The sequence below is a fragment of the Phaenicophaeus curvirostris genome, chromosome 8 (genome assembly GCF_032191515.1).
Source record: "Phaenicophaeus curvirostris isolate KB17595 chromosome 8, BPBGC_Pcur_1.0, whole genome shotgun sequence".
Taxonomy (NCBI): Eukaryota; Metazoa; Chordata; class Aves; order Cuculiformes; family Cuculidae; genus Phaenicophaeus; species Phaenicophaeus curvirostris.
In genome coordinates this window covers 29,890,029-29,952,262 of record NC_091399.1, presented here as the reverse complement: position 1 = coordinate 29,952,262, position 62,234 = coordinate 29,890,029, and the positions used below count along the sequence as shown (strand labels likewise).

The window sequence follows — 62,234 nt, the reverse complement described above, 5'->3', positions numbered from 1 at the left end:
TTTTCAGGTGGGACATCCTTGCTCAGCTATATAGAAGAAACACATTACCAGCCTTAATGATGGATTGATAGCTGCTGACCATTGCTCAGCAGAGTCACTCGGAGAGGAAGGATCAGAAACACAAGAGGAAAGCTTGGATTTATGCTTGGTGCTCAAGCAGCATGAAACAACGTGCTTGCTTTCACCACCCTACTGGAATCTCTCCATGCTGAAAATGGACATAATGTTCATCACCAGCCTCAGAGCTGTGTTGCAAGGGTTAACTCATTAACCTCTACATCAAAAATGGCACACGGACCACGAACAGTGTCAGTGCCTGATGTCAGCACCATTTACTGAATCACACCAAAACTCCTGGACTCAGACTCTGGGAAACAATAGTAAAAACACGGTGAGGTACCACTGCCAGCTTACACCAAGAGCGGCAGAGCAGAGAGCAGCGGTCACATCACCATTGGCCTGGGCTTCACGTGTCACTGATTGACTCAAATTTTAATTATGCCCCAATATCTCCACGTCTCCCAAAACACAAAGCTTTCAGCCAGGCAGTTCCTGCCAGCTGAAATTTCATAAAGAGCAGCTAGTGACTAAGACAGCCCAACCTTCAAGTCAGATGCTAACAGCTTTGGACAAGTGTGGGATTTTTACACCCCTATCTACAGGAAAATCTGATGTTTAGTGCCCTGACTGTGAGCAGGTCACACTTAAACCCCTGAACATCCCAGGCAAAAAAAAAAAAAAAAAAAAAAAGGAAAAAAAGGGGAAAAAAAAAAGCGCCGGAGGGGAATTGTACTGGCTCTAATCCCTTCTGCCATTCTGCATATTCATGGAACATTGTCATAACACATCAGCGGGACAAAAGGTCTGTCGGCACCTCCTCCTCATTCCTTTGATAAACCACGAGACAAATGCTGAGTAAACACTTGGAATCCATTCACTGCACTATTCTCATCGGGATGAGAAAGGGCTCCTCTTTCTTGCAGGCCCAGAGCTGCTCAGCCTAATAAAGTACGGCCCACGGCCCGTGAAAAGAGAGGCCTATGGATGATGAAAACATGGATTATCTCATTTCACCCTCCTTGTATCAGACCCTGCTCACATTCTGAGTGCACTTGGTCTGACACGCAATTACACACACACAAAAATGATAATAATAAAATAAAATTTTAAAAAAATGGGAGAAGGGGACATTGAATGGGGGGCCGTCCATGAAATTTCACGGATGACCTTTCTCTAGTGGGAAAGCGATTTGTTTCTGCCCCAGCCATCGCCAGGAGTTCTCTCAGCAATATTAGGACACTCCTGAGCATTGTAGTTGGTGGAGAAGAAAGAACACGGAAGACGAAGGTTTGCGGGTCACTTTAACGGCCTGATTCGAGCCGGCACTGAGACCCCAATAAGTCAATGGGTGTCACCGAGCACCCCGTAAGCGGTTCAGCCACTGCCTTGGCTCTCTGGTGCCTGCTTGAAGCAGGTGTAGGCAACCCCCTGTTCTCCTCACACTGGCATGGCTGGAAATCCAGAGTCCTGAGGTTAGCCAAGTGTCTGAAGAAGAAGCAGTGACTTCTGTACCCGTGGAGGGACACGAGCACCCCGGTGGTCTGGGATTTCTGGGTGCAAAGCACATTGCAAGCCAAGCAAACCAATGAATTCCACTACGGAGACAAAGCCAGCTGGTCCCTCTGCTCAGGCTTGGAACCCACCAGAGCACAGAGCAGGCTAGTGGGGCTGGGAGCGACACACACGGCTCCTCCAGCCTCTCTTCACACCCACAGGCAGGCAAAGGGACCAGAAACACATTGTCAGAGGAACGATAACACCCCAAAATCAGCATAAATATCCTCCTTACCGTCAGGCGTTGGGTGGCTTGAGAAAAGATACACAGGACACTGATCACCAAAGTCACCCCCACGCATTTTCCAGCACTTACAGCACCGTCCTCTGTTGCCAAGCCTGCTGGAGGCTGAGCTAAAAACATCCCAAATAAAACAAACAAACAAAACTTTAATAACCCCAAACAGGGCAAGAAACTGGTTCTTTTGAAAACAATAGTTTGAAAGAGATATTTTTCATTAAATATGACCCTTTGTTTGGAAGAATATGAGCAGCTTTCAAAGTGAAAATCGTTGTCAGAAATAGAACATGGGGATTGAAGACGCTCAATGCAATTGCACCCGTAATAGAAAACAAGAAACAGTTATGAATTGTTGTCAAATGATTAAGAAACAATAAACACACTGCTGATTAACTAGGGTCTCTTCTTTTTTTAAATAGACAGCTTATAAACCAGTTCAATAACTGAGGGAGAAGTGAATTGGCTTGAAACAGTACGTTCAATGCTTTTGTCTCTACAAAACCTTAAGTTAATCCTTAAGTTTCAAACAACCACCAGAAACTGTGAGCAGTTGCTCCTCCGCCTGGCCTGTTGCTTATGAACGTCGCTATTCAAATATTTGCGTTTTACAAGGTGTTTGTTACAAAACCTCCCAGGGGACTCAGTCTCACAGCAGCTCCAGTCACTCTCTGGGCTCAGGGTAAAACCTTAACGAGCCCTCAGCCAAGCAGAAGATGCCAGCTGTTTGTTTTCTCTGAGCGGGTGACTCCTCTCCCTAAGCAACCAAGACACAAAAGCAAGTGTGAAACTTGCAGGGCTTCCAAGAGGCTGCTTTTTTTTTGCTGCCCGAAAGCAATTTTTGGGCTAAACTGTATTTGCACATGTAACAGCCACATTTCCCTGCTCCAGGACGGGGGACAAGGAAGCTGCTGCCTGCCACCTACATCCGACCTGCACAGTAACACAGCACAGCACATCACTAAAGTATTAGTCTGCAGCAGCGATTTCCTCTTTAGATGATGCTTTTATTTCCCCTTTGCTGCATTATAAAAAACATAATTAAATTCAGCAATACTGTTATGCCCAGATCTTCCAAGATTACTTAGGCACATAACTCCCATTCATGTCCAAACGATCTCAGTCATCTTTGGGATAGGAGCCTCAGAGAGCTCATCACTCAGTATTTCTTGCAGACACGAGCTCCCAGGCAGTTTCTCTGCCTGCCCAGCAGTGGCTCCAGCCTGCAGGGCTTTGGCATTTTGAATTCAACCCCGTGTGTGATAAACATTGGTTTTGAGCATGCAAAAATGCAGAGCAATCTCCCTTTCCTTCTGCAGCCACCACTGACAGCACTTGATACCAGGTGCCCACGGATCCTTTTTCCACCAGATCAGTTTTGAAGGGGAGCAGGAACAATCCTCAGTCTGTTCTGGGCAGTTTTCCAGGGACCAGCTTTCCAGTTTTTTGCACCAGGTCCCATGGCTGCCCTACAAACAAGTCACCTGGGCTTGAAGATCAGCCCAGGGCTGCTCCAAGGATGTTTGGAGCTTTGAAGGGCAGCAGACTTCATATGCCTCATTTCAGTCGGTTGCTCTCCGAGGGTGACTCTGACACCCTCAAGAGCTGCTGGATCCTGGGGAAGGACCAGAATTTGGCCCTGAAGATTGATGGGGAGTTTTTCCATCGACTCCTGCAGAAGCGACTTTGGTACATACTGCATCCTGTCAGCAGCCAGCCTTAAATCGACAATGTTCCTCTCAAAAAACCCAATAAGTAATTGGGGGATCTGCTAATAGGGCTTGTCAAAATCAATTGGGGTTAAACACCTTTAGCTACAATAACAGTCATCTGACCCTGGGCTCCAGAAACCGCCAGGCTCAGAGGAACCCCGAGGGGTTATTCCTGGCTTCCCATTGCTTTGAGACAGATAAAAGAGCAGACGATGCAGAGCTGGGTAATCCGTTCAGCCTGTCCCAGCCATGCACTGAAGTGACAGCTCCCAGAGTTTCTGCAGAGCTGGCTCCTCCTGGGAATTGTGTGCAGAGGGGCCAATTTGTTCAACAAAACATGGGCAACCAGAGTTTTCTTAAATTCAATTGCCTGAAGGAGAAGGCAAATAGCATTTAAGCGGAGGAAAGTGCATTAAAACCACATCTTTGATACAATGGCTGATACATCCCACACTGCCAACGCCTGAAATGATAATATTTTTTTTCTTAAATAAATAACTCCGCAACAGGATCCCAGCCTCCTCCAGTACAGGGAGGCTTCAAGCTGGAGCAGCTGCATTTCCAGCCTTCCAGGCCAAACTGTTCCAACACATCCCCTTCTTCGCTGGGTTCATTATCAAGAAGGGACCTGCTCAGGAGGAATCAACAGTTGTGACAACACTGTGCTGAGGATCCTCACATCTAGAGGGCACTTTCAGCTTGTGTTTCCCACCAGCTCCCAGGAGGGAGGTTTAGGAATGTCAGTTAGCATGGACATCCCTCTCAGGTTGGTACAAAGGGCTTTTCCTGCTCTTGAGAACTTACTGCCTTTAGAGACCCACCAGACCTCAGCACAGAGGAAGGCAAAGCAAGGTTGGTCAGGAAGGGAAACAAATATTCAGGATTTGGGGGACTTGCATAACCCAATAGGTCTCTTGCTGCTTCTCCAGCTGTGGGATGCACCACCATCTTTCTCTTTCCTCAGAGTTTTTCACCAGTGCCTTTCTCCCTCTGGGCAGTGCCTGTGACCATGAGGGCATTGGGGACCTCAGGAGAAGGTTTTCAGGTATCCCAGGGGAGGCTCCTTGGGGATCTGAGACCCTGAGCTAGACAGAAGGAAAAGGGCACAGTTTCTCATGTTGCAACCGAGGCAAGGAAGTCTGTGGCTGACTGGTGGTTATCCCTCTGCATCAGCCAACTTCATCCATGTGATTCACATCCATCCATTCAACATGTGATATTTGGAAGAAGTCAAGCCTATAATGAGGGATTTCAAACTGTCCCACCTGGTCTCAAAATTTCTGTGAAAGTATGAGACAGTCAAAGAAAAGCATCCCTTGCCATGCCTCCATGAACTGCAGAGAAAGCTGCTCTCAGGCTTCCCTCCATGGAGATTTCAGCTTCTTCTTCTGTGAGGATACTAACAGAGTTGTCTCCCACACCAGTCAGGCATTTTAACTTCTCACCTTGGCTGGAGCCCAGAAATCCAGTGCCAAAGTGAAAGTGAGAAATACAGAGAGTGAAGTGTTACCCCAACATTTCCAAACAGGCACATGTAAGGGGAGATGGAGGGCAGCAGTGAAACCTGAGCAGAAAAGGAGATGAAGGGGGCGATAACAGGAAATACCAGCAGGGAAAATGGGAAGAAATTAGGTAAATAAAATCTTTCCTTCATCACCAGGGAAGGGCTTCCCTCTGTGAGGGACATCACACCACGGACATCATTGTTGTCGCCAAGAATCAGCTCCAGTTTTCCCTCAAGCCACCGTCTGCCTCTGTCCTGTGAGCCCAGCCCCATCCAGCAGGGACAAGACACCCGCGTGTGGGATTCCAGCATATGAAACCTTCACACTTGAAAAGAGATTACAGTCCCATTGGAGGGGAAAAAAATAAAGCTTTTCACAGGAATGTGAAAATGAGGGATGTGTAGTGATTCAACACAAAAAGCAACTAAGAAAAACCTGGGGAAGGTGCCTGCCTGACCCCAGGGAACAGCAATATTTGGTCCACCTTGGAAACTGGATACAGCCAGGACCACCCATGTGGTCATGCACATGTTGAGGGCTGTTAGTTATCTGCAAGCCCAAAGAAATAAATAAAAAAATAAATTCCTAACATTTCCCTGCATCCAGAATTGTCTCCCCCAGAGTCCAGAGATGCTGCAGGACTGTACCACCTACCCAGAGGAAGTGCATGCTGGTGTAAATCAGACGTTGCAACCACCTGCAACATGGATGAAATTATTTTGCAAAGAACTTGGCTTTTAGACATCAGAGAGGATCAGGCTTTGGATGCTCCTGGCTGTGTAGGTAGTGGCAGACAGGGCCACTGCTGCATGCCCTTCTTTTCCCATCCTTGGGTCCCCAGCCCTCTCCTGACCTTCTGTGACAAGGGAAGTGCGTCGCCCTGGATGGGAAGAAAAGGGTTGAGGGGCTTTCAGAGAAAGGGAACATCAGCCACAACACTGCTTGGGACAGATGTCAGCTCATTTTATAAAATAAAAGCAAAACCACCCAGTCCAATACCCTTCTCTTGGTGCCAGCAGCAAGAGATCCTTCTCCTCACGTAACCTGCACCTTCACCTGGGCTCTTTTTTACCAAAACCCAAAAAATATCAAATGTGAAGGGAAATTCAGAGCAAGTTGAAGGACTCTGCACAGCTCCACTTGAAGGAGATTCCAATTTCTAAAGAAAGTCTTAACCAACTGTCATCGGCCGAGGGGCGCATTGTCCCTCCGAGCAGCGTCTGGTGCCACATAGGAGGAATTCAGTCTAAATTAACTCTCCCCCTAATACCTGAGCAAACATTTTCAGCTTGAGACTTAATATCCCTGGACATGTCTACTGTCTCCCAGGTGAATCCCCAGATAAACAAGGTCAGCTCAGCACTAATGCAGCTGTAAAAAGCTGTCAGTCAGTCCAGGAGGTCTGGCTGCAAGGTCAAACCAGTTCTGAAGGTTGCTGGGGCCAAACCTGGCCCGTCACTCATTTTAAGTGCAGGAAGGTTTGTTTTCTCATCACAATGTCAGGTATCCCAAATTTAGGATTAGCTGTCGGCCGCTACAACATTGTTCTTTCAAAAAAAAATAAATAAAAAACCAACAAACCCCACAAAACCAAAACATGCACGCACAAATCCCTGGCCCCAAATAAATCTGTGTGCTGAGCCTGCCTGCAGCTGGGAAGTGAAAAGAAACCTGCCCTTCAAGAAAAGGGAAAAGGGACATTCCTAGCACAAAAGAACTCCCAAAACCACAGAGCAACATCCTCCAGTTAAAACACACACTTGAATTAAAATCTACTGCTGAAAACTCTCTTTGTCCAGTGGATGAGGAGTGAGGCAGGGCACCCTTCATCTCAAGCTGGACATATGAAAGCTGTCTTGGGCCAGATGTGAGCAAAATGGCTTTGCATGGGTAGAATTCTTAGTGCCACATATGAAATAAATGTGTAGCCTTGCCCAAATCCCACCAGCTTTTTAAGGATCGGTTTGTATTTACGCATCCTTTCTCCCAGCTACACATCACTTGTGATCAGGTGATGCTCTGGGAACAAGGACCAAACCAAGCAACCCACCAGAGTCCAGTCCAGCCTTGGCTTGGTTCTCCCACTGCCCTTGCAATACTAGCAGCGTGTCACAGGGATAACATTCACAGTCTAAGGGATGAAAGGGAAAGTACAGTTGTGGTGACAAAAGGCCTCCATGATACTCCTCTAACCACAACAGTGTTTAAGGAAGGGAGGTAGTCTGCCTTGGGTGGATACTGTGTAAATAAGTCCACAGTAATATGTTAGAGTGCCTCTTAGGGCAGCTTATCCCTTTCAGAAATGCATCAGCCTCCACCACAAGACTCACTTGAGCTCTTGCCTTCTACTAGCTCCTACGTTAATTGCCATCAGCCCTTCACCTTCAGCGACTAAAAGCAGCATAAGTTGATCCGTGGCCAGTTTATTCCTCTTTGGGGGAACAAACATTGTTCAACCTCCGCCTCCTCCTCTCCCTAAGTGTTCAGCCATAACATTGTTCCTGCTGGTGCCTGGATGTGATGTTTCTGCTGGCACGGGGAGCTGGCAGGACAGGGACCATCCAGGGTAGCCCACTCCAGGGGACCCTGCCTGCTGCTGAAAACAAGGGGGATTTTTCAGCCTGTATCTCAGGAGGGAAGAATAGGAAGCAGGGACCACCCTCTGCAGCTGGCATTGCGATGAGCTCGTGGCAAAGTACAAGAGAAGCACATTCACCTCAGCCCCTGGTGTCTCCATGCACCGGTGGAGGCTTGGTGCACCTGTTCTCAGCTTGTGTTGTCATGTTCCAGCCATCTATAAAGACTAAGGGACCAGGTGGATTTAGCTGCGATACCTCAAGGAGATATACCAGCTTCTGCCTCCCCTTAGCAGATTTAGCAGAGGTGCCCCAAACCCCACAGAGAACTCGGCCAGTGTCCCCAGGGCAGTAGAGAGGGCAGGGAATGGGCTCTTCAACGTTGCCACGAGACCTTCTTCACCTGCACCTCTAGGTTTTGCTAGTAAGCAGTTATTTCTGAATGTACATGACTGTGGAAAGCATCTCAGCCAATGGGATGATTTATGGGAGCATATCAACTGAATGGCTGAATAGTCATGTGTGACTATGTAAAGCCTTGCCTCCCAAGGCAAAACAGGAGTAAGAAATTGCCATCCTTGATGCCTGCAGCTCTGTGCTACAGTTCACTGCCACATCTCCAAAAGGGGTTAGTTTTTAACCCGGGCCATTTGATTATCCAGCGAACCACTCGCTTTATAAAACAGTTACAACTGCACAGCATAGGGAATAGAGAACTGTGGCATAGGTGGAAGAGCAGTTGGCCCAGGAAAAGATCATTTTCAGCAAAGTAAGTGAATCACCTACTACTTAAATGAAATTGAGTTGACATCCTCTGCTGCCCATCCTGGACCCAACCTCTAAAATGAAATCTCATAGTGAAAGAAACCTCCAGAAATCGAAAGACATCAAAACCCAGTAGAATGCCAGGTGTAACCATCCATCGCCTGCAGGGTTGCAATGTTTTCCCAGAAAACTTCTCCTCCGTGCTGTCCATCATGGGGACAGCCCACAGCCTGTTAACAATGTCCAAAATGATAATTTTTGTTCTTTCAATTCTCAAGGGATGTTAATAATTTCAAAACAAAGAAAAAAGACACTGTCCTTAAGCATCCCAAATACTTCAAGTTCAACTTTGTTTTAACATCTTTAGAACTGTGTTTTCTTTAACAATTAAGCCAATAATGTCTTTCAGATCCACTCGGGATCTTATCTAGATAGAACATTTATCTTCCTGATCTCAAAGCCAAGGAGAAAATAAGCATTTCTTTCTTCTGCTCTTACAAGACAATACTGTTGCAATATTTGCCGTCACTGCCAGCTCAGGCTGTGAATGTGTTCAGACATTAGGCTTTCCTCATAATGCAACTCAGCCTGAAATATCTGATTCTCAGTTTCATCCCATTACATCACTCTCTCAATATCCAAAAAAAAAAAAACCCCACCAAACCAAAACAAAAAAAAAACCCCACCCAGCTATCTAACCAAAAGTCCGCTTCTTGCTGAGTGCTGCAAGAAACTTTCTCCCACAATGCCCCAAGACTGATCTCGGGAACTGCTGTCAGCAGCTCCTTGCTCTGCTGGAGATCGTGCATCCACTGAAGAAGGGGAATGATCCACCCAACCACCCACTCCTTGGCCTAACCCATCACCTCTTGACCATCAGAGGCCTAACTCATTCCTGCAGTAGCTGCCACTCCATCTTCTTCTCCCCTCAACTTTCCACTCTTCATGTGTTTCAGTTGAATCAAGTTTCACTCTCCAGCAAAGGCACTGGGGCTAGTCCTGATACACTGCGGTTGTAGAGAAGCTTTGGCCAAACACCAGTTGCTTTCCCTTGTCAAAAGATGTCATTCACTGTTCTGGAGCATGATAGATGTTTTTACCGCTATCAACAAACACAACACACGACGCAACACAAATGCTCTCACAGTTTACAAGGCGTGTTCCTTTCCTCCTGCCTTGCCTGCTTGAACTCCGAGATGGCCAACAACCATTAAACACATCAATTTAAATGTTAGTAGATTGCTTCTAATAAGAAACAAAAATGTTTTGAGCAAAGCTAATTGCCGGGAAATAAGGTCGTTCCAATATTTCAGCAGGGGGTTATAAATCTCCTGGTTCCTGCCTCCCTCCAGTGTTAAGGTTTTACAGATGTTGCTGTCAGAAAGAGAATGATTTCAGATGCTTGTTTCCACTTCACATTAAAAAAAAAAAAAGGCATAAATGCATGCAGCAAGTTGCCAGACAAGTTTCCTTTCTACAAGAAAAACACACAAATGTCAGCAAACAAAATACAGCAAATTCGTATCCAGACATCTAAAATCTTGTAGTGGTACAAAACATTCAACACATCAACTGATAAACTTTAATATGTAATTCAACTTGGCCACTTTTACCGACTACCAAAATGCTTCTTCCACTCCTCTGCTTCTTTTTATCCTTCTTTGCCACCACTGCTCATGGAGGAAGCCTTTAGCCCCACAAGGGGATCAGGAGCCAGCCCAGACCTTCCTGGGCTGGAATAGGAGGAGGAGAATGTGCTGAGCAGTCATAAAGTAGAGCACTATCCTCTGCAAAGCTAGACCTAGACACAAAACGAACTGTTAAGAGGGCAGGGAGAGGGAAGAAACCCTTTATTAAGTACAAGAGGACAGTTAGGGAAGAGATTGAGACCTGGTGGCTGCCTCTAAGTTGGCTGGACAAGGGAATTAACCATTTGTATGGGAACTATCCATCAGCAAAAAGGCTGACTCAGCTCCTTTCCCCTTGCACAGAACGGCTCATGAGCTTTTGGGAACCTCCAGATGCCTCCAGAACTAGGGTGAATCTCTCCTCACCAGCCGCACGCTGACACCCCATGGCACAGACACACAGCGTGCTGTCTTCAGAAGCCATTCTTCAAGCAGCAAAATCTTATTAAGAAAAATGACAGCAAGACCTACCAAAATAAAGCACTCAGCTGCACAAACACTTCTTCCCATGAGAAACCAGAGGAAGCATGGGGAGGACCAAAGGCAGCCCATTGCCAGCCAGGGGTTAGACCCTGCAGGAAGCAGCCCAGGGAGTTTCTCATCATTGTATCAATTGGGATAATGAAGGCACTAAACAGGAAGATCATGTTATGTTTCCTGCTTAGCACCACCACAAGATCTCAGTCAGCTCCTCAGCTGAGCTGGTGTCCATGCTGTCAGCGCTGTCTCCACTCAGCATTTGAACCAGGCACCAGTCAAACGAGCTCTTAAGTGGACTTTGGATGCCCATGTCCAGAATTGCCACCACAATTGTGATGGGGGCACATATACAGCAACACAATTTGCTTGGCTTTAACTCGATGAACTGATTTCACACTCGTGGGTGTCACTATCACACACCGCAATGTGTTAACAGGACCGCTTTTTCGTTCATTCTCCTTCAACTTCACTGATTTCCAACTCTTCGATGCCATTCAAAGGAGTGGCTTTGCTCCCCCCATATCCACCACCTCCAGAAACCTCCCTGGGGCTCAGTAGCATCTGTCCCAAGGCACCAGGCTTGCTCCAAACATGCCTGATACAAGCCAAGGGGCCAGGACCTCTCACAAGAGGCATTTGAGCTGCTTTATTTTTCCAGTCTAGCAGAAGCTGTGCCTCTCCTGCTGAGAAGCCTGGAGCCAGCTCTGAAGATGATGGGTCTGTTCCAGATTTACACTATTTTTCCTTAAGCTCAGAGATCGCCACTGAGAAGTCTCTCATCCTGCTTTTGGCACCTTCTTGCATTTTAAACTGCAATCATGCTCCCACCCCATATACAGGCAAGGGAGCATCCAGTTCAGCTCCTCTTACATTCCCAGGACAGCAGAAGGACTTCTCCAACCATGGTGGTTTTACACTTTGGATCCGATTTCTACAAGACACAAGTGGCACCCCTGCAAACTAAGCCAAGCCAGAAATAACCCAACGACAGAAGTGCCGACATCTAACTTCTCTCTCATTCAAGTAGAGGGACTTAAGTCTTTCAGAAACCAGACAACCACCACATATGAAGAAGCAGGTATGTGTCCATCTTAGATCTCCCAGCACTCACACATGACCAGACCCCAGGAGAGGATTGTATAGGGTCATATTCATGCAGCCTGTGTGGCTGTTCTTCTTGTTTCCCACCACGTGGGCTACTCTGTAGGACCCATGAATGGGGTTATATTTAGGCCAGCGGAACCTGGGATAGATACCTGCCTTCGGAGAAGATAAAGACACTGGGATGGCCCATTTCGGGAGCAGCCTGTTAAATTTCAGAGAGGAGTGTGGCATGCCCAGGCATCCCTTCATGGCAGGTTAGCATCTCCCAAGCTGTGGGTTCAGGAGACCCACCAGGAAGGACAAGCCACATCACCTCCACACGGGGAATGACATATCTCCTCGGAGGAGGGGCAGTGTGGGTGCCAGGTGTGCACCCTAGGGTGCCCGTTTCGGGAAGGCTCCTCCACCCCGGCTATAAATACCAGCCCCGACCGCATGTTCCCCTGCAGCTCGCTGCATTCTTCCAGCAGATGTGCCAAGACAAGCCAACGTGAGGCTCCGTAATCGGCAGTTTGTTGGTCTCCTGGGGCCAGTGAAAGCCCAGATTAGACTTTACAGCTGACTCGAATGCACACGCAACCAAGCTCTGTTAGGGCCACAAGCAACTGCAGAAAGATTTAGGAGATGGGCCCTTGAAGTTGCCAATTATTTATCTAGTTGATGACTCAGACAAGCAGTTTTATTGTCCAGACCTTGAGGGAAAACATGTGGAATTAATCAGGCTGCACTGAAGAAAAAAATAATCAAATGAATATAAAATAAATTGAACAACGCACATAATACCAAACCTTATTTTTTCCTTGCAAACAGGCACCATATCTAAATAAGATGCTTTTTGTTGCTTATTCATTGTTGTTTTGCTTTTAAAGGGAAACACATGGCAGCAGAATTCATTTCTGCAAGCACAGCAAAACAATCTCTTCACAAATAAATGCAGTGGCTGTTTATTCAGCAGGTCACTTCTACTCATGATGTTACCAACTGAAAATAAGAATGTCATTGAAAATAATAACAAATCAAAGCATTTTTGTGATTACCCTAGAAATACATCAATTTCAGTGTTAAGCCAACCAAGATGAACAAGTTACTATGAGTTTGCTGCCTGTTAATGTAGATCAAAGAGGGAGACAGGATGCTTTGCTAATTTAATGTTGACTGGGAGATTTTGGGTCCTCTGTCTTTTGTTCCCCAGAACACCTGGATGCCCTTGGGAAAGTTACTTCAGCTCAAGTCATCAGAAGCTGCATGTGCTACTCCCACAAGATGCACATTTTGGGATCTTGTAGGATTTTGGACCACCCTATCACACAGTGACATCCTCTCACCTGGCAGGATCCACGCCATGTTAATCTCTAGTTTCAAAGGTGAACATACAGGTAACACCTGAAACTTCTCTTAAAAATTACAGATCTCACTGAAATTTCATTCTTGGGGAGGGAAACTTGAGTACCAACCACAGTAAAACAATAATGCTTAGAGACACACCTGAAAAATATTGCACCCAGCATCTGAGAGGACATAAATTCAAGTCAGCTCAAACCAGACTCGACCAAGCCAGTATCCAGCCTCACGTCAGCCCTCCTCTGTCCCCTTGCATCCCTCTCCAGCCCCCTGAAGCACATTCCCTCTCCCACCACGCAGCAAAACTCTTTAGGACTCCACGGCTTGACTCTGAGCCAGAGGCTCCTGCTTGCCTGCCTGTTTTGCTGCCTCCTCCTCAACACAGCCTCACAGATAACATCAGGCCAAGATGCTTATGTTCTTCCCAGGCCAGCAAAATGGATTTTCTGAATGACCTGCCGAGATCACCTCTCATCAGCCTCACAGGCTGGTTGGTGCCAGGGCTCTTCCTCTACACAAGTTGCCAAGTATTGTTGTGGAGCCAGACAGTTCCCCCCTTCTCATGTTCGCTGAAAGACTGACTGTGTCAGTGCTGGAGCCATTCGTTTCATGCACACTCCAGTGATTCATGCCCCCACCTCAGCATCAGGTCATTCTGAAACTTGCCCTTCCACCATGCCCTTCCTGTTTGCCTTCTCTTCTGCACCACAGCCCTTTGACTGACTTGCTTAAAAACATCCCTATCAAGCAGGCTGTGATCAGGTGCCAAAAGGGCAAAAGACCACAGGACAGCAGTAAAAGGTACATGCTGTCGAAGCTTATTTCATCCCTAGCAAATGTCTCACCTCAGATATGCATCTCACCACCAAATCAGCTCAATGCTCTTCAGACAGGGTTCAGCAGCGAACATCCCACTGCTTGTCCATCCCAAACCTCTTACTAGCAGCTGCTGGTGGGTTTGTGTTAATTACAATGGGTATTTCAAGCAGTTTCACAGTTGCGGTTTCTGTCTGTTTCCACCTGCCTCACCCGTATCCAGCCTGCAGTCGTGCTCTCACCCAGTAGGCAAAGGGGGACCTTGGGGACTCCTCCTGCCCGTGGAGTAAGAGGAACCCACAGCCATCCTGGGTGCCCATTTTAAGAGACCACAGTGTCCTCAGCGACAGGTCTATTCACAGACCTGGAGGCCTGCCATGCCTCTTCTACTTTCACTAGAATAAACTTTTCATCGGGAACGCACCTCCACCCAGGTCACGAAGCAGAGGAGATCAGGCTTATACTGAAAAGGGAATGAAAGCACATCTTAAAACAGAGCATACAGCCTCCCAGAGACATTTTCTCTTTATTAAAGGAGACAACCTGCATTCAGGTTGACTTAAAAGCTTGAGCAGCATGATGACAGGTCCCATTTCAGGAGAGAAAGGCAGAGGGAGAGGGAATTTGGATTCAGACTAAACCCTTGCGGCAGGTACCCATCAGCGTGCACTCCAAGGTCATATGTGGGAGGCAGCTTCTTTAAAATAATAGGACAGCTTGGGGCTTTATTTACTTTCAGAAAAGCTTTTTAACGCTGCTGGTGGTGGTGGCTTCAGCCCCAGGGACCTCATGGGATGCTGGTAGTGTCACTCCTAAAGAAGCAGGTTTGGGGGATTGTTGGTGTCTGTGTTTACAGGGATGGGGTGTGCAGAGCCCAGACAAGGGTCCCACACACCCACAGATGCCCATCTGATGAACCTACCCCTCAGACAGGCTCTCACCACCACAAAACACAGCCCAGTACTGCCACCCTGCTGGTGTCCTGTCATCCAGAGTCCATGTGTCCTACAGGGTGATGCAGCCTCTCTGCCCATGGATGCCAGCAGCACATCCCCTTTCCACCTAAACACACCCACCAGTCACAGGCACGTTTTGGTAGACACCCAATTTTAAACACACAAACCATTTCCTCTGCTCGTGCTGCCACAGGCTTAAAAGCAGAAAGGATCAAGCCTGGGATCGTGAGTTTGACAAGGAACAGAGGTTCTGACCCCACAGGCAGGCACAACAACAGCAGAGTGGGGAGCCAGCAAGTCCATAGCAGCAGCTCAGCACCGTGGCACACAGTTCTCATTTCTGTCATGCCTCTCAGGTGTTGAAAACTATTTTTTTTTTGAGGCAGAAAAGCCATAATGTCATCACCTGAACACAGAATTCTTTAGGTTGGAAAAAAACATTTAAGATTATCAAGTCCAACCCTTAACCTGACACTGCTAAGTTCACCATTAAATCATGTTCCTAAGCACGTTAGACAGAGAGCAGGGCTGGTGTTGCTGTAGGCAGGGGACAATGTGGGGTCATGGTTTTTCTGTCTCACTTCTGTCACCTGCAGAGGAGGGGTCAGGGTTTACTCAAGCAGCTCACTTGCCTGTCACCTAGAGCTTACTCTGACTTAAAACTGAGCCTAAAAAAGACCAAGTAACCCAGGTCCTCGGCACCAGATGTGCTGATCCACAGGCAGGGCTGATCCTTGATAAATCAGGGCAGCTTCTCCAACAAGTGAGGTTCACTGACTTGCTGCAGGTGTCTGGCAACTCATTCAACCTCTGGCTTTTCTCTTTCAGCTCTAGGCTTTTGCTCATTTTCTCAGTTTAATTTTAAACCCTGCAGCAGAGAGACAGCATGGGAAGCTTTCTCAGGTACCACACAGTAAGTGGAGCTAGCAATGCTTCCTTAAGGCTTGCAGTACTGGAGTCGGAGGGAGTTGGGTAGGACTGCTTTTTCCTTTAAATAGAGCTCCAAGATACAATACAGAAATCTGAGGCTGCTTTAAAAAGAAAAAAAAATAAAATTCCTGCTTCTTGTGGTTACTGGAGAGAAACAAACAAACCAAAAAAGGGGAAATCAGAAAGCAAAGAAAAAACCACAAGTTTGAGATGCTTTCTAACCAAAATTCACACTGAGTGCCTGGCAGGCTTTCCAGTCACGCAGGCTTTGGGGCACCAAAGTCCCCGTGGGTAACACCAAACTCCTCAGCAACTGGGGAGGCTTTGAGGCTTTTACTGGTGGGGAAAGGGATGCGAGGTGCAGGAAAAACCTCTGCCCAGGGGATCCCAAAGTTTTGTGCTCAGGTTCCTGTTCTGCCTCCAGAAACACCCGATGAAATACAAGGAAGCTACTCAACCTTACATCCTTGGCACTGCTCAAAACCAGCCCCAGGCCCTCTCAAACAGTCCAAAAGAACTGGCAGCTTTGCTCCTGAGAAAATTAATGCAGGAACAACTAAACCCAGAGCTCTCACCTCTGCTGCTTCTCTGGATCCCAAAGCAGGGGCTGCAGGACCAGCTCTTCCCTCTCTGGATGTGAGGTCCTGGGCTCCAGCTGGCAGTTCTGCACTGACTTCTGGGGATCAGCAGGAGCCCAGTTAGCAAGTGCCTGTCCTCACTCATCTGGGCTGGGTTCCCTGCTGGAACCAATTAGACCAATTAGTAGCACATCAGGGTTACTCTGGGTTTGTACCAAAAACTGTCACGTGGGGGTATTTACTCAAGACCTTACCCACTTCTATGCCCTTCAGCATCTCCTTGGCTGTTTGTGAGGGCTCTCATCTCCCCACTTTTATACTTTTCTCCCAGAGCTCATATTTTTATGAGACTGTGCAGTGCAGAGAAAGGAAAGCAGGAGTTAATGAATTGCTTGTGATGGAAGAATAACCACCAAGGCTCTCCCGTATCTTCTGTCTACTGTTGTTAGTTGCTGTGGTGAACCTGTACCTACTCAGACAGCAGAAACCTACCTGCTTTGCAAAAGCAAAGCAGAATCTCCCTTCTCCAGAGTAATCCCTATCACAGTGTCAGTTAGCAGATGGGTAACCTTTTAAGTGATTTTCAAAATTAACGTTATCACTTCTAATTATTATTATTAAGGTCACTTGTGCCTTATCATTTTGATTAACTGATATTCTTCTTAACTTCGTAGAATCATAGAATAGTTAGGGTTGGAAGAAACCTTAAAGATTATCCAGTTCCAACCTCCCTACCATGGGCAAGGATCACTGGATCATGTTGCTCAAAGCCTCATCCAGCCTGGCCTTGAACACATCCAGGGAGGGGGCACCCATGACTTGTCTGGACAACCTGTGCCAGTGCCTCGTCATTCTCATAGGAAAAAAATTCTTCCCAATATCTAATCTAAATCTCCCCTTTTTCAGCTTAAAATTCTGCTTGGGATTGCCCTGACTCAGATGCAGGACCTTGTACTTCTAAAACCACGTGCTATCTGAATCATAATTATCTAGACTTTTATTCTCTAATTTTGGACATTAGCAGGTTGGACATGACTGCTGAGAGGTGTTACATTCCTGAGAAATCAAGAATACTTCTCTGTCGTGGTACCAGATATCCAATTCCTTCGCTAACAGAAAGCTCTCACCCAAGCCAATCTCAGAAACTTGCGTAGTTGGTTCAGCTGGATGACAAACCCATGATGAATGCGGTGGCACAGAACAGTCATGATAATTAGTTGGCCCCAACTAGTTGTTCCCCTTAGATGCAATTAAACAATTTGACAAAAAAACCCACTATGTTCACCGTTGCCAAGTTACCAATATAGCAGATCTCAGTGCAACACAAAAAGCCATCCAAAAATATCTATTTCCTTATGGGGACTTTTTATAGTTGGTTTGTTTTTTCTTTAAAGCGTGCTTTTTTGTTAAAAACAAAGTCTTTCAATACACGAGAAACACTGTACAGCCTATGAATGACACTTTCAAGCTGCATCCTCCACTCTGCGAGCCTTGCACCCCACCTTGTGGTTGATTGAAGCAATTGTCGTGTGAACAAAATCCTCTGCTGGGCTTAGGAAAAGAGCACAGCTAAATAAATGCTCAAGACATGTTTTGGCTCCAGCATCGAGGATCATCTTCTCCAGGTTGTAAAGATCTCTGAGCTGGAGGTATTAACAACTTCTCCCTCTCACTAGAAGTCATCTATAAATATACGTTTCAAGCATAATTAAACTGGAGGGTGTAGACGCGTGACACATATTGGAACAGTCACACTACCCAATCTTAATGTTTGTTTAAAGGTTACTTTTGGATGAAAGCTGGTTAGAGAATAAATAACAGATGCTGAAGGCATCCATTATGTATTTTTGCAATTAGCAGAAGATCTTGGTACTTTTCTTAGAGAACATACATAATTTTGTGGGATGTTTATTGCTGGAAGCAATCTGCTCTCGCTGGAAAGAACAGCATCCAAGAGTCCAGGGATGCTTTACAAGATGTCACACATGGTGAGCCAAATGCAATGCTTGCTTCAGGAACAGCTCTTAAAATCCTGAGCTCTCTGTCTCAAGGAAGTGGTCAAATGCACTTTCTTTCCGCAGAAAATTTTAAATTAGAAAGAACATAGCAAAATTATCCCTCTTTCTGCTTTCCATGGACATTCTGATTACCCAGCAAAAATGTTGCCGTTGATTAGACTTTCATTTGAAAAATGCATTCAGGATGTTTCATACCATTGTTGTTCTCTATGTCACATGGTTCAGCTACCAACTCGCCTCTTGGGGTAAGGATCTATTATTATACCTTGGGAAATCTTGTCCATCCAGGATGCGTGGCCTAGAAAGGAGAATGGAAGCAAGGAAGACACCACAGCTCCCACAAAGCATCACTCTCTCACAGAGGTTTGTGTGTGCGGAGTGTGAGGCAGGGCAGAAGCTTAACTCCAGACTGTGTCAGTCCTTCCCCTGAAACAAAGGCACTGATGATCACCATCATATCCAAATGACAGAGAGGAGATTTAGATTAGATATCAGGAAGAATTTTTTACTGTAAAGGTGGTGAGGCACAGGTTGCCTAGAGGACTCATGGATGCCTCTTCCCTGGAGGTGCTCAAGGCCAGGTTGAATGGGATTTTGAGCACCCTGATCCAGTGGGAGGGCATCCTTGTCCATGGCTGGGGGATTTGAACTGGATAAGCCTTAAGGTCCCTTCCAACTCAAACTATTCCACGATTCTATGAAACCAGAGAAGGTATTCAGACAAGGACAGAGGTATTTCGGTTAGAATTTAACTTGGTTTTCAGGATACGTGGTGGTGACAGCTGGGGACTTCAGCTGGTCCTGGATTAAGATAACAATAGTAGTAACACCCTGAACAGCAACCTAAAGAGACAGCTCTCTGCTCAGTCAGGAAACAGGACCACTGCGTAGTACATCTTCCAAACACCTTTATACACCCTGATTGTCCCTGAAGATCTACACAACAGATTAAGCTTCACTCCTAAAACTTGATCCAATTGAGAATCTATCCTAAAAAAAAATCTCTTTTCACATCTCACGGCACTAAATAAAATTGCATGCTGAGCACAAAAGTTGTACAAGATACCACTTACCATCCACATATCATTACACTCTGCTAGTTGCACAGCAACCTCTGCCATTTCTTATCATGAAGAAACTGCATTGTGCTAAAAAGCCCTCCAGAATAAAGCAGATAATATCTTTTAGGATGGCGCCAGCATTTTCTAGGAGTTGTCTCACTGCTATTACAAGAAGCTAAACCAAACCCTCCTATTTGTAAATTGGAAAGAAAAAGCCCAACTCAGACTGGTATTTGGTTTAGGACTGAATGGTTTGCACAGTGCTTAAGAAGCACTTTAAACAAAAGCAAGGTTTCTGCCAAGCAGTTGAGGGGAAAGAAAATTTCTGCTTTACTGCCTGAGTGCAGTTATAAACCAGGATGACAAAATAGCCTGGCATTACTGCCCACAGTGAAATAAGCCGTGCGCCTCGTTCTTCACAAGCACAGCTCAATTTGTCTTCATCCTGGCCAGCGTAGCTTCTACAGCTTTACACTGAAGACAAACTCCTGTCTCCGCAACCCCTGGAATTCAAGGTGGCAGAGTCAATGAGGGGAGATGGGCAATTTCTAGGCAGGGAATGCTTCTGCATGAATTTCTAATCATGAAATAGTGAGACTAAATAGAAGCATTGCTGCTGTGCAGAACAGATATGGATCTAAAGCTGAAGTCTGACTCGTGAAGCAGAATTGACTGAGCTTCTTTAAGCGTCTTTCCTCCCCTCCTCAATCATCTCACTTGTTTCCATTGAAGCATAACAGGTCACTGCTAGTTTAACAACTAGCGATCAAGAAGTTTTTTCATGCAACTGCTGCTAAGCACTGTGCCAGAGCAAGTCGGATACATCTGATCTCACTCACATAGGAGCAAAGAGCAGAGGTAATACACCCGTTGGGGGAAAAAAAGAAAGCACAACGTGCTTACATCAGTTTTGTAACAAATTACACACCAAAGCTGGCTGGCAGAAACAGCTTCCAATTGCTTCAACTGAAGGTATTTAGAAGATTTTGTTTCTATTGCAAGGCACACAGAGATTGGCAAGAGAATCCCCTTCCCCATCCCAAACAGCATCTGCAATTCAGAGAGGTAAGGAAAAGACATTCAAAGGCAGAAATCAAAGAGGACAGAGAATATATCAGCTGAGCAGATTAGAATACTCAATAGACACCTATTGTTAGCAACAGAAATAGTCTACAGACCATAGGCTGAAAACTACCTTCTTAAACAAAGCAATCCATAAAAAATAGCAGAGCAGCAAGATTAAATTCATCTATGCCCACCTGCCTCCACTGGAAGATTTATGAAGGTCTGCAGATGAAAAGAGGGTGAGAATTGTTGCTATATGAAACCAAAAGTCTTAGTATTTTTTTAACTGTCTCCTTTGTTACCTGATTTGCTGAATCCTTTGCATCATCTTGTGGTTTTCATTACTAGCTGTTAACCCCAGGATCTTTGGACTGTGGCGAGAATGCAGCCCTGAGATGCCTGCTCTCCAGGTCCTGCTGCACCACACCTTGAAAAAATAACCTGTTGTTCCTCCTCCCCAAGCAGAAGGCTTCAAACTAAGCAGAAAAGTAATCCCCTAAGCTGCAACTTTCCTAAATGCTGGCAGCTAGAAACTGCCAATCGGTAACGACAGTTGGCAGCTCCAGCCTGAACTGAGATTTTTTTTCCATTTAACTCTCCCATTCTCCCTGTTCAGCCCGGGCAGCAGCACAAAGATGTTCTCACTGTTGTAAGACGCAGCATTTTGCACAAGACCTTGGAAAACTGTCATGAACCATCTCTTCATGAGCAAAACTTGCTAGTGGGGAGTATCTTCCACTGGGGCGATCCTCAGCTGCGTGCTCACGGTCTTCACTTGCCCCCACTCCATCAAACACACATCTTTTAGGCAGGGAATTTCTATTCTAAGTCTCCCATTTGTGGGAGTGGAAAGCTTGCTTTGGGGCAGGCTACCAGAGCCTTGCCCCTGTCAGTCGGTCTCCAAGGAGCTGCTACAACCTCAGGATAAAGTTTCAGCTACGTCTATGTAGTTCTACCAGCAGAACGATACCTGCCACTGCTGGAAAATCCTCCACTCTCCTCATCCCTTTCAGAACCGCTCTGCCAATCTTTCCAGAGTAAGGTTTCGATTTGAACATGTTGTTTACTGGAAACCAATATATGAATTAACAACTCATTTTCTGACACACCTGTACGCAAAATGTGAAGACTTATTTCAAAATAAGCCTGGCAACCTCTCAGGTTTTTTTGTAAAGAGTATTATACTCTGCCGATCTCCTTTAAAAACACAGCCTCAAGCACAGCACATAAGCATGACCTGCTTTCCTACAGGAAAATCAGCCGGTGATTGAGCAAGGAAGCATGAGGAATCAAGGCAAAAGGGATCTCCAACAGCTTTGTGTTTCTTAGTCCACTTCAAGTCCCCCTTCTTTCACAGACGCGCCAAATAAATTACCACTGCGCAACTATACAAATAGTCATTTGATAAACCTCTATAATCAAGAAAAGGTACCAATTCCACAGGCATTTCCTTGTCTTACCCTGTGCTGAACAGGGTCTTCAGAACTTGAGTTCTGATGATGAAAACTGAACTTTCATGCACATACCTGGTGGCATGAGGCCATGCAACTATCTAGCATCAGTAAATACAAACTTTATATAGACAGGTATACATGAAAAATATGGCTTGTGACAGATAACTGTAAGCCAAGCACTCTTACTAAGCCACAGAACAAAGTTTATTTATTGAATCTCCTCAAATTCTTTGTACAGTTTTGTTGCTAAATGGACACAACACACTGGCACAGTGCCTTTAATCTTTATTTCAATCATAAGTCCAACTTGAAAGAATTGGTAACACGTTTAATGGCATTTACAATAAATAAAATGACAAAAAAATCTCGTTCTTGCACAGACATTACAATCCACTCCAAGTTCAATATTGCCAAAACATTGTTTTTGCCTAAAAACTTGCTCCAAATGGTTTTCTTTGTTTCAGCATTTAAGTAACCAGGAAAGTATATGATGAGAGAAAACAGATACTCTATTCTGAACAGAACTTGTAAAAACCAGTATACTTACAAACAAAAGAGAATTAAATCTCTCTAATTAGATTAAAGAATCCTGTTTGAAGTCTTTTTGAAAAAACCCTGATTCTAACCTTCATATCAAAACACACAGTTTTGCTGGATCCTATCCTATGTCAGCACACTTATACAGTAAGATTTAAAGTACATTATTTCTTTTTGGGGGGTAGGTGGGAGAGGGGTGGGATTCATAAAGCAAAAGAATTAGCCTTGCACACTTAAAAAAGCAGTCATGGTCCATATGTTCTGTAGTAGTAAACAGCTATTTGTGTTCAGTCCATTGTTTGAGCTCCTACCACACTGAAAAAGATACTGTAGTTTATTCTTTGTTTCTGTACCCCCCTCCTCGCCAGTCCAGCAGCCTCAAGAACCTCAGCAAGATGAGAATTCATGCAAATACAAATCTGCCTGTGCAGATTAGATTGCAGGATGAGGACCAACATGTCTGATTCTAATTAGAAGCTAGGCTTAATTTAAAGCTTTTCCTAAACAGAGAAAGTAAACAATAAAGAAAAGCTGAACCCCAGGATTTTCAAATTGCAGTTCCTTGCAGTTTGCAACATCTATTAACATATCATAAACGAACAGTGTCAGTTAATGTAGGAAGAACCACTCTATCGCTAAAATTAGTTAAAATGCTCATCTTCAAGTCTTACGGAGCCTTTTTCACTGAAAGCTCAGAGCACGCAAGGAATGCACGGTTGGGCCCCCACAGACCTATGCATACAGTATAGGGGAGTGAAAAGGTTACTTTAAACAAAAGGCAGAATTACACCACATCTGTACAAACACTTAAATCCGTTTGTTTCAACTAGTTATCTGCTTATCCCAACTATTGCTGCTGACTATACTTGGCTCATTCAAGAGAACGTGATGAAGCAAGATCCAATTTATTAAGGGAATGAAACAGTTTTCTGCAGGTATATTCCCCTCAGCTGACCGCATCATAACAGAAGTGCAATAATCTACAATCTTTTCAAACAAACAGCTATTAAAATATACAATTTTAGGGAAACAAATTCACTAGTTTAACCATAAAAATGTTTCCCCATGTAACAAACCTTAAAGCATTCAGCAACACAGTATTTCAATAATAATACAGAAAATCCCTTCCACTTGTTACAAAAGACAGAACTGTTGCAAGATTTTGCTTATTGTACACTATTTAAGAGTTTGGCCATCTCGTGAAGACCATGCTATAATTAAGAATATAACTATCATTAAAAATAAATGAGTATGGAAATACTTTGACCTGACTTTGAAATTATATTCTTAATCTTTTGTGAATGAAGACAAGGTAAAGCCCAGGGCCATGTCATCCAGGTACTCAATAACTCACGAGACGGTTTACATCCAGAGTCATATGGAAGCACCAATTTCCGTAAAGTACTTTGTACGTCCATTACTGGACAGTATATTAAATAGTTTTGTGAGAACTGCTAAAACAGATTCTCATATTAACTGTGGTTTGACTTACAGAATTGAGGTTTGGGGACAACAGGGAATTTTGTGACAAAATTATACTCTGAAAAATATCTGCTAAATTTGGTCCAAGCATCTGAAAAATAAGGGGAAAAGGGTCTCTCATTGCTTAATTCTGCTGTTTAGTCGACCCTTAAAAAAAAAAAAAAAAAAGGTGTATGACAATGAGGAATAAGAACGGCTACCCAAGACAGGCACAGAAGTGTGAAACAATAAATAGTCTCCTCAGAGATGTTTTAACCGTGGTTTTGCTGTGTAACTGAACTTGCACTAACACAGATCCCTGAAATTTGTACACTATAGCCACAAGAAGTTATTACCTATTTAAAAAACAGATCCATTTGTAATCAACTGCTTTTCCAATCATCACTAGATATGTGAAAAACAATAAAAAAATCTTTTAAAACAATTACAAAGAGTGGACTGCAGTAGCAGCTATTCAAGCAAGATTCAAGCACAAGTTTAAACAAACTTTCAAGCTGTGAATTAGCCTTCTTTGTCGAAAATTTGTACAACTTTTTCAAAAACCTAAAAAAAGAGAGAAAAACGTTAATTTTATGAAGTGTTAGTCCCACAGTTTCTTCAAGTTAAACCACCACGCACAAGAACTGACAGTGTTTAAAAATATATACAGTTTTTTTCTAAGAACATCCACAGTAATTCTTTAATAGTAAAATTGGCATAAATTCTGGGAAACTGAGACAGAAAAGCAATACTACTTCAGAAAAGCAAAAGCTCATGAAAGTGAAAAAGACAAGGCACTGTTAAACGCAATCACTGAAAATGTGTTTAGTCCCACTAGCATTCAAGCGGAACTAATTGATTTCTTCAAGTTATTCCCATCTTAATCAGTTCTTCAAGAGTCAAAATGAGAGTTCCACAGCCTGCCTCAGTAATAAACATCACTGCCTAATTAGCACACTAACCACACATACACACAACTCAAAAGAACGCCAAAAATATTTACCCTGTCACCGTATAATTTTTTTTGCCTTATGTACTTACTTCATCAACAGATTTAGAGGCATCCACTTTTCTGACTTTTCCCATTCTCTCATACAAGTCTATTATAGGCTTAGTAGACTGCAAATAGGTATTAATTCTAGGAGGAAGCACAAAGGAAAAAAGCATTACATAGTAAAATATAAACAGAAGGGAAATTAAAAGTTTTGAAGATAGTACCTCTTTTCCAGACTCTCTCGATTATCATCACTCCTACCACTGCTCTTGCCTCTTTCAAGACAGCGGCCAATACATATCTACAAAAAACATCAAAAGGATGATTACAACTGAGAACACAAGGTGCTATCTTAGAAGTGGAACACAGCAAAAACCCTGAAAATCTAAATAGGCCTGGCACGCAAAATGTTTTCCAGATCACACAGTCATTTGGTTGGAAAAGATCTTTAAGATCATCAAGCTCAAACTGTACCTGTGCACTACTAAACCATATCCCCGAGCACCTTGTCTAGCCACATTTTAAATACCATAGTAAAGAAAATCCAGAAGATCATGTAGGTAATGTAGTCTATGTTCAGATCTAGTGAAAAAATTAGAACCCTGAAACTAACAACCCACCAAGTGAAAAAATTAATTTAACCTAAGTTTTTAAAGAGAAAAAAATAATCACACTTCTTAAAAATAATTTCAAATATGAAAAAAAAGTAACAATTTCTGTGGAAACTGGGGAAAAGGGTAAAAGGAAGAAAGCCAGCTTAAGGTGCTGGGATTCTCATATCAGTTTTTATGCCTCAAGGTTACTGACACATTAAAAAGACAGCATATCATGGCAGTTATTAAATGAATACACTCTATCACTGTCAAAATGCCCTTGTAATTTAATGACTTGCTGAATACAACGTTGATTACTGGCTATCCTATAGCATGGCTCATAACTAAGAGAGTTAAGCCTGTTGCTGCCAGCACTTTAGAATTAAAGCAGACATTGCTATCAAGTTCATTTTGGACTAAAGGACAGTTACCAAGAGTAAACAGAGCACTGTTTTCTGAAATTAACCAAATAATTTTGTATCATGTATTTAAAGTTTTCACAGATTTCCCTTAAGAGTACAGTTGTCTGAAGCACTTATTTGACATAATTTATTTGCACGATTATAACAAGTGCAATTAGCAGCCTGCTATTTCAAAACAATGCAGTTTTTCACCTGCAAAAACAAGTTGCCAAAAAATCCTTGAAACTCAACAGACCAAGTTTTCTACTCCTACACTGGTCCATCCACTACCTGACAGTTTTATTGCTGTTATTGAGCGATTCGCACAATATAGTGAGAAAGGAAGTTACAGAATAACACGCTTCATTACCTCATTGTCACAATCGAAAAAGAGAACAAAAGAAACATCCGCCTTTCCATCCATAGTCTTATTCCAGCCTTGAAGATTATCTTCATTCCTGGGAAATCCATCAATCAAGAACTTGTTCTTCTGGGAATTGGCAGCCATTGTTTGATCCATAGCCTGATAAAAGAGAATTCAATTCATCATCTCCTGCACATACAAGCATTTATCTACTACCTAAATTACCCCCAAAATGTTGACATGGTAAATTGAGAAGATTATTGCAGATTTACAAAATATATTTTAGTTTCACCTTCAATGCATGCTAATTAATTCACTTATGCCCCAATACAACCTTCAAAAAAACTGAATTCACTATTTCATAAAGTTCAAAAATTTCATAACACACAATCTCAGCTTTTAAAGTTGATTTTCTACAATATACTGGAAAGCACTGTTACATTATAAGATGCCAAAACATCCTTGATCTAGAGCAAATTCGAATGGAAAAACTCCAGATAAATGAAGTGCCATGAACGAGAGAAGCCTTTCCTGTCTCAAAGGAGATACTGCTGGTTGTTTCCCCAGACATCTAATAAGGATAGAGGCTGGAGCATTTCCTTCCACAGGAACATTAGCAGGTGCTCTACTCCTTCACCTGGCTATCTCTTTTCATAAAACTTAGTTTTATGAGACTTAGTACCTTCAAGGCCTCTAGTCTTCAGTCAAATATGCCTGAACTGACCTCGAAGTTCAAAAGCCAGTTAAGGGAAATACAAAATACAGAGTTTCACTGATTTCCCTAGAGCTACTAATAAAACAAAAAAACCCTAATCCATTCTCACATTTCCACAGCTATCAGAGGCCATCACCTACTGCCCTTCAACCAGCCAGAAAGAAACATAAGTAATTGCTAAGAGAAGCCCAGTAGGCGACGTGCACCTACACGGCTGCTGTTTCATACGAGATACGCAAGAGGGAAGGCAGCTCTTCCAGAATACAGTCATCGCTCTATCGCTTATTCTGCAAGAGTAAACCAGCAAGAAAATAGCCCTTTCCTTACCCTCTTCAGCAAGCTGATTGTTATTTCAACTGGTACAATTTCTCCTTCTTTTATGTAGTTCTCAATGAGTTCTCCATACTGTGAGCCTGGCCTTTTCCGTTCATCTCGAAGGAGGTCACCAGCAGAAAGGTGTGTGTAACCGTATTTCTGAAACGTGCAAAACAAACAGAAATAGACTCCCCTGAATTAGTACATGTGCAAACTTAACATCGGCCAACAATGTTAATCATATTTATCTTACCATCACAGCAGAAAAACACAGGGAATAGCATTTTGCTAGTGACAGATCTAATTCATCTTCAGTGCGTAATCTAAAAACACAGCACACTTGGTACGCACGGAAAGCACAGCAGTAGAGGGCTTCTTCAGTAAAATGCTTGACAGGGCTTTGCTTAGTATTTTTTCGTATTTATTGTATTTTTGTCCTGTTTTCAGAGGTAATTTTGTCATATTTGGAAACGGGACTGTCTCAAAGTCCTGAAAACACTTCTTGAAATGTTACACTGTGCAACGAGACATTTAACAATCACCAGACTAGATACTAGATACAAGCTACATCCCATCCTAACACCTCAACTACTTAAAATTTTAAGATGTTATCAGTTACCAGCTCAAGTCTTAATTTAAGAAGCAAAAAAGTTAGTGCCTTTCCTTGCTATGTATACACAACAGGTTTGTAATTTCATCTAATTACCTGCTTTTAAAGAAAAACACCAAGGCAATTCCAGGTCCTTTGGAGCTGGAGGAATGTTTTCTGACTCGTACTAAACATAGTACGAGTCAGAAATCCTTATGTTCCCGTTGTGGTTCTGGCACCAACTTCCTCCTCTACGTTGGCCAGATCGCTTGTAACTCTGCATCTAACACAGCAGCTACAAACCCTCCAAATCCAGCCCTGGCCACGTCCTCCCCTGGGATGAACTTGACAAACTCAGCAGGCAGCCCTTGAGGGAAAACTAGCGCTTTCTCATAACGATGATGTGGCAGACAAAGCTAAATAGCTACACTGGGTACCACCCTGTCACGCCGTGCACAGGAAACAGAGAGAGCAGAGAGATCAGGTCCTAATTTATCAATTCGGTATCAATATGTAGGAAAACGGCAAACACCATCACTCTTTTCTTTCACCTCAAACTACATATAAAAAAAAGTTGCTAGTGCAAAATACCATTCAAAAGTAATTATTATGCTTGAATTTCTCAGGCATTTATCATCATAAATAGACACCTAGTGCAAATAAATACAAATAAATAAATACAAATAAATTCTTACCAAAGAGATACACATTGTTATAAAGGAAATTTCAGAGCACAAAGCAATCATTTCTTCAGCTCATCTAACACCACAGGGAAACTAACCAAGCTTACTATGCTTCTTAACCAAATGCAGTCCAGAAAAACGTGCAATAAAGACATCTCCTTGACAATTATCTAAGGTAGCTATAGACCCAAACCAGAGTACACCATCTATACATACTCATCCTAAAGTTTTTACACAAAACAAAAGCAGCAGCAAAAAAAACTTTAGGGTTATCATCATCTTGGCTGCAATAACATCCAAAGCAGATTTCAAAAAAGGTGTCTGAGCAGCACAATAATATGACTACATACTTTTAAAAGCTGTGAACTTGGGATTTAAAAACTTGGCTACTGAACCAAGTACAACAGGAATATTACACAATTCACTAAATGACTTTAAAAGCATTTCAGTTGCTTTCCAATTTTAGTCACAAAAGCATGGGCAGTTAGTTAGAAACACAGAATCATCATAGAAAGAGTTGGGTTGGAAGGGACCTTAAAGATCATCCAGTTCCAACCCTCCTGCCATGGGCAGGGACACCTTCCACCAGACCAGGCTGCTCAAGGGTCCATCCAACCTGGCCTTGGACACTTCTGCCGTAGTCATAGTTTAAGAAGGTATATAATAATCTAGACCTCCAAAACTCTACACAGCTGGCAAAAAAAAAAAAAAGCAAGATTTTGCTGTAAACAACTGCAAAGAAAAAGCCCCACAAACATCTTCTGTAAGCTCACTGTACTCCTGCTTAATGTGCATTGTATTTGGCTATGCCTATTTAACTGCAAATATATATATGAACTATGAACTACAGAAGCCATAAACCAAAATAAATCTTTCCTTATATGCAAGAATCCTTACTCTGCTGAACCCTAAATTAACATGTAGTTCTTTGTGCTAAAGTTAAAGAATGATGATATTTTTAACATCAAGTATCTACAAAGCAGAAAACAGGAGGAAAATATAATCCCTTAGGTTTTAGAGGATTACCAAACCATTTAATTTTCCTTGGCATTTCCCTTTTCATGCATGAAAACGAAATTGAGTCAGACAATTTTTGGAATTCTCTGTCTTTTGAAACAGCAAACTAAAACAGGCTTTAACAGCTGAACAGGAAAGTAAAAGTGTTTTAAAGTGCTGTTGTAGAAATAGACTCGTTTTAGATAATAGTATATTGTATTCTAGAGTAACCTTCAGAATGGATTAACCAGGCTATAAGAAAAACAAACCTCTCCTTCAGGGGCAAAACATCTATTTGTTAACTGCACTGAGTCAAGAGCCAAAGAAAACACATCGGTTTAAACAATGCAAACAAGCACAAAGAAAGGTTTGGCTGCTGCTCCATACACAGAAGGCTTCAGAGATGCAGCGCTCACACTACTCTTGCCAGTTTTAATCAACACATACAAGGCACAAATTCTTTCATCTCAAGCGAGATAAGCCCTCTGCAAATGTCCTGAATTGGGGAAAATCGTCACATCCCCAAGAGCTCATGAAAAGGACTGTGATGTAACTGCACAAAAAAAATGGGGCAAAACACTCCTGTGTCCTGCCAAGGTTTGCATTGTGCCAGCACGACTTTCCAGCAGCGCCAAGCACATCTTGATGCAATCCCCAGAACGTGACTTGATGCTATTAGTGCTTAATTCTTCTCCTCCAAATTAAGAAAGGCAGCAGGACTGTGGCAGCCAAACAATGAAAAAGCAGTTTCTCCAGTTCTTGAAGGACACATATATGCCAGACTCATAAAGCCAGACTGAAAGGAAGAATAGAATCGTTCTATTCTTGAAATAGAAACTAGGTTAAAAAAAAAAATCCAAATACTCGCAGCCCAGCACCCAAAATCTGAGCAAAAAAGAAAATACAGAATTAACTCCTCCAAAACTTATTTGCAGGGTTGATGTTTTCTGCTGTGCTAGAGGACTGGCATGCTGTTCTACAAGAAGAAAAAAAAAAGATTATATCAGTAAGTTATTATACAAGTTCTTGTTATTTTTAAAACTGGTTTTATACTTGGAGAACCGTAATACAAATCTCTTACAAAAGTTAACTGTGAATAAAAAAATAGGAATCAGCCACCTTCAGTACCACTGTAAACTCCTTCCTCCTTTGCTTTCAAAAAAAAAAAAAATAAAACAAAACAATACAAAAAATCACAGTGCCATGGAAAGGTAAGCTCAATTTTCCATCACTCCCACCACAGAGGTGTTACTCAGAACAGCGCTTAGCAGCAGTATATGGAGTCGCTGTAAAACACTGCTCACTTTTTTGTCTCACAGTGGCCTGGTAAATCAGTTGTCACTCAGCAGGACAAACTGGGACATGCAAGCTGTGTGCTTCACATCCCCAAATCACAACCCATGACTGCAGTCACCCTGGGATGCCCTTCTCTCCCCTGTCCTACAGCCACGTGTAGTTTTCTTCTGTCAGACAGGATCTGCAATTCCCACTCTGCACACAGAAGATCTTTTGTGTTCAGTAAAACAATAAATAGATGAATACGACTGAAAATTCATGAGTCATATACGTGTCACACTCGACTAAGACGTTGTCTGCTTTGGCAATCTTCTCCAGGCAGTGAGGAAAGATCTGTGGAGCGCACAGCCAGCTTTCCAGGGGGACAAGGTTTATTTCTGATTCAGCCCTGTGTGGTCCAGCAACACATCCCTCCGCTAAACACACAGCTTGAGATTTCCCTAAGTGAGCAGAAGCCAAGAAAAAGCAAGAGAAACACAAATTACTACTTTGACCTTGACTCCTATCTTGGCTTATCATCATTACTCTGAAAATGAAAGTCACACGGCTTAAGATCTAAACAAATAAAATACAAACTTTTATTGCCCTAGTTCTGACCTGTCATATCTTGGGCAACCTTAATAAACAACTGAAATTTGCTACAGAAACCGTTCAAGAACCAGTTCAAATAAAACCAGAACATGTCAAAGCCTGCAGTCTCCACATTTTTTTAACCTAAAAAAGCTTTCGTCTGTCCTATCAGCAGTTAGCACACAGAATTAAAACGCCAGGGTACAAACTACAGTGCAGTAACAGATACTCTGTGTGCTTACTCCAATAAAAAAAAATAGAAGACATTTTCTTCATTTGAAATATGTTCTTGCCTCTGGGGGAGGAAAAACAAACAAAACACCACATTAACAAAGCAAAATGCACAAAGAAGATCCCACTGACAGTGCCCTCAGGGAAGGAGGGGACAAACAGAGTCCCCCAGTGCTTCAGGAACTCTAAGCTCAAAAATAAGCAACCAGTACGTTTGGGAAAGTCTACACTCCATGCCCACTGCTCTGCAAAATGGAAGCACATAGGGATAAATCTTGAGGGAGCACAACTAAATGACTGTTCTCCAAAGTTCATAAATAAAAACTTAAATTTAAAAAAAAACAAACTGAGAACTTAAGGCTAAGTAGAATACTAATACTTGGCACTCTTTAAATAAAGATTTCCGAAGTTGAATTTAAAGCAAACAATTTTGAAAAAGTTTTTATTTCAAGGAAGTTAATGTCACACACAACAGCAAAACCTAAATCTCCTCCTACTCCTACTTTCAGAAGAGTGTTTCTGATACAATGAGTTCTTTGCATTGCTTTCTTCACCATAGGAAATCTCCTTACATACCTCAAAGCAACTTAACAGCTTTTTCCATTTGGATATTAACTTATGCTCTTATAAGAGAAGGCTCAGCATGGCACCTCGTGTAAGTCGTTTCAGATTTAACCACAAGCACACAAGACAGGGCTGTGGTGGAGCTGAATTATTTTAGGTACACAGAGAGGGGTGTCTTGCACACCCCAAATCCCTACAGAATCACCTTGCCAAAACAAGCAAACAAACAAACCACAACCCAAATCCTGTTTAGAATAAAGACAAATGATTTAGTTATTATTCTTCCCAGCACCTGAAGATGCAAGCTCATAAGGATTTCAAATTTAAGTACATGAAAGCATACATTGCGCAGAGGATGCATTTTTCCCTTGACTTTACCATAACCTTTTTATAAGCAAAGTTCAGAAGTAAAAAACACATTCATTTTGTCCTACACACACAAAATAATCTCACAGTCACACAAGACACGAATACTGTGGAAAGCATGAAGGTTATTGCAGGAACCTGCATTTAAATGACATCATTCAACTGCCTGCTGAAATATTCTGCCTCGCACAACAGCAACGGTCCCAGATGATGGTAAGCTCCACCTAACAGAGCTGTGGAAGGTGTCAGAAATTAATCTGAACAGCTAGAAAGGAGAGGGCAAGAACTTAAGAGGGAATCCTGCTTCATCCCTTCTTAAATAGAAGGAAGTGGTCCAGAGCAGCAGTTCTGTTGCAGCTGCATTTCAGTGACAATTCTGTGAGTTTGTGGAATGTACACACAAGCCTTCTGTCTGTATCGGAGAAAACCAGCCTGGTTCAGCTGTCTCCTTCAACCTTATCTGTGAAGATAAAGAAACCTAATCGCTTACCTGCTGTTCCCTTTCATACACTGTGTCAATATCTATTTCCGCTTGTTATTGCATCTTCTTCCCATAAATTATTTCTCCATTTTGGTCCAAATTTGGCATGAATAAATGCCTTTGCCAGCACACACGTACTGAGTAGTTATGATTTAGGCTAGTACTTAACAAATACATGTTTTGCCTACAATGTGTGACAGCCACCTCCCCTCTCTGGGAATGTAAAGCATAGTCAGCAAAACAATTACAATGCCTCTTTGAAAAATTGTTCCCAGGTAGTAATAGCTCTACAAAACACAGGTACCCTTTGTTTGTTAATAATATCATTTAATGCTAAAGTTACCCACGTTCTAACCTCAGCAAAGGAAGACTTCCACATGCGATGTGCTGTCCCAAATCTCCAGTATGAATAGCAACTGAGAAATATTTATAGTTCATATTGACTTTTTGTTCAGCACAAACTTCAGATTTACAGCAAGATACTGGGTCAGATTCATTCCAAATGTAAACTAATATCATTCAGTCCATTTACAACACGGATGAATGAGGTTTATTATTACTCAGCTACAGCCCTCTTTTCTCTCTGGCAAGCCACCAACAGGGCTTAAAATCCAAACAAAAATACACCTTCCACCTAAAGGCAGCACTGACTGCATACAGGTTATTCAACCGCCCGCATCAGGGCTCTCTGGGGACTGCCAGGAGCCAGGCCAAGGATGCATGCTTAAAAAAAAGGTGCTGCTCTCCAGTACCTCTGCTGCATTTCATCAACGCTTCCCTGTTCACGCCACCTTATTCTAAAGCGTCCCGGCAAGCCACATCAGTTCAACTCTCCCTTCAACTACCTCAGACTCGCTCTCCCTCAAAGTTTAGCCAGGGGCTTCTGTAGGGGTGTCCAAGAGAGGAGGAAAAACACCCATCACCGTCAGCAGATCCACATGCTTTCTACTGGCAGCCCACTGACTTCAAGTAACTTTTTTCCATGCAGTGAACAGGATTAGCAGAATTAAAGCAAATTTACATTTATTAGTATTTGAACTTCCCTTTCCAGGCTTAGAAAATAAATAAGGTACAAGCAAAGTTAACTTTCTTTCATTTTTAGCTGCAACTATAATTTAAGCAGCAATGACTCATTTGAACGCCTCCTAATAAAGTGGTCTTTATCCAATTATATAGCCCTATCAAGCCAAAAGCATTTATACCTCTAAAAGCAGGCCAGCAGCCACACAAGGTACTTCAGCCCTAAGGCTACAATTAACAGTTTGGTGAAAGCCATTAATGATGGCCTACAAGATTCCTGTACAGTTTAAGTTCATTTGTTTGCTGTGCACCAGAGGCAGAATTTGACTTCACCAAAAAGAATTTATGAGCACTATGAACCTTTCATCCCACAACTTAATTTAATGAATAAGCCAATTTGAATGTGAGTCTGTAATTTGAGGTTAAAATCTTTCAGAACTAAAGTCGTAACGGTAGTTTTCGGTCTGGACCATATTCACCATAACTTAGTTGCACAACACTGAGGACTGGGGTATAATGGCAGTGCGGATAAACTGCAATAGCACAGCCAGGGCATCACCAGAACAGACAACACACAAAATGTAGCTGTAGGGGTTTTTTTCCACTAACAGCTGAGAAAAATGGTCATTGCTGCAGTTTAGTCAATTCTTTCAGCACAAGTATAGACAAATTGTGATGCCACAAGGCTTTCAAAGAGAAAAATATATACAACTGCTCAGGAAAAGAAAAAAAAAAAAAAGAAAGAAAAAAAAAAAGCTGTTTCAAATCCAACATGCACACATTTGGAATCCTTCAGCCTTAATTACTTCTGTAATTGCCCACCCAAATGCAATGCGCTTACCCCTGGGTTTTTGGTTTTAATAAGAACAATATTTTACCATGTAGCATTCATCATTCCTTCTTAGATACTTGTTCTAGCTTAAAGGGCCGTGAAAATGTATCTGGAAAACTAAAAATCTGAAATGTCTAGCAGAACATCTTCTCGACCTATACTGTCAAATTTAGGTTATCTGAAAAAAGAGAACAAGATTAATCTTCTATGGGGTCAGGACACCCTTCGACCTCTATCAAATTCTCCTATAGAATAAAACCTTAGTTTTATTTTTAACATCTTACTTTCACAACTTACTGACGTGGCACCGGGTCAGAAAGCCAACACCCTGCAACGTACGAGCTCTTACATTTACGGGACAGATTCAGAAGGCATGGACCTTGATCCTAAGGTGTTCCCAGCCACCATGAGCCACCTCGCCTCCGGCTCCAGGCACGGGAGTGGCACCCCCGCAGCCACCCCCGCGGCAGGACCGGTCTGACAGCGTCGGGGTGCGGGATCCGGGATGCAGGATGCTGGATCCGGGATGCAGGATCCGGGATGCGGGATCCGGGATGCTGAGCCACCGGTGGAAAGGGACGCTGGGGGCCAAGGGAAGGGTCCAGCCCCTGGCTAAGCCGCCTGCCCGCACCCCTTCTCCGGCTGACGGGGAGATGGGGCTCAGAGCGTTTTACTTGATCGCCTTTTCCAAGGGGATCGGCGCCGCACAAGTGCCCGGACCGGGCGATGGGGATGCCCCATCACAGCCCCGCGGAGCCCCGCGCGGTCCCGCACCCCTCCCACCAAACACCCCACGGTCCCCACGGCAGAGCCCCCTCCCCAGCCTTGTGACCCTTCCCCCCTCCACCGACTGCCCCACGGACCCCACGGGTGCAGAACCCCCGTGCCCCCCTCCAGCCCCATGGAGCGGCACAGACCTAGCCCCGTACCCACCACCTACCTACCGACCCACGGACCCCACGGGTGCAGGACCCCCGCAGCCCCCTCCCGCCCCACGGAGCGGCACAGACCCCACCAGGGCTGGGGGGGGGGGCGGTAAGGCACCGGTGCAGTCCCGCAGCCTCCGGACCCCCCGCCCTCACCTCCACGATCCGAGCGCACTGCGTGCCCTTGCCCGCCCCGGGCCCGCCGAGGACGAAGACGACGACGGGCTTCATGGCGAGAAGGAGGCGGCGGCGGAGCAGCAGCAGCACCGCGGCGGGCGGGGAGGGAGCGAGCGGCGGCGCTGGGGCAGAGCCGGCCGAGCCGCCCCCGCCGAGCAGAAGCGCTTCCGGGTCCCGCGGCGGCGGCACAGGCGCAGCCGGGCCCTGCCCGCTCCTCGGGGGGAAAGCGGCGCCCGGGGCCTCGTGAGGGAGTTGGAGCGAGCGAGTAGCCCCTGTCAGGCTGGGCAACGCGAGGCAGCGGCCTCCATCAGTGTGTGCAGCCGGACAGGAGCTGGGGACGGAATGTGTGCACTGTGCAGTGCTCCAGACTAGGAGAAGTCTGGCTGGAGAGCTGCGCGGAGAAGGACCTGGGGGTGTTGGTTGACAGCGACTGACATGAGCCAGCAGTGGCCCAGGTGGCCAAGAAGGCCAATGGCATCTTGGCTTGGATCAGAAACGGTGTGACCAGCAGGTCCAGGGAGGTTATTCTCCCTCTGTACTCGGCACTGGTGAGACCGCTCCTCGAATCCTGTGTTCAGTTCTGGGCCCCTCACCACAAGAAGGATGTTGAGGCTCTGGAGCGAGTCCAGAGAAGAGCAACGAAGCTGGTGAAGGGGCTGGAGAACAGGCCTTATGAGGAATGGCTGAGAGAGCTGGGGGTGTTTAGCCTGGAGAAGAGGAGGCTGAGGGGAGACCTCATTGCTCTCTACAACCACCTGAAAGGAGGTTGTGGAGAGGGGGGTGCTGGCCTCTCCTCCAAAGTGACAGGGGACAGGGACGCGAGGGAATGGCCTCAAGCTCCACCGGGGGAGATTTAGGCTGGACATTAGGAAAAAATTCTTCACAGAAAGGGTCATTGGGCACTGGAACAGGCTGCCCAGGGAAGTGGTTGAGTCACCTTCCCTGGAGGGGTTTAAAAGATGGGTAGACGAGGCGCTGAGGGACATGGTTTAGCGATTGATGGGAACAGTTGGACCCGATGATCCAGTGGGTCCTTTCCAACCTGGTGATTCTGTGATTCTAAAGAATGAACGGTGCCTGGAAACGTGTTCTAAAGAAATCATGCTAAGAGAGGGATGTTTTGTCTGACTTTCAAAAAACTAAAACTACTTAGGTGAAACTTCACTCTCTCTTAAACCAAACATATTCCACGTTTTGTAACAGAACCATTTCTTGTATCAGTGTCGGTTTACTTTGATGCCTCAGTGAAGCCACCACAGTGCTTCCTGCCATGAACAAGTCCTACAGGAAGCAGCTGAGGGAACAGGGGCTGTTTAGCCTGGAGTAGAGGAGGCTGCTAATGAAAACGCCAGGGCATCACCTCTCAAAGACTAGTTCTGGAGTTGAAGCAAGCGAGCATCCTTTATCCGGCCTGGGCAATACGAGGAGCGATCTCCATCAGTGCGCGCGGCACCGCCCCCCGCGCTACCATGGCAACCGCGCCGCCGCCCCTCCCGCCTCCCCGACCGTTTCTCAGCCCGCGGGCGCGCGCCGATGGGTTCCCCTCCCCGCGCGCCGATTGGCTGTCACGGCGTGGGGGGGCGGGATCGAGAGCGCAGCTGCGCTTTGATTGGTCGAGCCGCTCCCTCACTCGCGCTCTGATTGGCTGGAAGCGGGTGGAGGGGGGCGGGTGCGCGCCGATTGGCCGATCCGTCTCCCTTAGGCGCTCGCCGACTGGCTGGAGGCAGGTAGTGGGCGGGGCGTTAGAGAGAGGCGTGCTCTGATTGGTCGAGCGGCTCGCCCTGCCGCGCGCTGATTGGCTGACGGGCGGGAGGGCGGGAGCGCGGGCGGCTGCGCGTTCTGATTGGGCGGCGGCCGTTGGCGGCGGGGAACGAGGCGGGCGGCGTGAGCTGAGGAGGCGCCGAAGCACGGCGGGAGCGGCCGCGGCGGCGGGAGGAGAGGCGGTTCCTGAGCGTCACGGGCTGCTCCCCTTCTGCTTCAGGGTTCGCTGGCGCAGCCCTCCCCCCCACCCCCCGGCTGCGGGGAGAGCAGGAGCCCGGATCTCAGGTAGCCGCTCCGCGCCACCCTCTCGGCGGAGCCCCCGGGGCGGCTCTGTTGAGGGGGAGCTGCGGGTTGGGGGTGTCTGAGCGCGCTTGGCAGCAGCAGCGGGGCTTTGAGAGAGTTTACACCTCTGCAAGCCTCAGTGAGGGCTTATTTTGGTGGGCGTTTAGCTTTTAATGGCAACCAGTGGATGTTTACATTGAGAGCAGCCCGGGGGAGAAGGCCCTGGGGGTGCCGGTGGGTGAGAAGCTGGGTCTGAGCCGGCAGTGTGTGCTTGCGGCCCAGAAAGCCAAGTATCCTGGGCTACAGGAGAGGAAGTGTGGCCAGCAGGGCAGGGGATGTGATTCTGCCTCTCTACGCTGCTCTGGTGAGACTCCACCTGGAGCGCTGTGTCCACCTCTGGAGCCATCAGCACAGCAGGGATGTGGACCTGTCTAGAGAAGGCCACAAGAGTGATCAGAAAGCCAGAGCACCTCTCCTGTGAAGAGAGGCTGAAGGAGTTGGTATTCTTCACTTCTGAGAAGAGAAGGCTCTGGAGGAGACGTTATTGCAGCCTTTTAATACTTAAAGGGGGCTTAGAAAAAAGATGGGGGAAACTTTTTAGCAGGGCCTTTAGCAATAGGACAAAGGGTAACAGTTTTAAAGTAAAAGAGAAGTTTAAACTAGATATTAGGAAGAAATGTTCTGCGTTGGGGTTGGTGACACGCTAGCACAGATTGCTCAGAGAGATATTTCACTGGAAGCATTCAGGGTCTGGTTGGTTGGGGTTCTGAGCAACCTGCTCTGGTGGAAGATGCCCCTGCTTGCTGCAGGGGGGTTGCACTAGAGGACCTTCATGATCCCTTCCCACCCAAACCATTTTACAAACTGTTACTGGGGACGTGAGAGGGGGTTGAGATGCTTAGGGACTGCCTTAGAAACAGATAAAACTCATCTCTGGGAGCTAAAGGAAGCAGCTTGGCAAAGTTTGATGCTTCAGATACCTACAAAGGAAGTTTGTTTGTGTTTGTTAAAAGGTGTTGACATGTTTGCCAAATGATGCGGACCATCAATGTTTTGTGTTTTACTTCATATATTTTGTTTAGGCAACCCTTAAAAACTTTAATCCTGCTCGTATAAATAAGTCTACAGGATTACATACTAATTTCTTAAGAGTGCTTTAAAGTTTGAATGCAAGTTTTGTACTGTTACTTGACTTCAGCCAAGGATTGATTTCACAAGTCTTGAAAGTTTAAGAGAATTCATTGCTGATTTTAAAAAGTGATTAAAACAAGGCTTTTAGAAGCCAATCTAAGTATAAGTTTGCTAAATCAAGTTTCTCAGCGCACTGTGTTTCCTGTCCAAAGCAGCTTTCTTGAGCTGTATCTGCAAGCCTGCATTTTAGCCTACGCAGCTTCCAAGATTGCATAAAGGATCTGTCAGGTGGGAAATCAGTCTTGTGTTGACTTTGTAGCTCATATCCTTGACTACTTAATTGGACAAAGTTTCTGCTTCATTGGCCTGGACTTGAAATGAAAAAAGTACCAACAGCTTATGTATCCTATTTGTTGTTTTCCTTAGTGTTACACCTTTGTTCTTATAAATAATGTTTGAAAGTACTAAGGTTAATCCGTTTTCCTTTCTTATGTCTGTGATCTTCTTCCCAGATTTGTTCCTGAAAGAATGGTCCCTTTCAGTTTCCCTCTGTCAAAGCGTGCGCTTTGGGACCCAGTCCCTATGGGTGATGTCATTGGCTCACACATCGCCTATTACAGGTATGAAAAGCCATTTTAAGCTGCTAAAGGTTAAAATAAACTAATAATTATATAATCCAAAACCTCTTTTTATCTTTTGAGTCTAGTATATTACAAAGAAACAAATTATCTGTTCATTATAAGCATATAGGCATTTTTACTGGAAGGCTTTGAGTTTCCCTTTCTATGATGTCTCACAGTCAAGTGGGTTAGAGGTGCCTCATTCTGAAGTACCTTATAGTTTCTTTGTTTCCTTTCCATGTGGAAAGGTGTAAAAATAACTCCTTGCTTGTTGGGTTTTTTAACATGTTTTATCTTGTCTCTAAATATTTACAGAGAAAAAGAACGCAACTTTTTACAAACTGGATACACGTAGCGTGCTTCAAGTAAAACTTAAACCAGATTTTTGCTTGCTTCAAGAATCTGGATTAAAATTGCAAAAATTCTGATGTGTTTTTGTTTATAATGACTCTGGAGGCAAATCTGAAGCACTTCTTATTTTTTTTCTAGGGCAGGATGTTATTAAAGCAAGTATCCGAGCAAGTGTATGCATGTATGTACATATAAAGGTGGACAGCTCTTGCAGAGAGGCCTCCGCTTATCCTTGCCATGCAATGCTCTTGGAGTTAAAATTAAAGCCTCCAAGTTTTAACTGAGTTTTAAATAAACGACTCTTATTTTTGTGTAGGCACTTCACTTAATTAATCTTGAGCAAGTAGGATATGAGCCATCATCATAGCATTCACCTAAACCAGTAGCTTCCCTTTCAGTTTTGACCTCTTTCCAAGACAAAATCAGATAAGCTGTCTCAAGCTGAAATAATGTTGATGTATTTACTGCCCTATATCCAAACTTGCTACCTTTTTTTTAACTAAGTAGTTATTTTACATACATAGTCTTTCTACATACTTACATTTCTGTGTCATTGAGCCTCGTCTGCTGCTGCTTTAAGCATCTGCACTAAATATTGTGCTAAAATGAGAGATCACAGTGTCAAAGTTAGTTAAGTATTTTGACCTATTCTGCTCTTTAAACTTGGGAGTCTTCTTGGAGCTTTTGTGCTTTGGTCTTAGTATTTCTAACTTTTCCATTTCTAGTGAAATAATTCACTTGTGTTCATCTCCAGTTTTTGTGGCAATGTTGCCCTTCAAAGGAAAAAGCTTTCCTTTCTCCTTGTTATATATTCTCCATAGAAAAAGCCCTTCTCTCTCCTTGCTATTTGTTCTCCATAGGAAAAACGTTTCCCCTCTGATGTTACTTTGCTGGACTAGTCCAGTCAAAATATTCTCGTTGAGATGATCATACAGAGCATCTTGTCATAACCTGACTGCCCTGAGGAGCTCTATATTAGTTAAGGTTCAGGCTGTCATGGACAGATGTGGGCTGGAACAATACCCAGCCTCTTCCCTGGCCACCCTGCTTCTGTGACGTTTGCTGCAGCCAAGCGTCTGGTCTAGAGCTGCTGAGGAGAGGGAAGGGGCTGTGGACCACACTGCTCCAGTCAAAAAGTGGATTTCTTGAAAATTAATATTTGGGGTGATAAAATTCCATTGACATTTTATACAGTGTTGTTAATTCCTACTTTTTTGTTGCTTAGGGCTTTTGGACTTCAGCGTATTTTCTTTTTAAAGGACAGAAAAAATGTGTAAGCTGTTGCAATATAATAAAAACTTTCTAAAATAAGCATTAAAAATAATTTGAGTCTTCACCTTGCTTATTGTCTCTTTTTAGAAACCCGAAGTTATCTATGATGGAGAAAACCTTGCGACTTGCCTATCGTCATGCTAAGCAGCATGAAAAGAAATTATTTTCGTGTTTTTTGCTTGGGACTCTTGCAGTAGATGAAGGTAACTTTAAACATCAGGTGGACACTTTAGTGGTTGGTTAAGCAAGTTGTTATCAAAGAGAGGCAGAGTTGTTGCTCTTGAACTCTAACTTTATTTACTTATTTTAAAGATGAGGAAAGCGTCACGCTAACAATAGACCGCTTTGATCCCGGTCGAGAAGTTGCTGGTGGATCAGGCAAAATTCCAACTGCATCTCTTCCTGGAGACTTTTTGATTCCATGTACAGTTAATGCCTGGGGATCTTCAAATAATGTTATAGTGCAGACTGCTGAAGATATCAGCTTGGCTTTCAAGGTAGGAAGCTCTTGGCAACTTTTGGGTCTCTTAAACCGTCAACTGTCTTCTAGGCAGGAGACCTACGCTCAGGGCTCTCCAGCCGTCATCAGTTTCAGACACAAATAGGAAGACTAATTGGTCATCTGAAATGAGCTGCTCAAATGTCATTGAAAACTGTATTGGAAACTGTTAAAATCTGTCAGTTTTCACAGTTGTTGAAGGACTGCACAGAAATTGCACATGCCAGCTATAGCAGGGTTCAATTCCAGGTTTCTGCTGAGTCAATAAACTGACAAGAGATGTATCTAAAAAGTCCTTGAGCTTGAGCTGGGTGTCTCTGGCTGGCATGCATCATTTCCATAACAAATCTCGGGCTGAAATCTTGCTGTGTGACTGAAGTATTTCAGCTGGTCTGACCACCAAAACCAGCAAGACAACAGTGATTGCAGCAAACTACTTAAACAAGAAAAAACAGCTTTTTCTTTCAGACCTGTCGTGAATGAGTTGCAGTGTTTGTGTAATTGTTGATAAAAAGTATTGCTAGGCAAATGACTTGCAAGAAAGCATGTAAAGCCTTTGTAGGTTAGTAGTTCTGGCTGAAATGTGTACCTGTTGTTTCTGTGTTCTGCTGCAGGCATATAATCTAGTAAATACACCTTCCATTCCTGTAAATGTTTGCCTGAGCCGTTGTGTCTATTTTATAATACAAATAATGTTTACTTCATACCTAAGCTTTTTCATGACACTGCCTCCAGATGTTATAGTACAAATTTCTTGAATGCAGGTAAGAAAGCTTTGACAGTTCACTTTGAGCCTTCTAGTTGCCTCTTATTTTATTAACTTTTGTACAATTTAAGTAACCTCAGGCTTTTTAATACATTGTAAAACAATGACAAGATATGCATAGCTGGATTTCAAGTGTATTTTACATTATTCGCTATATTCAGTATAGCCGTGAGCTTTGGAGACCTGGGTTAATGACTTCTTATACAGTGCCTGTCTCAATAGTAGCTATGATGAATGATTTGAGTTCCTAGCATACAACTTGGATCATGGTAGTCGTATAAAGACAGTTTGCTGTGTTTAACTTTTTTCTCTTTTCCCTCCTTCTAGGGTCTGCAGCACAGTCTGTGCAGTAAAGAATCGCTGGATCTTTCTAAACTGCTCACTGTTAGAGCTCACATTGTTTTCACAGAGAACCTGGACAATCTGCATTTTAGTTTTCACTGGGCTTCTATTACTGCAGCAAATATCTTGGAATACACCCCTGTTAAGTCTGTCCCAATTATTCCCACAGCTCTAGCAAGAAATTTGACCAGTCATATGAATATTGCACAGGTTCAAGGAACTTACAAATGTGGGTGAGTAAAAGGTGATTTCCTAAAGCAGGTAGATGGGTGAGACCTCAACCAGTATTCTGCTTTTTATTAAGGTAACGGGCATAAAAATAACATGACTTCTTAAACTTGGCAAAATGTAAAACATCATAAACAGGAAATAGGGTGGGGCAAAAATATTAACTGGTTCAATCTTAGTTTTGACCTCAGTAAAAGGATCTTCCTACTGGGGCAGAAGGACATGCTGCTAATTAACATAATAAATTAACAGTATTCAGCTTTTTAAACAATATCAGCATTTGCCCTAGAATGAAAATCAGGTGAATGTGAACCAAAGCTATTTCTGTTAATCATCCATATGAGATGGTATTGGGGAATTGTCATTCTGACTGATAACTAATTTAGTAGAGTGAGCTAAGGCTAAATCAGGGAAACTATTTGAAGCAGCTGAATGTCTTTGGAGAATGACCTTGTGAATACCTCTTCAAATTTAACATAACTTCTGGATTTGGTGTGAATGCCATAATATAGAGCAAATTTTGTCTTTCATAATTCTTTGATACACAGGGAATTGATCAAAAGCTGAGCAGTTGCTGTAACTATGGAGAAAGAATAGTTTTGATTTTTTTCTGAACTTCTTTCTTACAGTATTTTTTTAAACCTGTATATGTCTCTCCATGATTTTTCTGAAAGACTGCCTTCCAAAGTACTGAGAAAACCCCTGAACTTCTGTTTTTCAGCTACCTTACTATGGACCAGACACGAAAATTGCTTTTACTGCTTGAGTCTGATCCCAAGGCTTATGCTCTGCCATTAGTTGGAGTGTAAGTGTTTGGCTGTATTTGTACAAATTAATACGTGTATTGATTTAAGATGTATTTGAGGAATTACATAGTGGAAACTGGGTGACATAGCTGTCTCTAACTGGATATTTCTTCTTGTAGCTGGCTGAGTGGAGTTGCTCAGATCTGCAGTCCTCAAGTCTGGGCCTGTTGCTTGCGATATTTATTCAGTTCTTCAATTCAAGAAAGGCAAGTCACTTTTATCTATAAAACATACAAGCTGTTGGCTGTCTAAAAATATATTCCACAGGAATGCATGGCAACATGGGCTCTGCTCAAAGGTATTTAAGGGAATTCTGTGATTTATATGTTACATAGGAGGTAAGACTGTCTGTTTTAATTGTTTTTTTCTGGTTTTGACTTCTACCTTGCCAATTTTTTTGAGTAAAGTGTTGGAAAGCTGGGATGGTACCTCAAAGGAGAAGAGGGTAACTGGTAATATCATTAGGATCACTGCATTTTAATTTAAATAAGAGCCAGCAAACAGGAAACCAGTTTAAAGACTGGTGGGGTTTTGGTTGGGGTTTTGATTTTGAAATTTTCTTATGGGTGTTTTCTTTGACATAGGTTTTCTCCCTGATTGTATCTGATCAGCATATTGAAGCAAATTGACTTACAACTATTACCATCTTGTTGTAACTTTCTGCTAAATATTCTGGTTTTATAGTTTTTGCATTCTGTTTGTGTTTTTTTTTTTTTATTGTGATGCTACTAAATCCTCATTCTCTACATCTTCTCACTTGTAACATTTGCCAAGTTCTATTTATATGTAAACTGAGAGGGAGCTCAGGTGTCTATAGCTTAAAACTGCTCTTCAGGTAAATGAAACTTTAAAGCATGCTGTATGCATAAAAATTACTTCTGTGCAACCACGCTTGCTTTTAAATTATGAATTAAAACCACATTTGGTGAACAGATGTCTGTAATTACAGAATAGATTTTTTTTCCCCTTAACAAATTAAATATGCCCAAATGCAGATAAGAGCCCAATTAGATTATCAGATAGGCAAGTTAGATGCTTGACTCTCATTAACTTTCACTGATTCAGTCTTGGAAGTGGATTAGGCAGATCTGGTGAACCATGCAAACAGAATTAACCTCTGCAGACTAACCGCTTAATCTGTGCATCACACATTTTTAACTCCTAAGTTGTAAGTATATTTCAGAAGTTGTGTGTGAATGCATTTTTCAGGCATCTTGTTCCTACTGCTTTCTCTATCAGATATATTACTTAAAGAAAAAACAAATGACAAATCCTTCACAAGCAAGCATATTTCAAATGCTGCAAAAAGGTAAATTGTTCTGAAAGCGGTACTACCTTTTCCTGGAAATAAGTGTTATTTTCATTGTCCTTGATCTTCTGTATTAAATGTTTACAGTTGTTACTATTCCACTTGTAGAAAAAACTTCAGTATAATTTTTCTTAGAACTGTTTGCTAATGAGCACTTTTTGAACGCTTAGGGCTAAGTGAAAGGCCAAGTGTCTTTATAATACAACTTCATCTTAATTATGGAGAAAAAAAAATAAAACCAAAACCACCCCAAACCACAATCTCCTTGTTACAGTCATTTTACTCTGTGCTATGGTTGAAGTTTTCCAGGAATTTATTTAAAGTACAAGTGATACTAAAAGTTTGAACTAGAAAGTAGACAAATATTCCTGTTTTTCTGCTTTACTTTGATTCTTGTATGTGGCATCAGTTGTACGTCCATCTGCTCTATCTAAAGCTCAGTAGCTCTCAAAATGCAGTGACTCGCCAGTTCCTTAAACTTGTAGCTTTCTCAGTGTATTGAGAAACTAAGGGCCTTCTTCCTGTTTCTTAAGGGTCTTTTTTAAGATGTGTGTTGGTTTTGGTTTTTTTTCTATTTTAGGGTTTTTTCAGAGTCTGGGAGTCTTCTTGTTGTGCTTTATTCATTGACACACAAAGAACCAGAGTTTTATGAGTGCGTTCCATGCAGTGGACAGACTGAACTAGGATTTCAGATCTTAACTTGCAACGAGACAGTACACCTCTTCAAAGTAAGTGGTTTAGTTTCCTACTGTGTCAGGGTATCTTAAAATTTGACTTCTGGTCTGAGTACTCACGGGAGGAGTCATTATAACGTGACCCAAATGGAACTGCAATGTTTGAATGTGATGTAGTTCTATAAAGATACCTCTTTACAGTCATTGCTGTGAATTCAGTTTGTTTCTTAAATTGAGATATGACCTTCAAAGTCTGCAACTGCTGACTTCTCTGATAGCATTAAGAACCTGTCTTTTAAAATGTAGTGTGCTCTGTTGGACTTGGTTAGTGCTTCTTCTTACTAGTGATTTTTTGGCTTTATGAGCAGAGGTTCTGACTTCCTATAGCATTTGTTAATCTGATGTGCAGTGTGTACTCTGGATGCATCTAACGACTGCTATGGGTGATGCACATTGGTGCTTTCTGGAGAGCAAAGCTGGGCTTTGCCTGAAGCTGAACATGAAATGGAATTCAGTGGTTACTAATCTGTAGGTCTCTTGCTGTGCTACAGTAACAAAGCAGGAGCAATTTTATCTTTGTGCAGAGTAACTCTTTGAAAGAATTTGATGATACAATGTCTAGGAGATAAGTAATAATGCTTGAGGAAATTCTAGGAAATCTGTTTCTTAAATGTTTTCCTATGCTTGTACAGAGCCTGGAATTGAATTGTTAATCTGCTCTATAAATGCTCCTGTGCTGTAGCAGAGAAACAGCTCGTGTAATGTGTGTCCTGTCTGTTTACTCTGTTCTTTCTAATTAAATTTCCCTGTTCAGGGCTGCCTTCCACCTTTAGCCTAGGTACAGCATGGCTTTCTGAAGATGACAAGCCTCTAAGAAAGGGTCACTTCTGTTGCCTCCAGGACTTGCCCAGCTGTGTTGTGTGAAACACCATAGGAACAGCTGCTGTTTCCTATAGTGGTGAAGGCTTGTGGAAGAGTGTCTAAGCACTTACAGTAAGGAAGCATCTGCTCATGACTATAATTAGGCCAACAACTTCAGAGCACCAGGGGGAACAGTGTTAAACAGGAAGGGAAGTTGCCTGCCGCCTTGTAGCAGTGAAAGAATTGAGAATTGAAAGTAGAGGACGAGCAGCAAATAATCAGATATAAACATCCTTTGAACTATTTTTTGGGAGTAGTGTCTCAGTGATTAACAGTTGAAGGTGTTGTGCTTCACAAATACAGAAAATTTCATTCCAGAATGTCGAGCCTTCAGACAAGAGCCCTATCCAGTTTGAGTTGAGTGCAGAAAACCAAAATGCAGAAACTGAATTCTTCAGCAGAGTTTGCAAGAAACTCTCTCTTGGAAGGTAAATCTTTCAGGTGTCATTTATACACAGAAATTTAGTATTTACTGAAGGAGGGGTTTTGACCTCTGGTGTGCCACATGTCGGTTTAGCTGTGCATGCTGTTATCTTCTTGCATTAAAATCTCTGTGTGTCCTTTTGTTTAGTCCTAGAGTTAATATTCTTAAAGTAAGGTGGTCAAGCTATGTTCCAAGAGAAACTACTTCTACTCTTGTTACTGGTGGTTGTAATTTACACAGTGAATACTACTAAAAAGGCTTCCTTATTGACGGAGCTCAGTATTAAGCTTTCTGTGAGATCTGTCCTTTGGAGCAAATCTCTAATTGAAATCTGCCTAAGTTGGTAAAAATTCCTTTTTCCTGCCAGCTTTTCAGAGCGGCAAGAGCTGGATAGATTAATACTTTTAAGAACCTTATTTATGCATCAAGTCTTTATCTATGACTAAGATCGCCTTTCTTTTCCTTTAAACAATGTTAGAATATTTACTGAAGCACTCCTTATCTTTCCAATTCAAATCAGTGCTTTGCTGTTAGAATGTCACTTAAAAATCTGGATGTCTGAGGGTGCAGGGAGCGAGGGTTACCGATTTTTTGCCCAAAACCAGTGTTTGTATTTTCACTCATCTTAAAACTGTTTGCATTGTGAACTCTCTAGCTAACCAGGGCAGAGGTGTACAGCAGCTGCTTCTTGAAAGAAATTATGCTGATATCACACTGTAGATGGCATAGGGAAAAACATGAAGATTCATGTCACTACTGCCAAATCTGACAAGCAAACGTTTTTAGTTTCATTTATATTGGTTTTAGTCCTCCCCAAGGCTGTTCACCCAGCAAGTTGTCAGCAAGTGATCACGACTCTGGTGTAGAAGACGAGGATTTGTCCCCCAGACCAATTCCAAGTCCTCATCCAGTGACCCAACAGGTAACTGAGTAAATAATTGTTCTAGGCATCTCAGATGTAACACTTAGAGCAGCAAAATTCATTGTGAGGGGACTGGAGAGTATAAAGCTTGTATTAAAGTGCTAGGAGGGGAAAACAGAACTGAAGAAATGGACCAAGAGTCCCAATTCCTGCTGTAGTTTACCTGTCTTTTTTTTCCAGGATTATAGACACTTTAATTCCTGGATGTGCTGGGATTTGGGAACCTTGCTGCTGTTAAATGGAAGAGCTGTGGTGTCTGAGGCAAAGATAGAGGCAGCAAACTTTCTTCTTTATTTCTGAGTAAATTAAATGAAGATTATCTGCTCTGTTTTGGTTTTTTTTTTCTGAAGTGTATACAAGTATAATGAAATAGCAGGCCTTGTGCAGCATACATCTAGAAGGATGTGACACCTGCGATGATCCTTCACACTTTTTTAAGGGGAAAGATGAATACCCTGAAATGTGCTCCAGGATAACATGGAGCATTCATTTGGTAGACATGGCTATATGAAAGCAAATCTGTCTTCTATGTATGATCCTAGATAACTTGCTGCTTTTTCTGTATCTGGATTCTCCAGTCTTTAGAAAGCTGCTCAGTGTCATTGGTTTGGAGCTGGTAATGGTAATGTACTGTAAATTAAAACATTTTCTTTGAAATTCTGCCTCTGAAGAGCTGAAAGACAATATTTTCAAATGATCTTAGACTTTCTTGTATAATTGTCCCTTCAGGTTACCAAGATCTTTCCTTCAGTTCCTGAACTGTCACTTGTTTTGGATGGCAGTTTCATAGAATCGGGACAATTGGCTAAGCCTATGGGGCCTTCAAATGCTAAAAGTCTACCCTCAGTGCTACGTCAGCCTATTAATAAGAAATGGTGTTTGGGATCTACATCGTATCCCACACAGCGCTCTGAAGACAAGCAAAACTGTTCTGCTAATATGGGAGATCCCACTTTGAGGCAGTTACCCAACCATGTAAACCAGAAAATTCCAACCTCAAGGCCTTCCAGAGGAAAGCAACCTCTAGTGCAGCAACAGGTACACTGTAAGAAAGCTTGTCTTCAATCAAGAAAAAGTTCTGGATCTTCTTCTTCAAGCCCTTGTGGTGGGCCTTCCCCGGACACGTCTGTGCATCACCCCAGAAAGCCATCAGAAAGGCCTGTATTAAATCCCGATGGAGTTGCACAGCAGGGAGAGAATCCAGTCAGAAGAACATCAATACCCAATTCCAAGCAGCTTCCTGCTGTTACACAACCAGTCCTCTACACTTCTGCTTTTTCACCACAGAGCTGCAGAAGACCACCAGACCTGCAGGTGCCAGTTCAAGTGCCAGCTTGCTGTCCAACCAGCGCGTGCAACTGTCAGTTTCCCACTACAGTCCAATATAATCTAGTAAACTCACTGCAAGGAATTGGTAAGGTGAGCCCTAAACATGGAGCAGAAATCCAGTCAGAGCTGGCCCAACAGAAACCATGTGCAGTGCTCCATCAAAATATTGTTTGTCCAAATGTTTGCTGCAATCCAGGATATACCACAAGCAGCCCTATAAGCATGGGATGTCATGGGAAAATGGGGAACTGTTCTCTCGACGATAGCTTATCGCCTGGAGTAAGACTTCTTTCGAGTGCAAGCCCCTCCAGTCTGCAGTGTTGCGCAGCCCACTCGCCGTGCCTGCACACACCCGCTTCTAAAGCAGCATCGGATAATGGAATGATGGGATTATCTCCAGATGCGTACCGGGTTCTTACAGAACAAGATAGACAACTCAAATTACTTCAAGCTCAGGTTTGTGCTAATGGCAGGTTTCTCCTTTGTCCTCTTGGTAATTATGCTTTGATAGTTCCTCTGTCAAAGGAATTAAATGAGCTATTGTCTATCCTTGTTGGAACAAGAGACCTTGTCATATCAGGTCCAGTTTGGGAGCGCAGGAGGGTCATGATTAGCTCTGCTAATTGGTGTCCCTTAAAACAAATTAATACTACTTTACTGTTGAGAGAAGACTCTGGGGAGACCTTAGAGCGGCCTCCTAGTACCTGAAGGGGGCCTACAAGAAAGCGAGGGAGGGACTTTTTACAAGGGTATGGAGTGATAGAATGAGGGGGAATTGCTTTAAACTGGAAGGGCAAGATTTAGATTGGACATTAGGAAGAAGTTCTTCGACATTAGGAAGAAGTTCTTCAACATTAGGTTGAAGCCCTTCACTATAAGGTTGGTAAGACACTAGAACTAGTTGCCCAGGGAAGTTATGAATGCCCCATTCCTGTAAGTGTTCCAAGGCCAGGTTGGATGGGGCCTTGAACAGCCTGGTCTAGTGGGAGGTGTCCCTGCCCATTGCAGGGGGTTGGAACTGGATAATTTTTAAGATCCCTTCTAACCCAAACCATTCCATGATTCTATGAAGACTCCTGATTATATTTGGATTTGGTTTTATTTATTGGGCTTTGCTGTTCTCCCCAAGTTCTGTTTTGATACCAGGTTGCATTTCTCCAAAATCAGCCTTTTGAGTTACACTGTTGGCCCTCTATTTTGTAAGTGTGATTTGGGGCTGAAGAGACAGAGTTCAAATTTTGCTGCTGGTGATGAATGACAAGAGTAGGAATAGGGAAGTTCACATACGCTACCTGTTTTTCCTGCTTAAACTAGAAAATTCAAAGCAGAGTTTATGCACAAGGGAGGGAAAACTCTTCTAATTGCATAAATGTAGCCCTCTCTGTTAGGATATTTTTCCATGGAGCTTTGAACTAATTGGTGAACAGGGTGGATGCCAACACTAGACTGAAGATTGTGCAGCTGTAATTTTATCATTTAAGTTCATAATTTTGTAATTAATACAAAGTTGGTTTAGCAGGGTGTAGGGATAGTTGGCATATAAACGCTTGGCTGGTAAGTCAGTAATAGGCTTTGTATATGAATGAAAGGGACAGAATACTTCCAGCAAGTGTAGTGCAAATAGGCTTTACTCAAGTTGTCTTGCTGTAGTTCTGCCAGCATGCTTAAAACCTCTTCTTTGCTAGCTCTGCCAGCACCAAAATTGATGTTTTGATTTATGCTGCGTGCACTGCTGAGAACTGGAAGGTTATCAGACTCCTGTGGCAATGCAGCCTGGGTTTGAATCCAGATCTCAGAGGAGCCCAATTTAGTAATTCTCATTTGCCTATTATACTTCATATTTTATTGTATGAATTATAACATACTGATAACTGTTACAGATCCAGCGCCTACTGGAAGCACAAGCTCGTCAGGCTTGTTCCTCCGAACCAGCTGCAGCAATCCATGCTCTGCAGCCTGAGAAGCAAGGGGACCTTGTTTCTATGGAAACACAGTCCTCACCAGGCTCACACATGAGGACAAGTGTGAGCATTGCTGTGAGCACAGGTAACGCTTTATTCTTTAAAAACAGACTGGCATTGCCTTTTCTGGATGTTTCTGTGATTTGTTTGGGCACGGAGGGAATGTTTTTCAGAATTGCTGAGCATATGCAAATATGCAGCGATATGAAATCCAGCTAAGTTCTCTAGGTGTTATTTGCAAGTTTAGGGTGAAGTTACTTCTGTGTTTGGGCTGCAGTGATTGCCATCACTGGAAAAATTATTTGTCCAATAGTTTTAGCAAGGTGTTCTGTTTTAAATTGGGCCTTACTGAATAAGAAAAAATCCACATCTCTTACTTTTCAAAACAGTATATTAATTAATTGCTTCTCACTGGTGTTCTATTAAGTATATTATTGATGTGTTTTTGCAAGTCGTGCATTTACATGCATAGAGGAAAGACTATTTGTTTTGGTTTTAGCAAGTCGTGCAGCTGTGATTGTAAGGTTACATATTAATGTATTGTTTCCTGTTAAATACATGGAAATATTGTGGTTAGCGTGGAGGAAATTTTCACACTGGCTCAAGGTCAGTGCATTAAAATGCTTTAATACAACCATTTATTTTCATCAAACGTGCTTTGGAAGAAACAAGAACTTGAATGATGTTTTGGCAACTCTTGGCTGCTCTAAACCCTAAATCAGCTTTTGAATGGTGACAGAAAAAACACACGTGAGGAAATGATTCCCTTAGCTTTATAAAGCCAAAGAGTCTCAGAAGATAGTAGTGACTTTCCTCAAACAGCCAAATCTCTAATTCTTTTCTAGGTGCTAGTTTATTTTGGAATACAGCCTCAGAAAAACAAGATGACTCCATGCCACAAGGGAAAAAAGAAGATGAAGAGATTTCTAAGGAAGACATAAGCATTTCAATTAATGCTGAACAAGATGCAAGTAATACAAGTATTGCTTCTTCCTTAAAGGTGGTTGACATACCCAGCTTTGTAGATAGTATTCATCTTGTGGAAGAAGGAACTAATCAGAACACTCTCCAGTAAGTAACCAGAAATACCTTGTGTTCGCATAATAAGTTGAACTGCATTTCGTGAGTTACTGCTTCCGTAATATATTTTTTAGGAGTTATAGTCACCTGACTTCAGTTGTTATGTTCTTTCCTTCCTTTGTTTTTTAATTAGGCTTCAGATTGTACAGCTCACTGAAACACTGTTGCCTTTAGAGTCTGCATTTATCAGTCATGCACATTTGGCTACCCTACCTATCAGCAGCAGCTGATGGTAAAAGCCTTTAACGTGGAAAAGCGTGTACAGTGCTGGCAGCATTCCCTTTCTTACCTTAAATCCTGAGGGGGAAAGGCGACGCTGCTGTAGTCAGTTGTTTTCCTAGTGGCTTTTCTCTGTCAGCATTCAGAACCCTTTCAGTTCTGAAGGGCTTAAGACTGTTCCCTGAATTTCTCTACATTTTACGCCCAATTACTTTGTGTAGTGAATGCAGGTACCAGCTTCACTGATGTTAAATTAATTATTTTTAAGCTCAGATTCTTTATGGTGCCATGACTAATCTCAGACTAATTTGGGAAGTGACTTTTGAAATATTTTTAATTATCTATATGGATGTTATTTTTACACAGGGAACCGCTCAGCAATTTAGCATTTAATGATCTAATATTTTCTAAGTATAAAAAGCCAGAGGAGGAGGAAAACCCTTCCAGTTAAATTAGGTTTCTAAAATAACTGTATTGGGAAAGGTAATTAAGCTTTAACTTAAATATTCATAGTCCTTGATTAAAGTATTATTTGTAAACATATACTGCAACCAGAAATGTTACAAATTCAAATCAATCCCTGGCATCTTCCTAAAAAAAATATGTTATCCTAAGGTTTTCTTCAGCTTGGATTCATGAACTTGTAAAATAGCTGTATAAGTACTGTAAGATTATACTTACTGTATATGTGTATATATACAGTATATGTATACATACTGTAAGATTGTAGAGCATTGCCCAGATTTCGTTGAAGGGAGGGAAGCAATTTTGGGAATGATGAATAATTGCTAGTGTAACAGTAACTGATAACCTACATTGACTATCTAGTATGCCACGTGATTTAAATCTTATCGCTTTCAACACAGGCAATTGATCAGTTGTGTTCTGAAATTCCCTTATCTTACACTTGTCTCCTGAGGAGGAACAGGAAGGGGGAGGAGGAGCGCTTGGGGATCTTCTCGGGATGATAGTATTATTGATATGTCTGGCCTGAAAAGGTTTCTGCGATGCACACACCAGCAGCTAGATGAAGGGAATGCAGAGCATCGCATTGTAACTCATTCTATGATGTTTACCCTGTTTATCTGGAGATGTCGGGGTAGTTTATGGTTCTTCTTTCACATCTGTTATTGATAAATATTTCAGCTAGGTGTTTGTTCTCAGTTCATGACACTCAATCTGCATTGTGTATGTGTTTACCTGTCACAGTGTCTTTAGGAAGCTTTAAAAGCGTTTTTAAGCTACTGCAGGAATCTCCTTATCAGTAAAGCAGCTTACTTGTAAAAGCAGCTCTTTCAATAAGTCATGTTTCAGAGCATATGGAAGATACATCACTCCTAAATGCTTCTAATTGTCCATAAAAATGCTGAAAACATAAGACAAACTTCAAATTGTTAGTAACTTTTAATTTCATTTGCTTTAAGGTTAAGTCGTAGGCTGTCATTGAGTTTTGACTAGTTTGTAGAAGCCATTGGCATTTTCAAATTATCTACTGAAAAACTAGTCAGGCTGTTGTAGTTTCTCACTGCAGGATGTATTTCCTCAGTCCTCAAGTGACTTTTGAAGCTGCAGAAAGGAGCAAAGCCTCTAGCAGAGGATGACCAAGAATTGTTAGGATCCGTTTCCAGTATTCTATTTTATTCTTCTCTTCTGGTGTTCATGAAAAGGCAAGGTACACGTAGTGATACTTGTGCTTTCAGTTTCAAGGAAATATCTATCTCTGTTCTGTTTCAGAAATGCAAATGTTTCCCAAGCACTTGTTCGCAATTCATCCTTGGAAGAAAGTATTAGCGTGTCTTTACAGAAAGAACCAACAGAGGGAGCCAGCAACCACGTGGTGGTAACAAGTGAGCAAAACTCGGAGCCACCCGCCTCGCTGCTGCCTCGACATCCCTCAGAGGATCAGAAGCTTTACCAGGACTTACTGGTAATTCATGTAAATCTGAGATTCTGCACTGGACAAAGCAGCGCACTGCTGAAGTTTTGATGTGGTATTGGCATGAATTAAAATTGCGTGTGGGTTTCCAGTTCACATGTTGTGCTCTACAGAAAAGTTCCAAGTTTGTGGTTCTTTTTAAGATTTCAGTGGTTGTTCTGTACCTCGCTCTTCCATGCATACAAAGAGTACTGTCTAAGAAATAACTCTTTAGTTCAAAGATTACGTCAGTTGATAACTTCCTTAACTAGTACCCTTTAAAACAGCACAGTATTTTACCTTCAAATCCCTTAAAGGGCACATACTCATAGTCTTCAAGATTAAAGTATGTGATGTGTTTAAATTCAGAACTGACTCTTACAGAAAGCTGGAAATGTAAGATGTTGTAGTGTTCAACTGCACTGCTGTAAGTTTATGTGAATCTGAATTTGGCATCTTGTGTCAGAACAAGCTCTTAACCTATCTAGTTGTATTTTAAGTTGCATAAGAGTAAACCAAGGCTTTGGGTTTCGACAATTCCTGCATGTCATGATGTTTTTGTCTGTGTTGTCTCTCCCCTGCTCCGTTTTTTTTTTATAGGGCCAAGTAAACCACCTCTTAAAGTCCTCGGAAGAGCGAGATCATCTGCCTGTAAAATCAGGATTTGTGACTGATGATGGTCCAAAGCACCAGGATGTTGGGGATACAACAGAAATGGCTTCAGAAACTGACACGGGAGTGGTGGATAAAGAGAGTGTGATAAGTGCTACACTCAAACAGCTCAAAAGTCTTGGGGTGACAATTGACTCACCTGGCAAAATGAAGAAAAACACACACAAAGTAGAAAATGCCAGGTAAAATACTGGTTGGTTTTGAGCAGTAATTTGTAGATCCAACCAAAAGTGAAGATTGGCTCAGTAAGCAAAGAGGAGAGACTGTTCGCTGCCACTGGGGATTTATTTGGCAACTTGGTCCACATTTCCTGCAAACATGAAACGCTGGCTCATGCTATGGGTATTTCAGATAGGTTTGAGAGCTCTGCTAGCAAAACTCAGATTATTTAAATATAACACAAGTAGCTCTGGCTGTTCCCTAGAACAGTTCCCTAGAATAATAAGGAAGCTGTTTGAGTAATTTCAGTCCTTTGGGTTGTGTAAAAGTGTTCCAGAGAAACACTGGACTTGGGAGACTGAATGCTAAGCAGCTATATATTTTGTCACTGCTGCTTAACCCTTGTCTTGCACTTCACCGGTGTAAGGGAAAATTTTCTCATGGCTTTGGTAAATAATCAAGCCTGGTTCTGTCCTGGTCACTTGTTATTGTGAGTGCTTTGACTTGAAAAGGGGAAGCTGCAGTGGCTGGGGAGGGAAACGTTTTTGATTAAACAGGAGGAGGAGCAGAAATAATATCTGAAGAAGGTGTTTAAGGCACAGAAGTTTACTTATGTAGTTGCTCAGGGGTAGGCTGGTTGCCCGGTACAGCTTCATCTTCATCCTTATTGTGTCCGTGATGACTGTTAGGTTAATAAAAAAACATAGCCATCTCCTAATTATCATTCTTCTCAGCTACATATCAAAAGCTGTTTCCAGTCATACCATTTCTATGATCTTTACTCTCATTTTCACTTGAATCTTGTCAGGTTTGTTTTTTTGGTTGTGGGGTTTTTTTTTTTTTTGGTTTCTTTTTGTTTGTTTGTTTTTCAAATATCTGAGCTACCTTCCTGGCTGGAGAGTCTGTCAGTGTTCTTTTAATGTCGATAATGCGCTGATGAGTGAACCCATAAAGACAAAATTGGAATTCTTGGGGTGTTTTCAGAATTTGGGAGCAGGGCGGGATTCTTCCTTCTGCCACTTTCATAACTGATAAACAATTCGGAGAAAAGATCTACAGCTTGTTAGAAAAGGGAACAAGAGTGCAACTCCATAGCATAATTAGTGGTTGTTCGTCTGAGTGAGGAGGTTACTCTTCCTCAGCAAACTTCAGAATCTATGCTCAGTGAAATAGGAAGACTCTTAACTCTCCACACAAGGACTTTGGGTTTATGAATTAGTACGACACATACTAAATACACTGGCTTGTAACCACTACCAGTGTACCAGAGCGTGTCCTTTCAGTCTTTAAACACCTGCTGCATACAGGAAATTGGTGTACCAAGCAATGGAGTGTAGGAGCATTTCCCTTGTTGAAGAATGCCTTCAAAACCTAGAGCCTTCCAGGCTTCTGGTACCAGGTGAGAGTTTCTGTAAGAACCCTGGAATTGACATGCATTGGGGAAAAGGAGATGTTCTTGGTCTCTGTTGTTGGGCTTCTACCTTCTATCTAGAAATACATTTTGGGTTGCGTGGCAACATCTAGAGTTTTAGAATTAAAGACATGTAATGTTCCAGTTACTTGTGAGAACAGACCAAGAGCTCAAACCTGCATTAAAAACAAAAAACAGCTTTGAAACCTGCTAGAGGGTGGGCTCTTCTTTATGTGAGGGTTCAGGTTAGTATTGAATCAGAAGGGGATATCATCAATTCTTTAACATAGTATTTGGATACTGTCAGTGTAAGGAGCTGGAGCTAAGCCTGTTAGTAAGTGCAGGGCATATGATCTCAGCACTGAACAACCTGTGAGCTGTGGTTGTCAGAAGGAAGGATAAATCGGTACAGCAAGCAAACTGAAATTACCAAATTATATTGTGAAATGCATACTTTTCCTTGTAACGCTAAACTAACTTCTCAATCCTTTATTTCAGCATATTAGCGTGCATAAATCCTGAAGCGGTGGTTCCTGGACTAAATTATATGTCGTTTGCCAATGTCAGCATGTGCGGCTTAACTCCTAACGTTGTTGATCTGAGCATGGAAGCAAACGCTATAGCGCTCAAGTATCTCAGTGAAAATCAGTTATCTCGACTTTCTCTCAGTCGCTCAGGCCAAAATCCTCCTGCGGATTTCTCTTTCCAAGACATCTGGCATACAAATATGGACAAGAGCATGGTGGGTCTTAGCTTAATTTCCCCAAACAATATGTCTTTTGCAACCAAGAAGTACATGAAGCGATATGGGCTGATACAGGGCAGTGACAGTAGTGAAGACGAGGAGGAGCCGCAGGTTCAAGATGTCAGTTCTGGCACTGTCAAAAGCGAAAGTGTGCTGGGCAAAAACCGTACCCCTTTGTTGGATGCCTTCAACCACTGGAGTGAATTATCCAGAAGGATTGATGGACAACTTCCCATTCATCTAGAAAGCCACAGCAGAGAGTTGATGACTAATGCTTCTCCACCGGAATTAAACAGCCCTGTATTAAGAAACATTGCAAACGATGTTTTTCCTCCCACAACAGATCAAGCAGATGAAAACTCAGTTCAGGTTTTAAAGGATTTAAAATCAAAACCCAAGTTGTTACCTGGGAGGGTTGAATTCACTGAACAACCTGTCAGGAAAGATGAAGGAGATATTCAGGTCTTTCCTGGAAACCCGCATACTCCAACCCTTGAAACATTAAACCAGTCGAACAGCATGAATTCTGTTGGCACCATTCTTGATGTGAAACAGCTCAGACAGTTGCCAAAGTTGTTCTGAACATCCCCGGAGATGGCTGCAACCACTATTTCAAATCTGAGAGGGACCCCTCTGTAAAAGACTTCAGGAAGCCAAGGATTAAGCCATCTTTGAAGAGATCACTCTTTTGTAGCGACGTAAAACTTACAGAACTGAGCTTTCAGCCCAGACTGGGGACAGTCACCTCTAAATGCCTGGTTGAGTCAGTGCTGAGCAGCATTGATGGGTGCACTTTTGTTTACAGTCAGGCATGATTCTAAAGTGAAAGGAATGGACTTGAGCCCAAGATGTACTCTTAATATACTTTTAATAACGATGCTTTTTAAAATGTTCTGACTTTTTTAAAGCACTGATTTTTACGTGTTCTTGCCATCTGCGAGCCATTGCTGCTGCATGTGGCAGGGCAGGGATAACAGAGCTAAAGCACTAATTTCTAGACATTTGCGGCAATGCTTGGATTGCAGTGTGTGAGGTTGTGTCTGGTGGGGAGGGAAATATAACTGTGCCTTTACTTTGCATAAAATTATTTTTAATTCAGCCGGAGTGGCACAGGTAACTTGGTGTCATGAACTCTTGGAAGGAAATTGGAAAAACTAGCACTTTTTAAATTTTTGTGATTTTTTTTTTCTGAATTAATGTTTTCTATTTATTTAAGTACGTATTGCTCATAAAGGTCAAAGTTTCCATTAAACAAAACTTCAGTTGTGTCTGTAGCCTTTATTTGAGCCACGTGCCCTTCCCAGTCACTGTTTAGAATGGCTAACTGGAAATGTATGTTAGTTGCTACTGAACTCTTTGGGAGTTCTGATGCTGGGATAAGCAAAAATAATTGATTTCATTTTGTTCTGTATTAACATACAAATATTCTGTCATCAGGCACTATGGTTTATTAGGGAAACAACCCTTTTCCGTAACCCTCTGATGATGATATTCCACAAGCTGGAGAATTCGGTTACTTATTTATTAATGACTCTAGTTCTGTTAAGTCTTTGACTTTTGTTCGATTTGTAGGTGTTTGTGGTGACTTTATATCGTTCCATAGTAACGTCCAGGTGCCAGTGCTGGCTGTAAGGGCTCAGCCTTCCTTTGGCAAGTACGTCCGAGGCCACCGCTCAGCCAGCGTGACTGTGCTCTAACACACCTCTGTCCTGACCTCTTGGTCTTGGAAATGAGACACCGGTGCTGGAAGCAGCAATTCATTCCAATTCCCACCGCTGCTGACAGGAGGACAGTGCGGAGTGACGACCGAGCCATCTGTTTTCTCACTGGCCGCATCAACGTGCTTTAACGGGAGTTTGAACAAACTTTGTGTTAATGATGGCATTGTCTCAACAGGAGTTCAGGCTGCGGTGCTGACCTCGTCTTTCCTGTGCCAAGGCTGTTAAACTTGAGATTAAAACACCCCATGTTGAAGGCCTGGGCCTTTCCCCCACAACACAAAGGGCTGCACTCTGGGTCCAGAGTATGCTTGACGGGGTACTAATTGCTAATTCATTTATTACAGGGACAGGAGTGTGTTTTCAATCATCTGCCACTTTTGTGGATTAAGAAGCCATTTGCTGTTCCAGAGCCAGTACAGAGAAAGGAAGGCAGCAGCTCCTTTTCAAGCTGTGTCAGAATTTTTTTCCTCTCGTGCAGTCTCTTCCATCAACAAGAATATTTGCTTCCTTTCAGGAAAGGTACTACTTTGCTGCGCTGGAAAATAAAACCTTTCTCATCCCTGAATCTCCCTGGGATCTGGCGCAAGCTTGTTATTGGGCAACGCATTTTCTGCTGAATCAGTCAAAAAATAGTTAATGTTTTTTGAACATTCCAGTGAGATGAATGAGGCAATTCATACCTCTCAGCTATTGTTGTAGGGTTTTGTTCTTTGTTTCCTATTGTAAAATGTCTGGAAACACAGGAAGATGACAGTTGTATTGGTTAATATTTTAAAGACTTTCTTCAAATGCTTGAGGGCTAGGAACGATTTTAAAACAAAAGCCAAGCTCCTCGCACACAGCTCAGGACAAGGGTGTGGTGTTATGTTAAGTTACACAAATCATATAATCCTGGACAGCAACCTCTGCACAAGTGAAACATTAATTTACTTGACCAAAAAAAACCCACCCTTCCCTCAAGCGGCCTTTTCCTTTCCTACTGTAGTGCTGAGTAATTTCAAGATTCCTGGATTTTTTTAAATTCTTTTTTCCCCGCAGCATTTACTGTATCTTGGAGTCAAAAAAACATGGAAAGCTGGGCTTGGCTTTGTTAACCCTGAGCGCCGGGGACCCAGCACAAGCGCCGGCTCCCTCCACATTCACACACCAACACCTGAGGTGGGAGGGCAGCGTAGTTTAAGGCTTTAGTGTTGGGTTTGCTTCTCTTATTCCTATCTATCTTTTATTAGAACAGGCTGCCCAGGGAGGTGGGGTTGATTCACCTTCCTCGAGGTGTTTAAGGGATGGGTGGACAAGGGGCTGAGGGACATGGTTTAGTGTTTGATAGGAATGGTTGGACTTGATGATCCAGTGGGTCTCTTCGAACCTGGTTATTCTATGATTCTAAATACAGACCTCACTTAAAATGTTTTGGGCCTGCTCAGAGCATCGCTGATGCTCCTTCATGGATGGTTTTGGTGCTTCTTACTGCAGGGCTTGCTTTGCCCTGTGAAAATCAGGGTGAGAGGGGAGCTCCGGGGTGGGAAACCCACCCGGGACAGGGTAGTGGTGGGGGGAAAGGTGCTGCCACCTGCCCCACCGGGGTCCCCGTTGGAGCATCCGTGCGGGAGGCGATGCGGGAGGGCAGAGCGACCCCCGCCGCGGCTCCGGGTGCTCAGAAGATGCTCGGTTTCCTAATCTCCCCCGCCCAGCGCCGGCTGTTCTATCTTTAACGCTTCCTGTTGGGGAGAGGAGCCGGCATGAAAACGCTCGTGTTTCCTGGCGGGAGGCACGGCGGCTTCTCCCGTCGTGACCGTCGCTGCCCCGCTCGCCCCACGCTCCGCGCCGGCATCGTGCGGGCTCCTGCCGACCCCGGGGGGGGAGCGCGACCCTCCCCCCCCCGGCCGCATCCAGAGCGGGAGGGCGAAGGGAAGGAGTGAAAGGAAGAATAACAACTCCGGCATTTCCCCCTGCGGGAGGGAGCGCAGGTGGCGGGGAGACAATAGGGACCCCCCGCTCCCCCCAGCCCCGCTCTGACAGGAGATTTCGTTGATTTTCGGCTGCCCCGGGTAGCTCCATCCCCCGAGCTATCGCAGAGCGCTCCCCGACGCTCTCTCCAGCTGCGGGAACGGACCCCGGGCCCCTCAGCATCCCTGCCTCGCCCTTCTCTCCCTCTGGCAATTTGGGAGGCCGGCAGAGCCGTCCCGTCCCTCGCCAGCGCCATGGGGAGTCCCCCGACCCCTACATTCGTTCCCCCCTTGTCCCCCAGCAGCCGCTCCGTTCGTACAGCGGCTCTGGCCAAGTCTGGGGTGTCCCCGTCCCCCCTTTCCCCGCAGCGGCCGCGCTGAGACCCAGCCCCGACGGGGTGGGCGGCCGGTCCCGGTCCCCAAACCCCGCTGGCTGCCCCGGGCGGCCGAGGGTCCTTTCTCTCCCCTTCCCCAGGTCCCTCTCGTCCAGGGAGGGGGTTGAGTCACCTTCCCTGGAGGGGCTTAAGGGACGGGTGGACGAGGTGCTGAGGGACATGGGTTAGTGGTTGATGGGAATGGTTGGACTCGATGATCCGGTGGGTCTTTTCCAACCTGGTGATTCTCTGATTCTACCCTTAGCTCCGACCTCTCCCCTCATCCCAAATTCCCCGGCTGGGTACCCTCCTCACCCCCCAGCATCCTCCAGCCCAGCAATGATGCTCGGGAGATGCGATAGGGATAGTGCCCCCCACTTTA

General features: G+C 43.4%; 2 protein-coding genes across 2 annotated transcripts; one reads left to right on the top strand and one right to left on the bottom strand.

Annotated features, from left to right (window-relative positions):
• Positions 1 to 22,169: 22,169 nt before the first annotated feature.
• CMPK1 (cytidine/uridine monophosphate kinase 1) lies at positions 22,170 to 36,183 on the bottom strand. Its single transcript, XM_069863032.1, has 6 exons — positions 35,992 to 36,183; positions 27,294 to 27,440; positions 26,258 to 26,410; positions 25,118 to 25,194; positions 24,941 to 25,037; positions 22,170 to 24,463 (listed from the first exon to the last, which is right to left on the bottom strand). The coding sequence occupies exons 1-6, from the start codon at positions 36,064 to 36,066 to the stop codon at positions 24,422 to 24,424; spliced, it is 591 nt and encodes a 196-aa protein (XP_069719133.1). The 5' UTR covers positions 36,067 to 36,183; the 3' UTR covers positions 22,170 to 24,421.
• A 3,517-nt stretch (positions 36,184 to 39,700) lies between these two features.
• On the top strand, positions 39,701 to 59,079 carry STIL (STIL centriolar assembly protein). The gene is made up of 15 exons (XM_069863059.1): positions 39,701 to 39,806; positions 41,517 to 41,632; positions 41,742 to 41,926; positions 43,022 to 43,269; positions 43,986 to 44,069; positions 44,190 to 44,276; positions 45,960 to 46,107; positions 47,293 to 47,402; positions 48,206 to 48,320; positions 49,050 to 50,105; positions 51,530 to 51,695; positions 52,456 to 52,681; positions 54,644 to 54,836; positions 55,425 to 55,678; positions 57,565 to 59,079. Exons 1-15 carry the CDS (start codon positions 39,715 to 39,717, stop codon positions 58,391 to 58,393), a joined length of 3,909 nt encoding a protein of 1,302 aa, XP_069719160.1. The 5' UTR covers positions 39,701 to 39,714; the 3' UTR covers positions 58,394 to 59,079.
• Positions 59,080 to 62,234: the final 3,155 nt, after the last annotated feature.

Bases quoted from the DNA above. Each gene is read 5' to 3' on its own strand.
- CMPK1 (XM_069863032.1), bottom strand. From the start codon at position 36,066: ATGAAGCCCGTCGTCGTCTTCGTCCTCGGCGGGCCCGGGGCGGGCAAG. The intron at 27,441-35,991 runs GTGAGGGCGGGG...TGCACGTTTCAG, and splicing joins AGTGCGCTCGGATCGTGGAG to AAATACGGTTACACACACCT. The intron at 24,464-24,940 runs GTAAGTACATAA...CTCTTTTTTTAG, and splicing joins CCTCTAAATCTGTTGATGAA to GTTTTTGAAAAAGTTGTACA.
- STIL (XM_069863059.1), top strand. From the start codon at position 39,715: ATGGTCCCTTTCAGTTTCCCTCTGTCAAAGCGTGCGCTTTGGGACCCA. The intron at 41,633-41,741 runs GTAACTTTAAAC...CTTATTTTAAAG, and splicing joins GACTCTTGCAGTAGATGAAG to ATGAGGAAAGCGTCACGCTA. The intron at 44,070-44,189 runs GTAAGTGTTTGG...TTCTTCTTGTAG, and splicing joins GCTCTGCCATTAGTTGGAGT to CTGGCTGAGTGGAGTTGCTC.